This window comes from Cryptomeria japonica, chromosome 2, assembly GCF_030272615.1.
Source record: "Cryptomeria japonica chromosome 2, Sugi_1.0, whole genome shotgun sequence".
NCBI lineage: Eukaryota > Viridiplantae > Streptophyta > Pinopsida > Cupressales > Cupressaceae > Cryptomeria > Cryptomeria japonica.
Window position 1 is genome coordinate 502622714 of NC_081406.1, and position 72089 is coordinate 502694802.

Consider the following 72089-nt stretch of genomic DNA (forward strand, 5'->3'; position numbering starts at 1 on the left):
GTCATAGCTCTTGATTTAATTGGAGGTTGTTGGAAGAAAAGGATAGGACAAGTAGAAGTTGCTGGAGATATTTGCTTGCAGAAAAATATTTGGAAATGCATCTATTATTTTTAAAAGTCCTCATTTATTAGAAATGAGAGACCCTATTGTAAAATGACGATAGAGTTTTTTAGATGTATTTTAAAGAAATGTAATATTTTAATATGCGATATTGCAGCAATGAAATGAATGATTCTGGATTTAGTTCCTAAAGCTTTGAAATTAATATTTGTTGAGTATATAATATTTTGAAAAGCAAGAAATTTATTCTATCCCTTTATGCTTATGAAATAAAATAGGAAAATAATGAAATAGTTTAGCATGCATATAGAAGGCTGGAAATAAAACAATTAGATCTATAAATGGAAGTGCAATTTTAGTTTATCTAAATCTGTCATTTTATTTATTGCAGAAAATAAAATAAAATTTTATTAGAGCCATTTCTAAAGTTTTATTTTAATAATTTCTAGATTTACAAAGTTGTTGTTTAACTTATTTACTTTTGTAAATTTTAATTACTTGCAGAGAATAAGTATGGGAATTAAATAAACTATCTGATTTTGATTTTTAATTTTAGCTGCAAGACATTTAAATCTAAAAGAAATATACCCATTTATTTAAATTTGAAGAATTTAACTATTTTGTTAAAAAAATTTCAAAATAATAACATCAACACATGTTTTCAGAATTTGCCTTGATGCAATGTATATATATATATATATATATATATATATATAATACATTTTAAATAAACAAAAAAAAAACTTTTAAAAACCTCTTAAAAAAATATGGCAAATTTCGGGTTGGGGCCGAACCACTGTGCTAAACACAGTGGTCGGCGGGAGGCCAAATCACTATGGTTAGCACAATGGTCGGTGCGGCCGGGGAGCCGCCACTATGGGCGGCCACAGTGGACGCCACCACTATGGTTTCCCACAATGAGCAGCGCCCCCGGGAACACCGCTGCCGCCGCCGCTTCAAACCCTTCCCATAACCTCCGCCGACCTTCGACCCTCCTCCCTACCAAGAAAATATATATGGGGGTCATAAGGAGGGAATTAAGGCATGAATGCCTTGAGGGGCATAAGGATGTGGGGGTTGTTATACTTATGATGTATTTTGGTTTTCCATGAGGTGGCTTTGCGTTTTACCATACTTGCAGTCTCCTCAGGGTACTTGGTCCACTACCACCCTTGAAAAGACATCACAATGTGTGGTGTAGTGTAGCCTGGGTTGGGAATGTGTTTGTGATTGTTTTTCCCTTGTACATTGTGTTTGCATGTGTGTAACCTGTCTAGGGCTTGGTTCTCCAAGCTCAGGGGTGGCTACTAGTTAACCTAAGCTGGGAGGTGAGCACTCCATGGTCATAGCTCTTGATTTAATTGGAGGTTGTTGGAAGAAAAGGATAGGACAAGTAGAAGTTGCTGGAGATATTTGCTTGCAGAAAAATATTTGGAAATGCATCTATTATTTTTAAAAGTCCTCATTTATTAGAAATGAGAGACCCTATTGTAAAATGACGATAGAGTTTTTTAGATGTATTTTAAAGAAATGTAATATTTTAATATGCTATATTGCAGCAATGAAATGAATGATTCTGGATTTAGTTCCTAAAGCTTTGAAATTAATATTTGTTGAGTATATAATATTTTGAAAAGCAAGAAATTTATTCTATCCCTTTATGCTTATGAAATAAAATAGAAAAATAATGAAATAGTTTAGCATGCATATAGAAGGCTGGAAATAAAACAATTAGATCTGTAAATGGAAGTGCAATTTTAGTCTATCTAAATCTGTCATTTTATTTATTGCAGAAAATAAAATAAAATTTTACTATAGCCATTTCTAAAGTTTTATTTTAATAATTTCTAGATTTACAAAGTTGTTGTTTAACTTATTTACTTTTGTAAATTTTAATTACTTGCAGAGAATAAGTATGGGAATTAAATAAACTATCTGATTTTGATTTTTAATTTTAGTTGCAAGACATTTAAATCTAAAAGAAATATACCCATTTATTTAAATCTGAAGAATTTAACTATTCTGTTAAAAAAATTTCAAAATAATAACATCAACACATGTTTTCAGAATTTGCCTTGATGCAATGTATATATATATATTTAATACATTTTAAATAAACAAAAAAAAAACTTTTAAAAACCTTTTAAAAAAATATGGCAAATTTGGGGTTGGGGCCGAACCACTGTGCTAAACACAGTGGTCGGCGGGAGGCCAAATCACTATGGTTACCACAATGGTCGGTGCGGCTAGGGAGCCGCCACTATGGACGGCCATAGTGGACGGCCTGAGCGCCGCCACTATGGGCGGCCACAGTGGACGCCACCACTATGGTTTCCCACAGTGAGTGGCGCCCCCAGGAACGCCACTGCCACCGCCGCTTCAAACCCTTCCCATAACCTCCGCTGACCTTCGACCCTCCTCCCTGCCAAGAATATATATATATATATATATATATATATATATATATATATATATATATATATATATATATATATATATATATATATATATATATAACCCTAACCCGGGGTAGGGTTAGGGTAGTAGTAAAAAAATATATAAGAAATGAAAATAATGAAAGAGCATTGTTATTTTATTAAAAAAAATTAGGGTTTCCATAATGTGCAAACATATTTAAGTTTATATATATATATATATATATACCTTTATTCATAGAGGTTAAATTATGGAAGATTAGGTTAAATTGGAGGTAAAATATTTTATTGGTGACTATAAATAATATGTTTTAATAAACATATGAGAATAATTATGAGATGTTTTAAATTAAAATACTTAGGAAGTTTAATTCTTTTAGGAAATTTAATTATGTTGAAAATTATTTGACTATAGGGAATAATTTTAGCCCACCTGGATGTAGGTATATGTGATTAAACTTTATAGGACATATGTCATTATGAATTTAATTGACTCTTCAGTCGATTTAATTTTAAGCACTTTTCAATTATTGATTTAAAATAAAATTTTAGACTTTATAAACGAAGTGCTAGGATTAATTTATTTAGTTCCTTAAAGCAATAAATGATTATTGGAGACTAATCTTATCTTCGTCAATTATTTTACGGAGTCGATTTAAATTAAGTTATGGGTTAAAATTTGAGGAAATGATATAATAATTCTTTTAGTTTTCCGCATTGGATTAAATTATTTTTGTTTACTTGTGTTAGTGGTTAAAGTTAACTCTCACATAGTTAAGACAAAACTTGTTAGTGCATTTAATATTAACATTTTAATGTTATTTAGTTGTGAGTTAAAAAAAAAAAATCTCGTTCGTGCCCAAAAGTTTGGGCATGACATTTTGGTATCAGAGCAAGGTTTCCAACACTAGGAACCTTTCTCCATTACGTTTTGCTTTACTTGTTTAATTAATTTTATTATATTAATTTTCTAGGATATTTAAATTTAATTAATTAAAATTTGTTTTCAAGAAATTAATTATTTAATTTATTTTATTTTATTTTCCTCTTAGGATGCCTCCGACTACACGACAAGCTCGCAAATGCGAAAGGGGTCCTAGGCATGTATGCATGGCACGCGAAAAGGTAGATAGGGAGGAATCAGTTTTGGAAGTGAACCCAGAGGCTCCTCCTGAATAGCCAATTGACCCAAACCGAAACATCTTAGAAGCACACCAGAACCTGATTGGTATAGTCCAGGATAGGTTTCCAGTCGGGGATCATCATGTTGAAAATCAGAAGTCAGGAAGTCATAGATCCGTAGATAGGGAATGGAGTAGGAGTCCACCTCCTATTCCTATAGAGAGCCAGGGTGGGAATGAGCCAGAGTCTGTGCACCTACTAGGACCACCTCCAGTGGCAGAGCCAGTGTATTATGAGAGAGCTCATCGGGAGCTAGGGGATCTTATCAGGGAGGTTATGCGCCTCCAGCCACCGTCTTTTGGGGGATCTACCGATGGGGTAGAAGCTGAGGCATGGCTTTTGAGCCTTGAGAGGTGCTTTGCATTGCACTCTTACAAGAGAAATCTAAAGGCACGTGTAGCAGTCCAACTATTGAGAGGAACGACCTCCACGTGGTGGAGATGGAGGAATACAAGTGTGGTTTAGTGCCTAATACTCTAACTTGGGAGATATTTACAGAGAGGTTCAAGGAGAGGTACTTGTCAGAACATTACAGACAACATAGGATAGATGAGTTTCATGATCTCCAGCAAAAGGGTCTCTCAGTGACCTAGTACGAGAGCAGATTCTTTGAGCTCTTGCCATACGTGGACTATCTAAAGGACGAGAAACTTCTCGTTAACCATTTCATCAAAGGGTTGAATGTCGGCATAGCAGGACTAGTGAGGATGTCTGCTCCAGGGAGCCTTCAGGTTACCATGGAGAAGGCACTGATAGTAGAGGAGACTAGGGATCAGTTCCAGAACTGAAACCCTATGCCCTGGGCATACGGATTTCAGAAACCCCATTGGAAGGGAAATAACAAAACTCACAGGGGTTCTCCAAACCCCCTCCTCCACAACAATCACAACAGAACCAGAGGCAGAAGCCTCCACAGTATCAGCAGGGCGCAAAGCCCAAGCAGTGGCAGTCTCAAGGTCAGAGGCGAGATCAGAGAGCTTAGGTTCCTTACACACCTTCGATGAGGACTCAGCAGTCCTCCAGGGGTGGGTATAGTGGATCTAGTAGGACATGGGGTAGGCTTTCTCTAGGCCTCAGGGCACCCAGTTTCAGGCATGCAGTGCTTGCTTTACATGTGGAGCCATGGGGCATATGGCAAGGGATTGTCCTCAAAGTCAGATGGCAAGGAATTAGCGAATGGCCGCATCAGAGCCTATAGTTGGAGATATGGGCAGGTCCCATAGAGTCTTCGCAACAGTGGACAATCGCTAGGTTGAGCACCAAGCCATGGTCATTGAAGTTGTAGATATGATCAAAGGTAACAGTGTATCTATATTATTTGACTCAGGAGCTACTGACTCCTTTATATCTCTATTGGTTGTGGAGTGTTGCGAGCTAGTGGCAACTAGATAGGGTGTTAATTGGGAAGTGGAATTAGCTTCAGGGGCTAGAGTGTCAATGGAATCAGAGGTTAGGGTATGTCAGCTGCAGATTGGCAATACCACCACCTTAGTATACCTTAGAGTTACACCACTTGGACTTTATGGTATCGTACTTGGCATGGATTGGCTTTATGCTGACGGAGCCAAGATGGATTGCCGCAGGAAGGAAATCAAGTGTGAGGATGATCATGGTTCGCCCATAGTAATCACCAGGATTCAAAGACCCGTGTCTCTTCGTATGATCTCCGCAATGCAGCTTAAGCGGAGCATGCGAAAGGGATGTCAGCTTTTTGCCATCACTATCAGTGATAGGGAGGAAGAGGATGAAAAGGAAACATCAATTGATGACCATCACATCCTTAAGGGATATTCAGACGTGTTTCCCTCAGAGCTACCTGGAATGCTGCCCCATAGAGAGATTGACTTTCATATAGACCTTGTACCAGGAGCTGAGCCAGTTTCAAGAGCACCTTATAGGATGACCATAAATGAGCTTAATGAGCTCAAGATGTAGCTTGAGGAACTACTAGAGAAGGGTCACATTCATCCTAGCGTATCCCCTTGAGGTAAACCAGTCATCTTCGTGAAGAAGAAGGACGGATCTCTCTGATTATGCATGGATTATTGGCAGTTAAACAAAGTAACCATCAAGAACCGATATCCTTTGCCTAGAATTGATGATTTATTCGACCAACTTCATGGTGCCAAAGTATTTTCCAAAATTGATCTGAAGTCAGGATACCATCAATCGAGAATAGTGGAAAGTGATATCCACAAGACTCCATTTCGCACTAGATATGGCCACTATGAGTTCACCATGGTTCCATTCGGTCTTAGAAATGCTCCGGCTATTTTCATGAGCCTCATGAATGGGGTATTCCTCACATTTCTAGACCACTTTGTGATTGTGTTCCTCGATGATAGATTGATTCTCAGAATGAGAAAGAGCATGAGGAGCACCTGAGATAGGTTTTGCAGTGTTTGAGGGACAATTAGTTGTTTGGCAGTTTGTCAAAGTGTGCTTTCTTTCGATCAGAGGTCAAGTACCTTGGGCACGCACATTATTTCTGGTGATGGGATCTCAGTAGACCCATCCAAGATCATAGCTATTATGGATTGGCCAGCACCAACCAGTGTGACAGAGGTCAGGAGCTTCATGGGCTTAGTAGGTTATTACCGACGCTTTGTAGAGGGATTCTCCAGAGTTGCACATCCTATTACTTCTCTTCAACATAAAGGGAAGAAATTTGAGTGGACAGAGAAGTGCGAGAGGGCCTTTCAGGAACTCAAAAAGGTACTTACAAGTGCACCTATCCTTGTAGTACCAGATCCCTCAGCTGACTTCATGGTTTGCATAGATGCTTCCCTAGAGGGTTTAGGAGAAATCCTTATGTAGGATGGTAGGGCTATAGCTTTTGAGTCTAGGAAACTTAAAACTCATGAGCTTAACTACCCTACTCATGACCTTGAGCTTGCAGCAATAGTGCATGCACTTGTGAGGTGGAGACACTTCCTTTTGGGTCATCATTTTGAGCTTCATTCAGACCATCAGAGTCTTCAGTACATATTCACTTAGCCAAACCTTAATGCATGACAGAGAAGATGGATGGAGTTCTTGTACGAGTATGATTTTGACATTCACTACATCAAAGGGAAAGAAAACGTAGTTGTTGATGCTTTGAGTAGGAGATGTCATGAGGTATAGACCATATCTATGGGCACGGATTTGAGAGACCATATACTATAGTAGTTGCCAGAGGATGGATGGTATTCAGAGGTTTGTCAAGTGATACAATCTCAGGAAATTTTAGAAGGAAAATATGTGGATTATTCCTTAGAGTCCGATGGACTATTACACCATAGAGGGCACATCTATGTACCTTCTTTCGACGATTTGCAAGAGTTCATTGTCACGGAGGCTCATAGAGCTCCTTATGCAATACATCCTAGAGTTAAGAAGATGCATGCTGACTTGAGACAGTTATATCATTGGCCAGGAATGCGGCAGCTCATTGCTAAGTTAGTAGCTTGATGCCTCAAGTGTCAGAGAGTCAAGGCAGAGCATTGCCATCCACGTGGGTTGCTCCAGTCTCATGCTATACCAAAGTGAAAGTGGATACTATATCCATGGATTTCATCATTGATCTTCCTATGCCATCTCATCGCCATGATGCCATCTTGGTGACAGTTGACAAGTTGACCAAAGTGGCCCACTTTTCACCAGTTCGGACTACCTTCACAACACCAGTGGTAGCACAGGTGTTCTTGTGAGACATTGTCAGAATTCATGGTGTTCCATGCAAGATTATTTCTGATAGGGATTCCCTCTTCACGTCTTCCTTTTGGAAGGCATTACAAGTAGCTATGGGCATTAAGCTCAACTTCAGTACAACCTATAATCCAGAAACGGATGGCTAGATAAAGAGGGTTAACCAGGTGTTAGAGGATATGCTTCGCATGTATGTCATGTATCATCAAACCAGATGGGAAGAGTACCCTCCCTTAGTGGAGTTTGCCTATAACAATGGGCATCACACTTCCTTAGGGATGCAACCCTATCAGGCATTATACGACAGGCCTTGCAGGACATCGTTGAGTTGGGACCACATAGAGGACAAAGTTGCTATTGGTCCTAAGATAGTTCAGGATATGGAGCAGCAGGTGGATTTGATTAGGCAGCATCTTAGAGAGGCATAGGATGGACAGAAGAAATATGTAGACGCGAAGAGGATAGATCATAGCTACTTGGTTGGAGACAGAGTCTTCTTGAGAGTGTGACCGCATAAGAGTCCAATCCATTACAGAAATGGTTCTAAGCTCACACCTTGCTTTATAGGACCATTTCAGATCCTTGAGAGGATAGGACCAGTTGCCTACCATTTAGCATTGCCACCTAGCCTGTCACGCATCTACGATATGTTTCATGTATTAGTTTTGAGGAAGTATATCTATGATGAGTCTCATATTTTAGATTGGGATGCCTTGTAGGTGGAGTCAGATGGGCAACTAGCTTTGGAGCCCATTCGCATTATGGCATGCTAGACACTGGCCCTTCGAGGTCAAGAGCTGGACCAGGTTAGGGTCCAGTGGGATTGCTATGAAGAGGTTACAGCTTCATGGGAGGACGCAACATGTATGAGATCTGAGTACCCCCATCTTTTTGATCAACTCCAGGAGGAAGTTCATGCCTAGAGGGGGAGGGTGTGAGGCCCTACCCCGACTCAGTCTAGCATTTCAGTGATTTTTATGTTGAGACTATTATGGATGCTTTGTTTTTATGTATTATGGATTTAGAACTTATATGATTCCATGATTTGGATAACATTGCTATGTGTTGATGCTTCATTTATACGCTTTATGATATAGAACTCTATATGATTTTAGAATAGGATGAATTTGAGATAGTGTATGTCATTATTGGATTTGTCGGACTTTACGATGATGATAGAAATAGGATGCATGTTTTATGTATGGATCAAAATTATGTAAATTATGATAATTGCATATGTGGAGTTATTTGGATGTAAGATGTATTGATTTGTTTTAAATGTATATTGTAAGCAGGGTGTTTGATGTGTATTCTTATTCATGTGTTTTATATTATATGAGGTTATTTGAAATTACTAATGTGTAATTGAGATGCACGGAAAATTATCCATGTGACCATGGAAATATTATGGAGAATCAAACCTAGACCTCTGTACGTTCGTAAAACCAGGGTTTGTCTATTTGGAGAGGCAACATCCTATTTGTATAGTATTTTATTTGTGAAAGTGGATGTTGCATGTGTGTTAGATTGAATTTATGTATTTGTATAAATCCAACAAGAGACAAAATTTCATGTATAATTTGGTAAAAGTATTTTTATTGTGTCACTTGACACGTGTTGATTTATGTTTTGATTTTTGAATTGTCTCTTGGAGGCAGTTGTTTAACCATAGCTTTTTCAATTAATTTAATGTGGTTCTATATTTTTCTAGGGTAGAAAATCTTTGGGATGGTCAACTTAGGTTTGACCCGAAAATTAACTTCAGGTGGGTTTAAAAAGGGTTAAATGGACTCCTAGGGGTAGTTTAAAGGTGTTTTCTAAAGCCCATAAGGTATACCTAAGGGTTAGGAGTAATTTTAGGCATGTGACAACTCCCATGTGGCTGTTTAGTCACCCTAAAAATTGGATTTCCTAAGTTGAGCGAAAATGGAAAATTAGAAGGCATCACCTAAGTTGTTAACTTTCCTTTTTGATGAGAGATCCCTTTGGATCTTTTTCTGACTTTTCCTTTTTCAATTTTAGAAACCTATGAGAACTCTCACTAAGGTCTTCTTAGGCAAGAATGAGAGATTTTGGGGGTAATCACCAACTCTCCATTTTTGGAGACAAGAAATTTTGAAAGAAAAGATAGATTTGGTTTTGGGAATTTGGCTAAGGGTAAAGAAGCAAGGCTTGTGGATTTGGGCTGCTCATCCTCAACTAATCTAACATACCTTTGGGTAGTTTGAAGGTTGGTTTTACTTTTCTTGTAATGTTTTTTCATACTGCATGTTATGTAGAAAAGATTTGCTTGTGTAAAAAGTTAGTTTCTTGTATGTTTACCTTGGGAAATTATTTGTGTTTTATGTTTTACTTATTGTATGCATTTTACGTGCTTTGGGAGTAACCAAGGCCTCCTACTCTTGGGAGAGAGGATGGTCTTGTGGGTGGTAGAATTTTGACAACCCTGGAGTGATTGGCTCTCGTTATGAGAGTGATCACAAGAGATATTTATGTGACCCTTGCTGCATGGCTTGTTTATGCATTTGGGGGTCATAAGGAGGGAATTAAGGCATGAATGCCTTGGGGGGCATAAGGATGTGGGGGTTGTTATACTTATGATGTATTTTAGTTTTCCATGAGGTGGCTTTGTGTTTTACCATACTTGCAGTCTCCTCTGGGTACTTGGTCCACTACCACCCTTGAAAAGACATCACAATGTGTGGTGTAGTGTAGCCTGGGTTGGGAATGTGTTTGTGATTGTTTTTCCCTTGTACATTGTGTTTGCATGTGTGTAACCTATCTAGGGCTTGGTTCTCCAAGCTCGGGGGTGGCTACTAGTTAGCCTAGGCTGGGAGGTGAGCACTCCATGGTCATAGCTCTTGATTTAATTGCAGGTTGTTGGAAGAAAAGGATAGGACAAGTAGAAGTTGCTGGAGATATTTGCTTGCAGAAAAATATTTGGAAATGTATCTATTATTTTAAAAAGTCCTCATTTATTAGAAATGAGAGACCCTATTGTAAAATGACGATAGAGTCTTTTAGATGTATTTTAAAGAAATGTAATATTTTAATATGCTATACTGCAGCAATGAAATGAATGATTCTAGATTTAGTTCCTAAAGCTTTGAAATTAATATTTTGAAAAGAAAGAAATTTATTCTATCCCTTCATGCTTATGAAGTAAAATAGGAAAATAATGAAATAGTTTAGCATGCATATAGAAGGCTGGAAATAAAATAATTAGATCTTTAAATGGAAGTGCAATTTTAGTTTATCTAAATCTATCATTTTGTTTATTGCAGAAAATAAAATCAAATTTTATTATAGCCATTTCTAAAGTTTTATTTTAATAATTTCTAGATTTACAAAGTTGTTGTTTAAACTTATTTACTTCTGTAAATTTTAATTACTTGCAGAGAATAAGTATGGGAATTAAATAAACTATTTGATTTTGATTTTTAATTTTAGCTGCAAGACATTTAAATCTAAAAGAAATATACTCATTTATTTAAATCTGAAGAATTTAACTATTCTATTAAAAATGTTTCAAAATAATAACATCAACATATGCTTTCAGAATTTGCCTTGATGCAATATATATATATATGATTAAATGAACTCTTTTCAAAAAAACATATATACTTATTTATATAATATATATATATATATATATATATATATATTTATATATATATATATATATATAAATATATAAATATATATATATATATATATAAATATATATATACAAATATATATTTATATTTTTAATACATTTTAAATAAAATAAAATAAAAACTTTTAAAAAAATATGGCAAATTTGGGGTTCGAGCCGAACCACTGTGCTAAACACAGTGGTCAGCGGGAGGCCAAACCATTATGGTTAGCACAATGGTCGGCACGGTCGGGGAGCTGCCACTGTGGGCGACCACAGTGGATGCTGCCACTGTGGCTTCCCACAGTGGACGGCCCGAGTGCTGCCACTATGGGCGGCCACAGTGGATGCCGCCACTATGGTTTCCCATAGTGAGCGGTGCCCCCAGGAATGCCGCTGCTTCAAACCCTTCCCATAACCTCCACCATGGCCGCCGACCTTTGGCCCTCCTCGCTGCCAAGATATATATATATATATATATATATATATATATATATATATAACCCTAACCCGGGGTATAATGCTCTTTCACTATTTTCATTTCTTATATATTTTTTTACTACTACCCTAGCCCTACCCCGGGTTAGGGTTATATATATATATATAACCCTAACCCGGGGTAGGGCTAGGGTAGTAGTAAAAAAATATATAAGAAATGAAAATAATGAAAGAGCATTGTTATTTTATTTAAAAATATTAGGGTTTCCATAATGTGCAAACATATTTAAGTTTGTGTGTGTGTGTGTGTGTGTGTGTGTGTGTGTGTGTGTGTGTGTGTGTGTGTGTGTGTGTGTGTGTGTGTGTGTGTCTATATATATATAGAGAGGTTAAATTATGGAAGATTAGGTCAAATTGGAGGTAAAATATTTTATTGGTGACTATAAATAATATGTTTTAATAAACATATGAGAATAATTATGAGATGTTTTAAATTAAAATACTTAGGAAGTTTAATTCTTTTAGGAAATTTAATTCTATTGAAAATTATTTGACTATAGGGAATAATTTTAGCCCACCTGGATATAGGTATATGTGATTAAACTTTATAGGACATATGTCATTATGAATTTAATTGACCCTTCAGTCGATTTAATTTTAAGCACTTTTTAATTATTGATTTAAAATAAAATTTTAGACTTTATAAACAAAGTGTTAGGATTAGTTTATTTAGTTCCTTAAAGCAATAAATGATTATTGGAGACTAATCTTATCTTCGTCAATTATTTTAGGGAGTCGATTTAAATTAAGTTATGGGTTAAAATTTGAGGAAATGATATAATAATTCTTTTAGTTTTCCGCATTGGATTAAATTATTTTTGTTTACTTGTGTTAGTGGTTAAAGTTAACTCTCACATAGTTAAGACAAAACTTGTTAGTGCATTTAATATTAACATTTTAATGTTATTTAGTTGTGATTTAAAAAAAAAAAAATTATCCCGTTCGTGCCCAAAAGTTTGGGCATGATAGAATCCCTGCTCCAGATCCATGACTTGTATATGACTCATCAAAGTATAATTTCCACATTATAGATGTTGTCAATGTAAATACTGATTCATTTGGAAAGTCTATGAGCAATGGGTGATTGTCTTGTAAAGGAACCTCTACTAATTGATCAGCTATAATTTTTCCTTTGATGGCCTTTTTGTCTATGTACTCTATATCAAACTCACTCAAGATCATGACCCACTTAGCCAATCTCCTGGTCAAGGTTGCTCTACTCAATAGGTATTTGAGTGGATCAAAGTGTGCGATGAGTTGCACCTTATGACTCAGCATGTAATGTCTAATCTTTTGAGATGCGAATATTATGGCTAAGCATGCTTGTTCTATAGGAGTGTAATTAAGCTCATAACCGATCAAGGTTCTACTTATATAGTAAATAGTCTTTCTTTTCCTTGTTCATCATGATGTGCCAACAAAGCTCCTAGAGCTGAGTTTGTCGCTGATATATATATATATATATATATATATATATATATATATATATATATATATATATATATATATTAACAAAGGTTTTCCTGGAGTAGGTGGTACTAACACTGGTGTGTTTAGAAGATAATCTTTCAGAGCTTGGAAAGCTTCTTGGGATTGTTGTGTCCATTTAAAAGTGACTCCTTTCCTAAGTAAATGCTGGAATGGATGACATTTATCTGCCAGTTGTGCTATGAATCTCTTTATAGATTGCAATCATCCTTGTAACCCTCTTAATTGTTTAAGTATTGATGGAGGTTGCATATCTATGATTTCTTTGACCTTGCAGGGTCTACTTCAATTCCTCTGTTTGACACGATAAACCCTAATAGTTTACCTATTGTTACACCAAACACACACTTCTTTCGGTTTAGCCTGACATTGTACTACTCCAACTGATCAAATATCTATGCAAGGACCGCAAGGTGACCTTCTCTTGTCTGTTATTTATCTAGTAAGTCATCCACATAATCTTCCATTATATTGTGGATCATGTCATGAAATAGTGTTGTCATGGCCCTTTGATATCGCTCCTGCATTTTTGAGACCAAATGGCATCACATTCCAATAGTATGTTCCCCATGGGTAGGTAAAGGTAATTTTATGTTGATCTTCTAGTGCAATTTTAATCTGGTTGTATCCTGAGAAACCATCCATTAATGATAGCATTTCATTCCCAGTTGTTAAATCAACTATCATATCGATATTGGGTAGTGGTAAATCATCCTTAGGACAAGCTTTATTTAGATCCTGGAAATCAGTACAGATTCTTATGCCTCCTATGGGCTTAGTCATAGGTACCAAGTTGGATATCCATTCAGCATAGTCAATAGGTCGAATGAAACCTACATCCAGCAGCTTTTGGAGTTCTATTTTAACTAGTAATGCAATTTGTGCATGCATTTTTCTCAATTTTTGTTTGTAAGGTTTAACTCCTGGTAGCAACGGTAAATGATGCAACACTAACTCGAGATCTAAGTTTGGCATATCTGCATAGGACCAAGCAAATTTGATAGGTCGTTGTTTAAAAAAAAGAATGAATATGTCCTTTTCTTCTTTGTTTAGTGATTTTGCCAGGTGGATGTTATGTACAACCTCTCTTTCTGCTATGTTTACCTCTTCAGTTTATTCTATAAGCAATGCTTAATTTTCTCTCTTGATAGGGAGGTTACCTAACTCGCTCTTGCCATTATGGTTATTTTGATCTGTATCTTCTATTGTAGAGGTACTTGCCTCTTCAAAGTATGTCGTCCTATCTAGGTCTATAGCAAATCCTTCTTTCTGGTCACCTTGTGGAAATCCCTCTCTAACTCTGAGGAATTTTGCAATGGCTTCATTGTTTTTGAACCAATCTAGAGTTGGTTTTCCTTCTTGTCCCTAATCAATCAAGTGTGAATGTACAAGGGGTAATTCATTACTCCCTTCTATAATAAATTCTGATAACATGAGGACTTGATTGTTTGAGTGACTTGGTGTATTTTCATCTTGTATAGGCTTTATTTGATACCTTAGCATGACACTTGTTCATGGGCTACAATTATGGAGTGATAAGAACTCATAGTCATGAGAGTATATCTCACTTTCAATGTATGTTTCATCATCTTAGGTATCATCACTTAGCTCCTCCTGTTCCTGCCTCTGATTCTGTTGTAGATTGGCTGGTCTTCTTTGCACAGTAGTTACCCTTCTTAAGCCTAGTATAAGTCATTGCAATATTTCTTCATTTGATTTATTAGGTTGGGCTTGAGTCATTTCCTGTGCAAGAAGTATTGATAATAACCAAGGATTAGGTTCATCTGTTGGTGGTAAACCTATGTCTATTGTAACATTAGCTTGTCTCGTTATGTCAAGAATGGTATCATTTTGTGACTTAGTGCTAGGCTCTTGCAAGAGTTGTCTCATGTCTTCTCCATCTGATTCCGCACTAGGAGATGTTGGTACTTGATTACTTGTTTGAGATGAAGAGGGAAGCACACATGTGGACAACTCCCTTTGAGATATGTAGTCTGCCGATTTCATTGGTCTATTTAGTACATCTAGGGTGCGTTGTCTTGCCTTGGTGATATGTGGTAGATGCTTATACCCTAACCCTTGATTCCCTGGATTTTTGTTAGGAACAATAGGTTCTAGTCTTCCTTGTTTCTGTAACCCCATACCTGTGGTACCATCATATCCATGTTTCTGGAGCATTTTGAATCCATTGTCATACTGATCTAGAGGTATTTTGGGTATTGTCATATGATCCTCTTCTCTATATATCCAATGGTTGACATCTTCATTCAGGGATTCTTCCTATTAATCACCCCATCTAATGAAAGAGCATGAGTTTGTGTATTTGACAATATCTTTTCCTTTGTCTTGTTTATGTATTGTATTTTGAGGTTTCCCAAAAGACTTAGGAGATAGAGACAATTGTTTTCCACTTGAAGCATTTGAAATAGAATACTCTTCACAACCCATATCTTGTATATGTAAAGAAGATGTCGTAGGCATATTCTTCTTTGTTTATGTGTTTGTTAATGCATCCAGTTGTGTAGTGAGAGGTGTTTCTTGATTAATTGGTACCTGATTATCCACACTTTCTTTCAAGTAATAGTAGTGTTGGAAGGTATTTGGATCAACTTTTATGGTGATTTCAATACCATTATATGGGAATTTGACACACTGATGAAATATGGATGGTACTGCTTGCATGGTATGGATCCATGGGTGGCCTAATAACATGTTATATCCCAATTCTCTATCCAAGACTTGAAAAGAGACCTTTGTTGTTATAGGTCCCACTTGTACAGGTAGTGTTACAATGCCTTTTGAGGGATGTTCTTCATTATCATATGCCTTAATATTTATCCTCTTGGATGAATCAATGTGAAGTTCAGAATATCCTAGTGCCTTAACCAGTTTTAAAGTACAAATGTTGAGACTGGCTCCTCCATCTATGAGTACTCTTCGGATTCTTCTTTTATGTATGTAAGCTTCTAGGTGTAACGGATCGTTATGGAGCAGTCTGTCACTAGGAATGTCCCATTCTGTGAATGCAATGCGAGTGCCTTGCGCTAAATTCCCTACCATGGACTAGAAGGCATTTTCATCTATATCTTTGTCCACTACTAAATCTTGAAGTGCTTTGTCCAGAATGGCTTTATGAGTGGGTGAAATTCGTAGTAGTTCAAATAGTGATATCTATGCATGGGTTTTCTTAAGTTGTTCAACAATATTATGTCCCTACTACTGGTGGTTGGTTTGGAGGTAATCCTTGTAAATTTACCTTTGATTTGTGAGTAACTACTATATAGTCTTTGTCTCTAGAAGTTATTGTGATGGTAGCCACCGTATCATCTCTTTTGCAGGAATTGTCAATATCATATGTTGTGTTGTCAAGGTTTATGTTAAATCCCTCCTCATAGTTTTCATGTGTATGTTTGACATCCATGATTTATTCTATAAGTTCATCTTCAAACCATCCTGAATGAAATGGTTCATCATGCCCCTAGTCCTTGAGATAGAGGTTTTTGTCTTCATCGTATTTTGGTGCATCTGACAACATACAAATTTGGTTATCATTTGGGTGAGTCCCTAGATATTTCTCATCTTGATCACATGTTTCTTCTGAATCATTGTTTACCACATCTCCTGAGCTAATGACATGAATAGTGTACTCATATGAGACCTTTGTGTAGTTAGTTGTATTATCTTGAGTTCCTGATGTAGTAGCCTTCCCTTTGTCATGCTTAACAAATGGATCCTTAAAGATTGTGTGATTTGTGTTTGTTGAGGTTTTATCAGTATTGATTGTGATGTTGCCTTGGTCTATGATATCTTGGACCACATTTTTCAACTTATAGCAACTCATCATTTTGTGACCTTTAGTCTAATGATAATCACAGAAATAATTATCATTCCACCATGTGGACTTGAAAGGACCTGGTTCATATACTCTTATTTTTGGTAACGTGATCATGTTTGTCTATATTAACTTTTTGAGTGTTGACTCTATAGGTTCTCCTAGAGGTGTGTAATTCCTTCTTGGAGCATTTACCCTAGGGTAGTTTGTGTTCATGTTTTGCATAGCGTTTACATTTGTTGAGGTAGTGTTATTCTTCGTATGTGGATTTGATGATTGACTCGTGCCTAAAGATAAAATCTGTTGGGTTCTATTTACTGTTCGAGCATCTACAATACCATCATTGGTCACATTCTTGTTTTTCGACCAAAACTTGGATTTGTCATTATTGTTAGTGTTGCCATACTTAATAAGATCTTGTTCCACTAGCCCTTTCTCACATTTTAGATATTTTTCTGTGATTTGTTTAAATGTGGTTAAACATTGCATTTGTATCTAATATTTAATCTTAGGGATCAAGTTTTTTGTGAGCATATCCACTTGCTCTTTTTCTGGAATAATTTTTTCACATTTCCTATAGAGAGCCCTCCATCATTGTATGAAGGATGCAAATGTTTCATTCTCGTATTGTTTCACAACACACAAGTCCATTAAAGTGATCGAGGTTTCAATGTTATGTGAAAAGTTTGCAATAAAGTGTTTAGCTAATTCTCCCCATGATGTGATGGTTGGTGTTAAATGTGAAAACCACTCTAAGGATGGGCCTCCCAAACTTTTAGGAAATAGCCTCATTAAGTAAGTGTCCTCTGTTGCAACCTCTATGCATGCCATAAAAAACTCTCTGATGTGGTCTCTAGGATCGCCTTTCCCTCGATATTTGTCAAATTTTGGCGTTTCAAAATGTTGTGGGAAAGGCGGCATGTACAATGTATGATCAAAAGGATAAGGACGTAAGTCCTGCATTGTGTAGCTCTTTCTATCGTTACTGGTTTGCATAGTAGTCACCTATTGTTGCAAATTGTGTAACTATTGTGTGAGAATATCCGTTGGAGTCAAAGGTACACCTTGTGTTTGTGTATGTCCTACAAAAGGATTCGTGGTAGCATAACTAGGAGGTTGTTGGAAGGTACCATGATTGTAATTCCTCGTGTTGTAAAATCCACTAGGTATTATGAAATAGTTGATATGTGAACCCATGTTAGGTTGAGTTGTACTTGTTGTATTTGCAAGACCTAGATTTGCATTTTGGTGACTATATGTCGATCCTATAGAATAGGAAACCAGAGGTTGGGTTGCACTTGTTGTATGAGGAATCTGTGTTTTACTAGGTCCTGAGACACTTGATATTATCGGTATGCTTTGTGTTGGTGCACTGAAATTTATTGTTGAGGATGATGCACTTGATTGAGAATTTGCATTTGTATTGACATTTGTTTGCGTAGGTGCATTCTAAGGAAAACTGGAGGTCGGTTCTTGCATTTGTGTTATATGCGGTATTTGACTGTTATCTTGACCTAAAGTATTTCCTGGTGGTAAGATCTTTGTGACATCAAAATCCCCACGTAATTTTGCCCCATTTTGTAATAACAACAAGAGATATTTGTCCCTATCATTATGTATAAGTGCATCTAAGATCATAAGGACATGTGGATCTTGTTGAACTGATTCAATTTCTTATCGTGTTAAATGTTGTTGTATTTCATGTAATGTAGGCATTGCCTAAGAACCTTACTGTTGACTAGTTGATATGTCCATATTCCAAGTTGGGTTTACTAACAAGTCGTTGTTTGGGTCCATTGTACCTTTTGCCTTTAGTGACCTTGTGATGGGCATTTAAGACTTCTATATGATGGTGGTATTAGAACCTTATGCAAGATGACAACTAATGCTAGACTCTAGACCGAGGCATGAGGTATGCAAGACTAGAATAGACTCTCTATTGGGGATTTTGACGCGAGACTTGTTGAGTATTTTGGGATTTCTGTAGTGCAAGTCTTTCAAAGTCTTCTCTTAGGCATTCTGCAATAATTACTCTATCAATCCTATGGGTAATTTTATATTCAATATTTATCTCATACTCGACTCCTATATACTGGGGTGTGTTTCTCCTTGAGTCCCAGGCTAAGTTAGCTAGACCTTCAATAATTTCTCGTTGACCGTCGTTTGGCACTAGATTAGGTTGCTCGAAAGGGAGAAAACCATCACCTAGGAGACCCATTAAGATGCATGCTATGACTTTGCAGGATGATTATGCAAATGACAATGGACTAAGAAAGACGTATATGAGGTCTAGACAAGGACTTATATGAGGATGATAATGAGGACTTTGCAAGGACTTAGGACGTAAATGAGGATTATGCAAGGACTTAGGACGATAGTAAGGACATAAATGAGGACTATGCAAGGACTTAGCATGATAGTAAGGATGTAAATGAGGACTATGAAAGGACTTAGGATGATAGTAAGGATGTAAATGAGGACTATGCAAGGACTTAGTATGATAGTAAGGACGTAAATGAGGACTATGCAAGGACTTTCTAGGGTCACAAGTGTATAAAACTTTGAGTTTGCAGGACTGTCTAACGTTTCAAAATGGACTTTGTTTTCAGTAATTATGTGTATAGGACAAGCTTTGTGGTTTCGTCAAGTCTAAGAACAATTATTTGGAGGTAAATATAGCTAACTGAACTGGTTTTTCAAACAATCCCAAAGAATTTAGAGATACGCAAGATAGGGCCTGAAATAGCCCAAATGACTGACTCAATACTGGTCTAATACAATGATACATATAAAGACATAGAAGACAAGCTTAGGCTGGAAATTGGAAACCATTCAAATGAGGCCCTTATAAAATACCGAAACAAAACAAATAGATAGAGAGTCTGGCAGCACTGGCTTCACTCCATGACACACACCTCTCGGGCATGCCAGTCTCTCTTACCCTGAAGATTCAAAGATCTTATAACCTAGGGATTTATGTATCATAATGCAAGGTACATGAAGGGTATCTATGGGGTACGATCCACACTCCCAGAATCACTGAATGTAGGGTTTTGGGCTACTAAGTTGGTTCTTATTGTAAAATTTTGAGGGGTCTCGATCCAACAATGGATTCTCAGAGCAAGCCACTTAAGAATTTAGTTGAGCTTATCGATAAAAAGAAGGCCCCCGCATACATCGAATTCACTCAACACTCTAGCCACTTGACCAGTATGTTTATATAGTGGCTGGAAAAACCCACTTGAGAGTATGCTAGGAGAGATGATATCCCCAATGCATCCCAATTCGAAGTACCTTTGTGGGGTGATGAAATCCCCAATCAAAGATACCCCTCTCTACGTGAAATAAAATAAAATTGAGTGTCGTTGTCACCTCCTTCCTTTCTCCCAAGACCCCAAAGGCAGGTGGAAAGTTAGTTAATGCAACAGTAGGTCCACCCCAAACACAATAAAAGTTTTTTTCCTTAAGAAAATCAAATGTGAGTTAATCTATATGCAGTCTGATTCATGTTCATTTTAAATCCCAAATTGAGGTGTTGAATACGCATGTGCATGTCAATTTTAAACACCAAACTAAAATGTGAAGGCATGCATGTCAATTTTAACCATTGTTGATTTTAAGCCCAAACTGAAGTGTTATACATGCATGTCAATTTTAACCAATGTTAATTTTAAGCCCAAACTGAAGTGTTATACATGCATGTCAATTTTAACCAATGTTAATTTTAAGAACCAAAAGATGAAGTGTGAGAGCATGAGTGCAATTGATCTAATACTAATCTGATCCTTTTTGTAAATTCACCACATGTTGTAAACAAATGATTAGCAGTAAAATTAAATCAACAGAAAATAGAGAACTCAAAATTAACAGAAACGAATGTGTGATGATACCTACGTGATTGCGTGACCTTGAATAGGTGATTGTGTGATACTGTCAGATCGATTGTGTGATCTTGCCAGGGTGATTATGATCCTAACAGGTTGAATGCATGATGATAACAAGGCAATTGCATGACACACAGGCAGATAACACAAAACAAAATAAAAAGTGAAACTAAATGTGATCAGAAACCTGCAAAACAGATTGTGAGGCCCTAGCTAGATCTCTCATCATCCATTCAATGTTAATCAAATCATATTTCACCCGATATGAGAGAACTAAGTTGTTGTATCTGTCAATGGCTGGTTGGTCTTCTCAATCTTGTATCTGCTTTTCTGCTTTGAGAATTCTATGATAGCTTCTGGCCTGCCTTCTTTGTTCCTTTGTCCTTCTGGCACCTAAAATCTTGAACTGTACCCTACGTGCCATAAACTGTTATAACAAAAACATGCAATAAAAATGATCTATTTCCAGATTTACTGAATTTTATGCAGAATTACATAGATTAGAGAACAAAAAGGGAATAAGAATAAAAACAATAGAACAACAATTTTCCTAACGAATGCATAATAATCTCAGAGTGGATGGGTGATCCTAAGAGGTCGATTGCATGACCCCAAAAGGTTGATTGCGTAGTTCTATCTATGCGATGATGCAACTGCGAATGTGTGACAAAGAGATCTTTTTTTGAAATCCGTACAAACCTGCAAAAAAGGAAAAAAATTGTATGATCTGTAAAAATAACACAGAAAACAAAGAAGGTTAATTAGTTGTTGTTCATGTCAGGTTCACCAAAATGTAAGCATGTAAAATTCATCTTTAAAATATATCAATTAGAAGTAAAGGGAAATCATGAATCCCTATCTAATCAAAGAATTCAAACAAACAAACAATGAAATAACACAGAAGCAAGAAATAGGATATATAAATTAAATCAATCAAAACTTCCTATTTTGTGACTGCATATAACTTCCATTGCTCTTTTCTTCTCTGTGGTATGATGGCTCTCAGATATTGCACTGGCAACCTGCAATTGACACAAAGATTCAAAGTTTGTGATTGTTGAAATGGAGATTGAATGTTTAATTTATAGATTTTTGCATAGAATTGATTGAAAGGTGGAACAAATTGATCAAGAGGTGGAACTCAGGTGAGCTCACATGTTGATTGATAGTTGAACTGCTGATTTGGAGGTGAAATATAATAGATTGAATAGATTAATTGAGTTAACTGATTGAGAAAAAGCTAACTAAGGGAAGAAAAAGGGTGATAGGAGGATATTTAATTGATGACAAAGAAAGCTTTATTTAGAAAAAAGCTAACTAGAAGATGGAAATAGAGATTAGAGAGATAATGATTTAATTAATTAATTGATTGAATTAATTAATTTAGCATGTGCTTGAACTTTAACTTAGATTTTCAATTTAATCTTTGCATGAGATTTATTCAAATAATTGAATTTATTTTAAATTCAACTTAGTATTTGAATATATTTAGAACTTGACTTTGAATTTCAATTTGATTTTTGAAATCATGTGCATGTGTTTGAATTTGAAGAATTGATTAAATGAAATTAGAATTTGAAGAACTAGAAGAATTAATTAGTTAATTAAATAATTTAAAGAAACTATTTAATTATTATAGAAATAAAATTTAATTAAATAATAAAGATTGTTTAAATTAAAGGACCACAATTAATTAAATAATTAATATTTAGAAAATGGTTAATGATTAGATGATTAGAGATAGAAATTGAGAATTACTTTATTTAAATAATAAAGATTATTTAAATTGGGGAATTAATCAAAATTAATTAAATAATAAATATTTAATTAACATTAGAAGATAGTTAAAATGATTAAATGGTGAAAGAATTAAAAAATAGAATAATTAGTAAGATGATGAGGAAATATGAAATTAGAAGAATAATATTAATTAATTTAATTAAATAATTACATAATTATTTAATCAATCAGAGGAATAATTAGTACACGATCAATGAGACATTTTTTAGGTGTCTACACACACACACACACACACACACACACACACACACACACACACACACACACACACACACACACACACACACACACACACACACATATATATATAATGTCATGCCCAATCCAACAATACACAACACGAAATGTTTTCAGTCTCCCACTATTTAACGTGGCATGTAATGCACTTTCTTCAAGTTTTTTTCCCTAAGACATCATGTTTCCAACACTATAACAAATCACATCCCCAAATCTAAGAATAAGTTTTACAAAACTAGAATTGCTTCACATTTTTTAAGCCCTCATACATGATTAAATAAAACCAATAAAATCCTTTTCATATATATCTACATGTATGTGTGTGTGTGTGTGTTCATGTGGTTTAAACTTTTTTTCTCACTTTTTCAATCACCACATGCCAAGAGTGCATTACATTTTGCTAAGGACTAATGGATGTCATACTATTCCAATGTTTTACATAGTTTATAAGATATTGCATAAATTTCCAACTAGTATGCCACATTATAAGAAACTAAAATTAAATAACAATATGATAGTCCCTAGACTAGATCCAAGACAATCTTAACATCCTACTATGATCCCCTCTAATTGGTTATGATTATTGAATAAAATTAATCCACCCAAAATATATATAAATCTATACAATCATGTAAACTAAATAAGGAAGCATACAATAATCAAGCCAACTATCTAGCCAAAAAATTGCACTCCTGTACAAAAAAGGAACCAACTATCTAGCCAAAAGAATGACAATCTCATACAGAAAAGGCATACATGAAAGTCATGGAATGGAATGGCATGCCACCCCATGGATGCTAGAAAGTTGGCATTAGGCAACTGGAAAAATGGTCCCACAAACATGATAAAGTTTGTATACGGTCACCCTAATTATGGGACAACTAGTTCAAACCATGTTAGGTTGATAGGAAATTGCAAACCATTTGTGGAAAATGGATGAAGCTGGATGGAAAGAGTCATGGGCACAAAGGCATGAAGATGCAAGAAAATAAAAGGGGCAACCATACACTAAAATGAGTAGAGTGCATAACACAACACTTGGGATAAAGAACACATTGTGTTATCATGAAAGAGTGCAAGAGGAGACTGAACTAGAATAGGAAAAGTAGACATCGCGGTAACCTGAAACAAGGAAGGAGGAAATTCAAGGGGAATATGAAAGGCAACCAAATAAGCAGGTATATATGAAATGAAGATCATTGGCATTTATTTTGATGGTTTAAAAGTTACATAGGGTTTATTAGATTTATAGAGTTTCAAGTGCAGAAGATGGAAGGATATTAGTAGGTTTTTTATGTATATATGAGGTTAAAATTGACAGATTTAAGGATGTAATTTTTTTTTGCAAGGTGGATTAACGTGGTGTGAGAAAAAGGCAGGAGAGACAACACAACGTGTTTTAAAAAAACACTCTTTGTATAAATAAAACACAAATAGCAGAAACCAAACAATTCAAGCCTCAAACATAATAGACAATATAGGCAAATGGCCTTACATATTAGCTCATGGTTGTTGGAAATTAGTTCACATCATATCAAACATAATCTTTGATGATATTATTCATATATAACTTGGGCCGGAAAAAAAACACTACCTCAATAAATCTAGCACAAATAACACAACCTGAACATTTCAAACCTCAAATAGCCACATGAACTCATCATGCATTCTGCTAAAAACATACCGGACCCATTTTGGTTCATCGAACATCATAAATTTAACGAACTGAACAAAACCCTTATCCTCCAACACTTGGAATTCTGATTTTAGCCTGAAATTCCAATCAATCAACTATTTAGTGTAGAGATTCAATAGATGAGAGCTTCCCAACTCCTTGATGTTGCAATGAGTGTAAACCCTAATATCCTTGATATGCAAAATATCGGGTGGAACTAATGAAAATGCACTCTTCAGATCATCTTCCATGGAAATGAATGGGTGTTTCTTAAAATATGGCCAAGCTCTCTCAGTAATGCCTACAACAAGAGGTGTCGCCATACCAGAAGTTGCCATTACAAAAATTTCAAATTTGAAAAGTTCACCAATAAATACCTTAACCACCAGATTAGGTTTTCGCTTTGGAAATTGCTTTCACGCTTTGGTCTATTGGATGATCTTCTCGCAAAGCACTCTCCTCTTCTTCTCTGGAAGACAAAGTGTAAAATGAATGGGAAAATGTCATTTTATTGTTCGCATACCTAACTTTTAGGGTGTATTGAATAATTTTAGCCCTAACGTTCTGAATACTCAACTTTTATAGATAGCTTACAAAGAATCACTTGCGGATCTCAATTATTGTTCAGATTCTTTCAAAGATCATCTCACATCATCTACAATACCCTAACATAGCATTTGCCAACTTTTCAGATTCAGGTATTATCTGCTACAGGGGTGCATAATATTTTCATGAAAACTCCCCCTAGGTCGGAGGCCTTAATTCAATTCCCAAAGGAATTTCTAGCACTAGAATCAAGTGTGGAGCTATTTCCAGCATCTGAATCACTCTTCTTAACCCATGTCTTCTTCATCTGATCTTTGATCTCCTCCACTTTATCTTTTCCTTTTTCATCTGCTTGCACATTCTTATTCTTGTCCACCAGACCATTCCTATTCACATTTTTACTTCTATAATATCTTGCAATGTGATCTGATTTGTTGCAATTGTAGCATACAACATTTCCTTGTCTAGACCTTGAAATTTTCTTGATTTCCTCTTGATTTGCACTAATTAGCAACATGTCCAAACCTGCCACATGCATAACATCTAATATTTCATCTATTTGGAAAGTTATTCATCATACTTTTGCATTCATTTGACTTATGACCATACTTGTTGCAATTGAAACACTGACTGGAGAAAGATGGACCATTTTCATTCGTTCTATTTCTACATTGACTAGCCATATGATCAAATTTATTGCAAACAAAATAGTTACCATTGAACTTATGAGCATTAGGTTTCCTTACCAGAGACCTTTTAGCTTTGTTCCTCTATTGTTGAGACTTAGGGTTGCTTTGACCAGATCCAAAGCTTTCACCTTTCTCAAATCCTAGACCTCTTATGTCATCTGCATCTTTCTAGATTTCAAGCATCTCATTAAGTTTGTTTGAATTGATCCTTAATTTCTCTTTATATTTATTTCTAGCTTGAAGATCATATCTAAGAAGAAGGATTTGTTTTCTAAGCTCTTCCTCATGTTGTCTAGATTCTTGCAGGTCAAGCTTCAGTTGGCCATTCTCACAATCAAGTCTAAAGCATTCATTAGACTTATCTTTCAATAGCTAAGCAAGATTCTCCTCATTCTTCTTCATTTCCATAATCTCCTTTGTCAATTTCACCACAATAGATTCCATCTAATTCTTTTGAACTACATTATCTCTAGCAAGTTTCTCACGTTCTTCTATCTTCTCCTTCAGGGCTTGGTCATTTATGCATTGGCTTTCTTTCTCCCTTATCTTATCAACAAGTTCCTTTCTCTTCTCTCTTGACTTTTTCAACTAATCTTTCAATGACTGGATGAAGTTCTTAGCATCCTTAATATTTTCTTTCATTTGCCAGACCTTTGCTCGGGATTGACCAAGATCCTCAAGTGTCACAATAAATTGATGTTGAAGACTACCAGAATCCATTGATTCATCTTCCCAGATCCTCCTCAAGATGTTAGGCTTCTTCTAAGGGGCTAGGATCTGATACCAATTGTTGGAATCAAGGAACATTGAGAGGGGGGTGAATCAATGTTTTGCAAATTTTGACATTATTAACTTGTTCTTTCAACCACTTAATGCAAATGAAAAAAAGAAAGAAACATGAACACAAAGTAATCAGCAACAACAACATAAAACCAAGATTTTATACATGGAAAAATTAGTCAAGGGAAAAACCACGGTGGGGATGAAACCCACAATATAAATATACTCTACATATGTATAAAAATATTACATTGGGAGCGAACATGCATTTAGGCACACTGCCTAGAGTTCACTGCTCAAAATATCAATGGCTAGAACCATAGGAAGACTCATTGTCTTACAATATCTTTTACAAGATAATTGGAATGTCTAAACTAAAAAACAACACCTACAACTACCAAAGTATAGTTCTGGTTAAGCACAAAACACTTAATCACATACTTCTCTATTCCATTGCTCTACATTATTTCGATGCATAAATCCTTCACTTGTGCACGTGAAATTGCACACAATCTATCAAAAACACTTTCCACACAACCACCAATATAAAAAATGATCATATCCATCGGTCTTATATATCTACAACATGAAATTAGGTCTTCTACATGTCGGCTTCAAGAACACATAGCATATAATGAAACGTGCATACATAGTCAGTTCAATCCAAACTCCATTGCATATGCAACCCAAAAAGAATTATCCAAATGATTCCCAAATGTTGGATAAATATCCTCAATCACAAAAACAATCACCAAAATTACTCCATCAATTCCACACAACGATCAACTATCCAAACTGGCCATACCACACTATTCAACCCAACAACCTATACACTGGATCTTCTAAATCAAATGACAATCATCACTAGAGGCTAAGATTCTAGAATAAGTTACTCTAGACATTTAACTATCTTCCTCTAGCTTTGCAACACAAAATAATCAACCGAAATGAAATACCAACCAAAATACTACATTATGTCAGATGCACTATTCTATCTCACCGGACTAACCAAATCTTCATTATGACTTCCGGTAGGATCAAATCACATATTGCGGATGAGCTATCTGACTTCAGTTGCCATCAATGACAACATCTGACACCGATACAATGTCTCTTTCCAACAAAGTCGAGGTATTTGAAGCAAAATATTCATTGAAACTTAGACAATTGATGTAATTGTCTATTTTGATTGTGTGTGATTGGTTAACCAATTGACAATTGGGTTGAAAATGTAGACACAGTATTGCATACAGGTTGACCTAGATGACATAGGCTACATAGACACTTCTTTTATAGATGGACTACGATGAACTTGGCTTGATCAGTTTATGGTATACAATACAAGGTATGTGGTAATGACCCAGATGGGGAGGTTGAAGGGGGTCAGTTTTAGATAGAAGGTATGGAGGACCTAGTTCTCATTCCTATGGAAGAGGATCAAATAGAGTATCCATTATCATAACTATGTATAAATGATATGCAGCGATATGCCTGTATGGAATATTATGATGCACTACTGTTAGTTAATGAATGCAATGATGATGTGAAAAATTCACTTAAATGATATGAATGAATGCAAATAACAATAAATGATATGATATGGATAATTGTAAATGCAAATGCTACTAGATTTAAAATGATATGGATGAATGTACTTATTTAAAATGCAATTAAATTTGTTGTGAATGATGAATGTAACTAAATACGATGATGTGAATGATCATAATGAATGCAACTAAATGAAATGAATATGAATGTAATCTATCTTGAACATGTGAGCATAATTTATGCAACGTTGTCAATGTGTCAATCAATTTTTTGTGCCCTTTTTATCATCGTTAAGCTTTTAAAATGTTGAAAGTTAGTATAAACATCGATGATATATTTGAACCATGATGACCTAAGTACTATTTTCATGGATTTTGATATTGCAAGACGACACAAGCATCAAGGTATAATTGAACCAAGATGACCTGAGTGTTTCTTGCGTAAAATAGACAAGAGTTAATCTTCACCCTATACAAATCCGAAATATCCTCGATGATGCGTTATCGATCACGTCTTCCAACAAATTTGTATAGTACTAAAGATCCACTCACAGATGGCAGACAAAGAAAATATCAAGCTCCTTCCCTTCTTCTCTAGTTTGAGACATCCTTGAGTCACTCAAGAGATTTGATAACTAAAAATCAAGATACAAACAGTTGAACCTCTATGCCAAAATGATCAAATCATGATTCAAAATGGATTACCCATTGTGATTTGTTTTATTGATCCAAATGTTGAGTTTGACAATTGGTTTTGAAAATTGTTTTCTATATTTGGCATTGAGTTTCGTTTGGATTCTTGTTTTGATGTGTTGCCTTATTGCCAGTTGTTTGTTTTGTTTTTAAGCCCCAAATAAAATTTCCCCCACTAAGTTTAGGATTTTGCCCCCAGTCTTGACACAACCTTTTTATTATGGATATACACAATGATCACCAAGCCATGGTGAGATGTTATGACCATGCCTAAGATGGATATGAGGCTTTTTATTATGAATATGGATAATGATAGTGAAAAGTGGATATATGATATGTGCACTAATAGATGGAAGAGTTGATCTATCACAAATTATGCCTGTTGTCATTTTTTCACCACTTACTTTTATTGTACTTTTTGATTTTTTGATTTTTTGATTTTTTTTTGTATTTTCTTACTTTTTTTATTTTTTATTTTTATTTTTTTCGAGTATTGGGTGACTCAAGTGTAGAATCTTTTGAGATGAATTCTATTGATAGGTTCATCAAACAAGTCCCCTTTTGATGTAGATAGTTGATATGCCCATGATCCATAGGCTAGTATGATGACGAACAGACCTAACCAGTTAGGTTCAAATTTTCCTTTCTTTTCCCTATCCTATTCATTGCGAGGATTTTCTTTTAGTACCAAGTCACTGACCTGAAACATTCTTGGATTTACTTTGTGGTTATAGCTTCTAGAAATTCTTTGTCTATATGCTTTTAGATGATCAAAAGCACATTGACAATGCAAACTCTAATTCTTGTAGTTTGTTTATCTGGTATTCCATATCTGGGATGAGTCCTTTCAATGATACTCTAAGTGAAGGTATTTTGACCTCAATGGGTAAGATAGCCTATGATCCATACACATGTGCATATGGTGTGGCTCTAGTTGTTGGTATTTTGGTATGGTTTTGTCATTGATGTCAACACCTACTAAACCTTATCAACTCTGGTACTTTGGAGAATCAGCAACATTCACCGGCAAGCAAATGACTTATGCACAGTCACCGGTATCTGATACACCGGCAGGATATAATGATCATCGAAACTTGGAATGGCATGGAAAACACTTGGTTATGTCGAAGACATCATTTGGACACCTTGTCTTGGAGATTTGATTATTGGTATATTCATATTTGCATATCTGTTGTTACTAGCAAATAGGTCTAGGCTATACACCAGCAGGTTTATCTTTTCCAGATCAACATGACACGCATTGGAGATGACTTATTATTGTTGTAAATGCATTAAGCTGACATGTTGAATCGATTATTGCATCGGGCATTAATTTATTTGTAAATTGATTTTATTGTAATATCTCTTAGAGTCGACCTACTAAAATTGCTCCTAGGTTATAATATAAATGTAAGATCTTATTTGTAAGATCGGATGTGGAATGAGAAGAAGAATTGTGTGAAGATATATGCGAGATTAAGTAGAGCTATACACGTAGACATCATTTGAAGGTGAAGCAAGGTTTTTATGAAAGCATATCAGAACTACACCGGTACTGAATCCAATATATGAAGATGCTCTTTTGAGCAATACATCCTTATTGGATTTAACCATCCAATTGTAGTCAGTGTAACTCATATTTTGTGATTAAGCAGTGAGCTCTAGGTGCTTGGCCTTTCTGCATGTGCAGACCCCATTTGTATACACTTACTATCTGCAGTAGTATCATTTGATTGTGGGTAAGGTTTCCCACCATGGTTTTTTCCCTTACAGGGTTTCCACGTACAAATATTGGTGTTAAGTGTTGTGGATGACTTTATCTTTTTGTTTCATGCATTAATCTTTACCGGTATTGCAATTATCTGATAAAATTGTCCACTGGTATAAGAGACTGGTTCACCGGTATTAAGCAGTAAGTTGGTTAAGTTGTTTTTGTTTTGAATTTATTTGACAATTGATTCACCCCCCCCTCTCAGTTGTCTTCAGGACCTAACAATTGGTATCAGAGCCGAGTCCTCTTTTGCAGAAGTTTAACAGCTTGAGGAGATCCAATGTATACTAACTATTTCAAGAAGGACAGTCCTAAACTTGATGGAACCAACTATGGCATATGGAAGATCAGAATGGAGACACATTTAAATTGCATTAGAAAGGATATCTAGGATGCCACAAAGAATGGCTATACTGCTCCTACTCAAAGCCAACCTAATCCACCTAACTTGACTAAAGATGAAGAAAATTATTGCAAAGCAAGAGAAACACTTTTGAGCGCATTTAACAGATCAACAGATCATGGGATTATCAGATAGATCAACTGCTAAAGCTATTTGGGATCATTTGGAAACACTGAATGAAGGAGATTCCACAATCAAAATTGCAAAGCTTGAAAGCTTCCGGGTTAGGTATGAAAATCTGAAAATGGAAGAAGATGAAAGGATTTTTGCTTTTATGGAAAGAGTTAATGAAATTGTTTTGGGTATTAAATATTGTGGAGGAACCTTAAGTGAAGATGAAATTGTTTCAAAAGTTTTAAGAGGATTGCCACCGGCATATAAAATCAAGGCCACTGCTATAAATGAGTTAAGAACAATTCCTAATACATCAGTAACTAGAGATACATTGATTGGAAAACTTTCAGCCTTTGAAATTGAGGAATTTGGTCCTGTTGCTACTATAAAGATAGATTTAGCCTTTAAAGCATCAACATCATCTGAATCATCATTTGAAAAATCTAATTGGAAAACCTTTTATGCAAGAGAACTTGAAGAAAACAGGAAAGAAAATGAAGAACTTGAAGCACTATTTGCAAGGAAAATGCCTAAAGGTCCAGTTGGAAGTAAGTATGAAGGTAAAGCACCCTTTAAATGTTTTAACTGCAATAAGATTGGTCACATGGCTTCAAGATGCCCTGATAGACATGCTAGACTAAGAGAAGAAGATAGAGGAACATACAAACCTAACCATGAATATCAGAGATACAGATTTAAGAAGAATAAAGATAAATCTTGTTATCTTGCTGATGAAGGAGTGACTGATGATTGAAATAAAGCATGAATGGATCATTGATTCGGGATGTTCACATCATATGAAAGGCACCCACAGTCCAATTGGTAGAGTAGGCCTTGGCAGCTCAAATTGAAGTAAAGGATGAATGGATCATTGATTTGGGATGTTCACATCATATGACAGGTGATAAAGGTAAATTCTTGAACTTTCAAGAATATAATGGAGGTCTAGTGAGATTTGGAGATGATAAAGCTTGTCTGATCAAAGGTAAAGGTACAATATCTCTTGATGGTAAGCATAATACTGATAATGTTTACTATGTTGAAGGTTTAAAGCATAATCTTTTGAGTGTTGGTCAATTAGTTGAGAAAGGATTTCAGTTACAATTCAAAAATGGAAAATGCAAAATCATGAATAGAACTGGTTTAGAAATTGCAACCAGTAATCAAACTAGAGGTAATATCTTTCATTTGAATAACAGTGAAAAGACATGCCTGATTGCACATATTGATGAAAGTTGGCTATGGCCTAAGAGACTCTATCATGTAAACTTTGATTGCATGGTGAATATCAGTACTACTAAGGCAGTTAGAGATTTACCTAAAATTGTCAAACCTCATAATACAGTATGTAAGGAATGTCAATTTGGAAAACAAGTTAGAGCTACCTTTAAAACTATTCCAGAAAAATCCAATAATGCTCTTGACTTAATTCATATTGACTTATGTGGTCCAGCTAGAACCAAAATCTTGCAAGGTGATAGATATTTCATGCTAACCATTGATGACTATTCTAGAATGTGTTGGGTTACTTTTCTGAGAGAAAAATCAGAAGCACTTGGGAAGTTCAAACTGTTCAAAGCAATGGTAGAAAATGAAACCAGTAAGAAAATCAAATGTCTAAGATCAGATCCAGGAGGAGAATTTACATCTAAGGAACTTAATGCATTCTGTGAAGTGAATGGAATCAGAAGACAACTATCAGCACCTCGAACACCACAACAAAATTTTACTCCTACTCCTACTCTTAAATTTTAACAAAAGATTGCAGAAAATTGTTGAGAGTACAAATGTGAAGATTGATGAACAATTCAGAGGAACTTCAAGGTATATAGATTTTGAACCGGCAATAGAAATTCTAACAAATGAACCTACACATAACCCATCGGTACAAAATGAAGACCCAGTTACACCGGTATCATCTGAAAATTCCACTGTGACTGAGGAACAACAACAAACAAAGACACCCTGGTATGTAAGACTGAATCATTCTGAAGATTAGATAATTGGAAACAAGTATAAAGGAGTTATGACAGGAGGAAGATTGGCAAATGAAGAGGTATGTCTTATTTCTCAAATTGAACCATCATCAGTTAATGAGGCATGTGAAGATAAACACTGGATTAAAGCTATGGAAGAAGAATTAGAACAAATTAAGAAGAATAACACTTGGACATTAGTTCCCCAGTCTAAAGATAAAAATGTAATTGGAACCAAATGGGTATTCAGAAACAAACTTAATGAAGATGGTAAGGTTATCAGAAATAAAGCAAGACTAGTGTGTAAGGGATATTCTCAGAAAGAAGGAATTTATTACAATGAGACATTTGCACCGGTAGCTAGAATTGAGGTAGTCAAATTATTTTTGGCTTTTGCAGCACACAAGAACTACAAAGTATATCAAATGGATATTAAATGTGCATTTCTAAATGGAGATCTTGAATAAGAAGTTTATATTGAACAACCTGATGGATTTTCTTTGACATATAACAAAGATATGGTTTGCAAGTTAGAGAAAGCTTTGTATGGATTGAAACAAGCTCCAAGAGCTTGGTATGCAAGATTGGATAAATATATTTTGAAGATTGGTTTTTCTAAAGGTAATGCTAACAGCAACTTATATTATAAAGTGACTAATGATGACATCTTGGTTATAGAAGTTTTTGTTGATGATACAATCTTTGGAGGAGAAGATGGACTATGTAAAGAATTTTCTATTGAAATGCAACAAGAATTTAAAATGTCTATGATTGGAGAAATAAAATTCTTTTTAGGATTGCAGATTTCACAGACTGACAAAGGTATATTCTTGAGTCAATCCAAGTACTTAAAGGAGTTACTAAAGAAATTTGGGATGGAGAACTCTAAACCGGTAAGCACACATATGACTACAAATGACAAAATATCACTAAGGGATGAATCTACACCTGTTAATCCAACTAGGTACAAATCTATGATTGGAGGTTTACTGTATTTGACACATACCAGAACTGATATTATGAATGCAGTATGTATTGTTTCAAGATTTCAAAGTAATCCTAGAGAAAATTATAAATCAGCAGTAAAAAGGATTTTTCGGTACTTACAAGGCACTACAAATCTTGGATTATGGTATCCTAGAGATGAAAACTTTGAATTATGTGCATACACAGATGCAAATTGGGCAGGAGATGTGGATGATAGAAAAAGAACCACCAGAGGAGCATTTTTTCTTGGAAATAGACTAGTTTCTTGGTTGAGTAAGAAACAAAGTTGTACATCCTTATCAACAGCAGAATCAAAATATGTTGCAGCAGCAACTAATTGTACATAGGTACTATGGCTTAAACAAATGTTGAAAGACATAAAGGTAAAATGCAAGGAACCTATAACTATCTATTGTGATAACACTGCAGCAATTGATATATCTAAGAATCTGGTACTACATTCTAAAACCAAACATGTTTCTATCAAACTGAATGTTCTAAGTGAGAATGTTGAAGAAAAAGAAATTAAACTGGTTTATGTGAATACTAAAGAGCAGATTGCAGATATTTTTACTAAACCTCTGCCTAAGGAAACTTTTGAATATCTCAAAGATCATCTTGGGGTCATTCCCCCACCGGTAGATACTTAGAGAGTTGATGTTTGTCATCAACCGACAGAATTAATAGAGAAATCTTTTACTCCGACTTTGATGAGGAAGCTACTTCTCAGGAGTAGTTGGTATACTAAATTGGCTGGTATTTTGTAATGAACTTGGTTTTGTAGTAACTTTGGCATTTTATGTCAAAGGGGGAGAGATTGGTATGGAAAAGCACAAGGAAACACATGTCACTCTCAGGGGGAGAGATTGTTACTTTGGGAGAGATTACTTATATTTTGGTATTTGGCATTTCTGTTTGGCACTTTGATGGTTTTTCCATCTTGTGTTGCCATCAATGCCAAAGGGGGAGATTGTTGGTATTTTGGTATGGTTTTGTCATTGATGTCAACACCTACTAAACCTTATCAACTCTAGCACTTTGGAGAATCAGCAACATTCACCGGCAAGCAAATGACTTATGCACAGTCACCAGTATCTGGTACACTGGCAGGATATAAAGATCACCGACACTTGGAATGGCATGGAAAACACTTGGTTATGTCGAAGACATCATTTGGACACCTTGTCTTGGAGATTTGATTATTGGTATATTCATATTTTCATATTTGTTGTTACCGGAAAATAGGTCCAGGCTATACACCGGCAAGTTTATCTATTCCAGATCAGCATGGTACACTATGGAGATGACTTATTATTGTTGTAAATGCATTAAGCCGACATATTGAATTGATTATTGCATCGGGCATTAATTTATTTGTAAATTGATTTTATTGTAATATCTCTTAGAGCCAACCTACTAAAATTGGTCCTAGGTTATAATATAAATGTAAGATCTTATTTGTAAGATCGGATGTGTAATGCGAAGAAGAATTGTGTGAAGGTATATGCGATTAAGTAGAGCTATACACGTAGACATCATTTGAAGGTGAAGCAACGTTTTTGTGAAAGCATATCAGAACTACACTAGTACTGAATCCAGCATATGAAGATGCTATTTTGAGCAGTACATCCTTATTGGATTTAACCATCCAATTGTAGTCACTGTGACTCCTATTTTGTGATTGAGTAGTGAGCTCTAGGCACTTGGCCTTTCTACATGTGCAAACCCCATTTGTATACACTTACTATCTGTAGTAGTATCATCTGATTGTGGGTAAGGTTTCCCACCATGGTTTTTCCCCTTATAGGGTTTCCACGTACAAATATTCATGTTAAGTGTTGTGGATGACTTTGTCTTTTTGTTTCATGCATTAATCTTTACCGGTATTGTAATTATCTGATAAAATTGTCCACCGGTATAAGAGACTGGTTCACCGGTATTAAGCAGTAAGTTGGTTAAGCTGTTTTTGTTTTGAATTTATTTGACAACCGATTCACCCCCCTCTCAGTTGTCTTCGGGACCTAACACTAGTAGGGATGTAGATACTAGTTCGGTATGTCCATAAGGTAGGGTTTAGTTGTACATGCCAATCACAACTCGCATCATTCATAGTTTTCTTTAGGATTTCCAAGATGGTTTTATTCGAATCTTTTGCTTGGCCATTCCTTGAGGATAATAAGTTGTGTAAAAGCGATGTTAGATATGGAATATTTCACAAATTTCTCATACATCTTGTTTATTGAAGGGTCTACTATTATCAATGATAATGGAACTAGGAATGCCATAACGACATATAATGTAGTTCAAAATGAAGGAAGATATGTATTTGTCGGTAACAATGTTTAATGGAACAACTTCGATCCACTTTGTAAAATAATCAGTGGCTATGATTATGAACTTTCATACATTGGAAGAGGAGGTATGGATATTACCCATGAGGTCAAGTCCCCACTAACAAAATGATCATAATGTTGTAAACAGTTGCAGCTCTTGTGCGGGTGCATGTATAAGATTCTCATGGATTTGGCATTTCTGGCACTTCTTAGTAAACTAATAGGATTATTTTTCCATGTTTGGCAAATAGTATCCTCTTCTAAGAAGTTTCTTGGTGAGAGTAGGACCACTTGATTGAGTACCACAAATACCTTCATGAACCTCTTGTAAGGTCATTTCAGATTCGTTACTTTCAAGACACCTAAGGAGAGTACCATCATGACCCCGTCGGTAAAGAATATTGGTTGTTAGGGTGTAACGGGCTATTTGACAAATAATGTTGCATTTTTTATTCTAGGATAGATCATGTGGAAGGGTATTATCTTTCAGATAGGTATAAATCTTCTCATAGGTTGGAGATTCAGAACCAACCAGGTGGCATATAACATGGGTATCAGGATTTTCATAAGTAGGGGAAAACAATTGTTCCACCAAGAATTCATAACGAGTCTATTGTTCTAGTATTTGTAGAAAGAGGTGATGGTCACCATGGAATCTACAACTTTGTTGTCGAGTCTTGGAATTTTCTCAAACTTGATCTCAACAAAGTATTTCTTAAAGTCATCCACCATTCTCTTGTATGGAATTAGCTTATCATCCTTTGTTTAATGGTGATTATTAACCTGATTGATGACCAATTGAGAGTCTCCATAGACTAGTAACTTTGTGATGTTCCATTCTAATGCTACCTCGATGCCAATGACCAGGGCTTCATATTCAGCAATATTTTTTGTGCAAGGGAACACTAACTTGTAAGATCATGGGATTGTGTGTCACTGAGGAGTGACAAATAGGATTCCAGCACCTGACCCATGTTTGATGTAAGATCCATCAAATTATAGTACCCATGATTGTATTGTAACTGCTAGAACATCTATATCTGGAATTTTAATATGTAGTGGATGATCTATTAGCAATGGTGCTTCAGCCAATTGATCTTCTAGCTGATCTTCTATTGGTTGGCCCTTGATGGCTCTTTTGTCCATGTAATGAATGTCAAAATTTCTTGAAATCATTAGCCATTTTGCGAGTCAGACAATTACAGTGGCCTTGTTGAGTAGATATTTTAAGGGATCTATATTTCTTATCAGCTTGATTGTGTAAGCTAGCATACTATATTGCAACTTTTGGGATGCAAACACTACAACTAGACAAGACTTTTTGATGAATGTGTAGTTAATTTCATAACCATTCAATGTTTTGCTAATGTAGTAGACAACCCTTTCATTTCTTGTAGAGTCCTCTTGTGCTAGAAAAGATCCTAGAAAGATACCTTGGTAGCTTATATGTAGAGCAGAAGTGTTTTTCCAGCTATTGGTGACAACAATATTGGTGGATTCCTGAGATACTACTTTAACTGTTTGAAGGATTCTTCACATATTTCCTCCCATCTAAAAGGAACATTTTTGTGTAGTAGATGGGTGAAAGGTAGGTATTTGTTAGCTAGTTGTAAAATGAATCTTCTAATGCATTGCAACCTTCCTTGTAGAGATCTTAGTTGATGGATATTTCTGTGAGGTGGCATCTCCATGATTGCTTGGACCTTTGCCGGATTGACCTCAATGCCTTTAGTTGATACTATGTATCCTAGGAGCTTGCCTAATGTTACTCCAAACACAAATTTTTGGATTTAATCTCACATTGAATTGTTCTAGCCACTGAAAGATTTTGTCCAAGATATCCAAATATCCTTCCCTAGTGAATGAGTTTGCTAGCTAGTCATCTACATAGTCTTCCATGAATGTATGCACCATGTCATGAAAAATATGGTCATTGCATGATGATAAGTTGCTCCTACACTCTTTAATCCAAAAGGCATGACGTTCCAAAAATATGTACCCCATGGGAAGGTGAAAGTTGTTTTGTCTTGATCTTTTGGTGCTATCTTGATCTAGTTGTATCCTAAAAAACCATCCATGAGCGAGAGCATATCATGTCCTATTGTTGTCTACAATAGTGTCGATGTTAGGTAAATGAAAATCATCCTTTGGACAAGCCTTGTTAAGATCTTTGAAATCTATGCATATTTTGATGCTTTTATCTGGTTTGGATACAGGTATAATGTTTGAAATCCACTCTGCATAGTCGATTGGTCTGATGAATTATACACCTAGTAGTTTCTTTAGCTCTGCTTTTACTAGAAGTGCAACAAGTGGATTCATATTTCTTAGTTTCTGTTTTAGCTTCAGGAACTATGGATAAGTGGTGCATGATCAAATCTAGATCTATCCCTAGCATATCAGCATATGACCAAGAAAAATTGTTTTGATTTTCTTTGAAGAACTCAGTGAAATTAGGTTGTTCTTGTTCTGTCAATAATTTGGTCAAGTGTATGGCCTTTGCTGCCTCTTTGGTGTTCATGTTGATTGATTTAGTTGGTTTGATCAATATTGGTGATCTCTCTTGATAATGCTCTGGAAAAGTGTCAAGTCTCTCATCCTTCAATGCCTCGGAGATGTTTTCACCATTGAATACACCCTTTATTTTTACTGTTTTATGATCTAATACTGTGAATGAATGGTTTTCATAATTAGATCGATTTTTTGCGTTATTCATTTTATGACTAAGAGACTTGGCACTCCCCTAGTTGTATGTTTCGTTATGAGATTCACTAGTGGAACATGTTTCTGGATTGACAGAACAGAGGTAATGAACAATGGCATCATCATCTAGAAAGATAGGGATATTAAGAGGTTTTATTTGTTCCCAATCAATGAGTTTAGGATGGACTAATGGTAAGGGGTCATCTAGTTGATTAAGGTCCAAAGAAGTTAGGGTCATGATGGAAATATTGTCATTGTTTGGGATAGCGAAGTTGAGGTCTATGATGTTACTCAACTCAGGATTATCTATCTCATCCTGACTCTAATCGTCCTCACTAGAGCCATCTATAAGTTGTGATCCAAATTCAAATGGTCTAAACCCTGAGCTTTGTCCTTCGTAGAGTATAGGTGTGTATGACATCAATGACTTTCTCATCACAAGGTATTTCATCTAGTGAATCCCATTCCCACTCATTTGAGTATGTTTTAGAGCTACCTTGCAATTTATGGATCTGCTCATAAAGATTGTGAGTAGCTTCCTCCTTCTTGATGGAAAGTTCTTATTTTTCTCATATTCTTCTTCTTATTGTTTACAAATTGCTTCTTCTTGTTGTTGTTTTTGGACTATTTCCTTGTTTTGTTTCTTTCGAGTTGCTTCTTCATGTAGTTGTTTGTGCTCTATTTCTTCTTCTTGCCTACGATCTGGAATGTCCTGACCAAAGCCTAGTCTTGATTTGTCTTTAGCATTTTGAGTAGCAAGTTGTATGGGTTATAAAATACCTTATTTTCTTTTGCCAATAGGACTGTGACCATCATATCCCATGTTTTGCCTGATTTTGAAATATTTTTTGTATTGTTTTGTGGGTACTTTGATGTTAAGAATGACTGCTTTAGATTTCTGCTCATTTTTATCTAGAGCCAATTTAGGACATCCTTATCCTCGATTTCATCAGCTAGGGTTCCTGCTTTAACAAAAGTACTATCAAAGAGTTTGATGGGCTGTAAAGTTTTTTGTTTGGATGCAGATTGTTGTCCATGAGATCTTGGTGAAACTGGAAATTTTGATAGATATAAGGATGGTTCAAAAGAATATTCTCTGATACCTTTATCTTTTAGCTGAATCTTTTTCTCAAAATCTATTGATAAATATTTGAGTTGGGTTTCACTGCTTGATGACGTACAAGTGAGAGTTTCTCGGTTATGTGGTACAAGGATATTATGAGTTCTCTTGACATTGTTGTAGTATTGGAAGGGATTAGTGTTCTCTTATATGAAAATTTCCTATCCATTGTAGGGGAATTTTACACATTAGTGGTATGTGGATGGAACCGCCTGCATTTCATCAATCCAAGGTTGACCCAATAGTATTTTGTAGGACAAGTCTATGTCTAGGACTTGGCAGATGGTATCTTTTTGAATTGGTCCCACTTTCATGGGTAATACCAACTGTCCTTTTGAGGATCTCTCTTCATCATCATATGCTTTGATAGTTATTTTTCTTTTGGTGTCAATAGCATCTTCGAAGAAACCCAATGCACAAAGGATCTTTAAAGTACATATATTTAGGTTGGCTCTTCCATCTATTAGTATGTGTTTGATCCAATGTTTATAGACTAGAACTTCAATATGGAGGGGAGTGTTATGTGGATGACTCAAGGAGACATCATCATTCTCAGAAAATGACAAAGTTTGAGGCACAGTTAAATGTCCCACCATGGCTTAGAATCAATCAATATCTAAATTGGTTGGTATCGTAGTGTCCACAAGAACCCTTTCTAGAATGTCTTTGTGCACTGGTGAGATTTTTAGAAGCTCAAGAATTGATATTTGGGTAGGTGTCTTTTGTAACTAATCTACCAAGTTGTATTAATTTGAAGGATGAGTTGTTTTGGATGTGCTTCCTTTCAATACAAACTTGGATTGAGCTCATGTGGTTACGTTGATGGGTCTATGTTCTTGCTTGTCTTTGATCTTGGTAACATTTATCTAGTTGTCTGATGTGGAAATGTGACTGATAATGTTGTCATAAATATGATTTACCTTGGTTCCTTTGTTATTTGATGATGAATTTTCTCCCTTTTGATAATTGGGGAGAGTATTTTTTAATGCTTCATGATCATCATTTGTCTTGTGTCCTTCTACCGTTATAGCACCTTTGTCTAAATAAGTATTGCACTAGATTTTTAAATCATTGGTAATCATTTGTCATGTGACCTTTACTTCTATGGAATTCACAATGTTGTGCATCATTCCACCATGATGGTTTAACTTTTGGTTCAAAGTCTCTTGTGTCAGGCAATGTTATAAGCTTGTTGGCTAGAACTTTTTTGAACGCTGACTCGAGTGATTGCCAAAATGGTGTGAACTTCCTTCAATATGGAGTAAGGGTTGGTTTGGGTTTGTTGATTTCTGGATTGTTTGTGGGTGTATTACTTGATAAGTTCAAAACTGGATGTTTGGATTTTATGTTATGGGCATCAACTATGCCTTCATTAGCAATGTTTTTGCTTCTCATCCAGAATTTTGATTTGTCATTGTTGCTAGTATTATTATTGTTGTAGTTACTGGAAAAATTTGTGCTTTCTTTAGAGAATTTCAATATTCCCCTTTTAACCAAGGCTTCCTCAATTTGAAGACCATTTTTTATTAGTTTGTCAAAATTTGGTGAGCATTATAATTGGAGTCTATAACACATTTCAGTATTTAAATTGTCAATAAAAATGTCCATTTTTTCTTTGTTCTATACCAAGCAAGAGTACTGAGAAAATAGTCATCTCCATCTTTGAAAAAATGTAAGGAATGTTTAACCATTTTTTTGTTTGGCATTGCATAAGTCGAGCATGGTTATTTCATGTTGAATGTTATTTCATGTTTGTTTATCTGATACCGAGTGTGAGTTTTTATAACCATTCCATAGTTTGTCCACCCAAACTTCTTGGGAATAATCTCATTAAATAAGTGTCATTGTGTGCAAATTCCAGGCTCATGTTGTAAAACTCTCTCACATGATCTTGTGGATCAGTTTTGCCATTATATTTATCAAATTTTGGAATTTCATAGTTGGGCAAAAATGGTATCATGTTTAATGTTCGATCAAATGGATAGGGGAAAATGTCTTCTAATAAATATTTTCTCGGTGTTCCCCTTTGCATGTCTTGCATTTGTTGTTGAAGAGATTAAATATGTTGTGTTAAGGCATTCAATGGATTGTAGTTATTGGTACTTGACTCAGCTTTCGCTTTCTTGGTATCGAAATTAGCAAATAGTTTGGCACCATGATTGTTAAACATTAGAATTTTTTGGAAGCATTTCCATAATTTTTTCAAACTTGGGGTCTTGTTGGGATTCTTGAATTAGTTTATCACTTATGTCTTCTAGGTTAATATCTTGATACTTGTAAAAGGGGTTTTCTTCTCTTTCCAACATGGTAGGTGAAGTTTCCACCTCATTTTCCTTAAGTTTTAGTCTTTGAGATCTTGTCCAAATAGGCATGTCAGTGATCTAATTGTGACTATTGTTGATAGGTTTTGAGTACGTCAGTAGGTGATTTGTTGTTGAGGTAGATAGGCCAGGAAATTTTCCCCCTTTTATTGAGATATTGTGATAATGCAGATCTTTGTTCAAAGGCACATGTTTTGAAAGATTCCTCATCAAACTTGTTTCCACGACCATGTAGATAATTATGAAAGCGGTGTAGGAATGTGTGATGTTTTAGCAAGAGTTTGCAGTTTATGTAGATAAATCTTCTCTTTTTCAAGATTGCCTTTTGACTAAGTTTCCTCTTTTTCAAATGACAACAGACAATCATACAAGAAATTGAAATTGTTTTAAATTTTGATTCTTGTTGGGAGTGCTAATTTGATATGAGATACTTAAGTCTGAATAGGAAAGATCCTCCCTATTTATTAGACTTAGTTAATCTAATTTAGAACTTTGTTTCGTGATGAAGGATGATATATCCTAATAGTGAAATGTTGCTGAAAATCAAAGATTAGATTGATAATTGAGCACGTAAGTTCCTGGATCCTATTCTAATGTGGAAGTTGCACTTGTAATGACCTGATTTTCTATGTTTTGACTAATGTTTGATGACAAATGAGTTTAACTCTGAAAAGGGTATCCTAAAATGTTCCCGTTTTCTGAGAAAGTTTCTATTTTACTCTTTGCATGAGGTATTTTTCTAAGCATGTGTAAAACAAACAAAGTACGTGCTAAAAGATCAGTTGAATGCACTACCCTGGTCCTTCAAAGTGCCAAGTTGTCCTGAATATACACTAAGATCTTCTGAATGCACCAACTTTATTGTTTGGACTATGTTGGAGTTTTGACAAACTTGACTATGTTTTTTGTGAAAATTTTGAATGTTTGATAGATGATCTTCTAAAAAATGATTAAAACACAACAACAAGCAAGAAGATAGTTTGTTTTAGTCTATAATATAAACAATAAGTGTATGTTTGATAAGATATTTTGAAAACCCCTCTTGTTTTCACTAGTTTGAATGAAAAGACACATCAATCAAACTTTTTAATCTCAAGGGTCATTAATAATACCATAGCTCACATCTTGATACTCCTTTATCTCAAACAACCATGTCACACCTGAGGGTTTGGCCATTTTTTTGCCTTTTGCCAGAAGTTGAACGAAAGAGAATTGCTTCTCAATTCGATCATTTTCTTCGGAGATGTATGGTGAGTGTCTTGGGGGTGGATTCTTCCCCACCCTTTCACTATGATATTAGAAATATTTGGATAACTGACTCGGCAAAGCTTTTACTCTTAAAGATTTTTAGTAAGGCTTATGTTCGGTCTTCAATGATAAACTCCCTTAGGAGGGTTCTCAACCTTTAGAACAAGGCTTTACATATCTCAAGGATACTGTGCGAAGGCTAATCAATGAGAAAAACCTTTGGATGTGATTTTTATCACAATCCACATTTGATTATAGTGGGTTGGAATACATGGAATTAGTCGTTCCCTACTTAGGTCGTGCCCCTCTCACTAGCCTTATGGGCTTCTCAGGAGGGTGGGCTTACTAAAGGATTTATCTTAATTGCAATAAAAGAAAACCAAGAGTGAGTCTAGCTTTTTTATCACCCAATTAGGGGGAGAGCATATACCTATCACTTTCTAAGCATGATATATAATTTTGTTCCTTTTATCCCATCATTGCAATATGATCTAATTGCTATTTGGAGATGTTTCTCCAACAAGAATGATGTTATTTTTACCCAAGATAGCAAAATGAGGGGTTTTTTTTTTACCAAAACTTGCAATTTAAGAACCTTTGAAATTTTTTGAAAAACTTTGTAAGAACAACCAAGAACTTGAAATTATGAAAAAAAGTGGCCTTGCAAATTGAACTGTGAATTATTTTCAACCTTTGCAAGAAAAGAAGTGAGATCCTTTTTAAAGCACCAAATAAAATATGAAGTTCTTTTTACCTTGCAATATGAAGTGTGAATTATTTTCAACCTTTGTAAGAAAATAAGTGAGATCCTTTTTAAATCACCAAATAAAATATGAAGTTTTTTTACCTTGCAAAAAATGAAGTGATGCTCTTTTTAACCTTTGCAAGAAAAGAAGTGAGATCCCTTTTAAAGCGCCAAATAAAAGATGAAGTTCTTTTTACCTTGCAAAAAAAATGAAATAATGTTCTTTTTAACCTTTTTGTAACAAAATTTGAAAAGTTGTAATAAGAAAGTAAAATAAAACTAATCTAGCTCCTTCAGAACCTACACACAATGTTAGCATCTACAAAACCCATTAAATATTAATCCAATATGGTGGGCTCACAAGCCTAAATTCTTCTTGGTGTTACAAAATTTGGCTCTATCAAATACATGAAAAGAACTTATTGTATCTATCAAATTCATGACAGGAACCTACTGAGTCTGTCAAAAATGCAAAAAGAAGTTTCTGAGTCTGTCAAAAACACGACAAGAACTTGCTGATTTTTGAGTCTATCAAAAACGTGACAGGAACTTGTTGATTCTATCAAAAATGTGACAGGAAGTTTCTAATTCCGAGTCTATCAAAAACACAACAGGAACTTGCTGATTTTTTATTCTATCAAAATGCAATAGGAACTTGCTAATTCCGTCAAAAACATGACAGGAAGTTTTTTATTTTGTCAAAAACACAACAAGAAGTTTCTGAGTCTTCAACTTTTTGAAAATGTTGCAAAACTTCACAAAAGGATTAGAAATAAAGGGACAAAGTGTCCCACAGGGGGTGCCAAAAATGTATGCCTAAAAGGTAGTGTCAGCCAACTAACAACAGAATAGCAAACATACCAATGAAACATTATATGTAAAGGATCTAATAAACAAAACAAGTTAAATAAGCAATCCTTCCAAGACATTCCATTGTTCTCTATCTCCAAGGATTCTTCAAGTCATGGTTGCTCTCAAATGATTGAGCAACAGACCTTTAGAATGACAACCTACGGAATGAGTGATGAGTTGATAAATGATTTATATGCAAATGCAAATAAGATCTATATGGATTATAACAAAGCTTGCTATGATATAGATTTTATGCTATGATAATGAAATACTATTCTAACATGATATGCTATACTAATGATATATGTTATGCTAATGATAAAAATGCTTCTAAATACTTAAGCTTTATGAGATAAACAAAGGGAGACAAAATGTGGATCTAATACTAAGAATTGGTGACCTTGATTGACAATAACCTTGATACATAAAACTTGGGATCCTGATAATGAGGGAATGAGGCCTATTTATAGAAGAAATGGGCAATTGGATGGTTAGGATTGAATTATCTTAAAAAGGGCTAGGATTGAATGATCATCAATCCATGAAACTTTCAAACCAATCCCATGTTGACAAGTGTCAACATGAGAAGGCTTGAGAGGAGAGAGAAGAGGCATTAAATGCCTAAGGGGACATGATACTTACCCTAGGGGGTTTGGTTAGGGTTGAGTCAATGGATAACTATTTTATCCAAGGGATAAAATAATGTGTAAGAGTTAAAGGATAACTATGGTCAAAGCATTGAATGCTTGAAGAGACTTGTGGGTTAAATGGATGGTTGAGTTAGAGAGAAAGTCTCTAACCAAGGGTCAAAGGTGGGTTAGTTAGATTTAAGCCTTTAATAGTTTATGAAGACTTTGAGGGTGAACTTGTTGAAGAAATAAAGCCTTTAATGCTTTGAGAAGTGACTCCTTCCTAATCCTTAGTTTAAGAAGTGCAAATGCTTAGGAGGAGGTTTAGGCTTAATTGGAAGGGTTTAGAAGAAATTAGAAGGAAGCTTAGTGTGCAAGTGGGCATTGTAGGAGAATGCAAGTGGGTGAGGATAAATAGGATTTTAAATAAATATTTATTTATTTAAATGTGCATGTAAATTTTAGATTTTATTTAAATAAATTAATTTATTTAAATGAGAAGAAGGGGGATAAAGCATTAAATGCTTGAAGACTTGAAGGAAGTCATTAAAGGCTTAAGAGGACTCTAGAAGGAAGCCATTAAAGGCTTGAAGACTTTGAGGGAAACCATTAAAGGCTTGAGAACACTCTAGAATGAAACTATTGAAGGTTTGAAAACTATTGAAGGTTTGAAAACTTTAAAGGAAGCCATTAAAGGCTTGAAGACTAGAATAAAACCATTAAAGGCTTGAGTTGATGGGTTTTGGGTTATCCTTTGGTTTAGGAATGTGCAAACCATTAAAGGGTGATTAGGCTAATAATAGGGGTTTAGACATGATTAGGAGGAAGGAGAACTTGCAACTTGCATTTTCTAGAAAGTCCAAGTGAGGGAGGGATTTTAGGAATTTAAATAAATATTAATTTATTGAAATGTGAGAAAGGGGATTTTAGGGATTTAAATAAACATTAATTTATTTAAATGTGAGAGATGGGTTTTTAGAATTTTAAATAAATATTAATATATTTAAATGTGAAAGAGGATTTAATTAAACAAATATGATTTATTTATTTAATTAATGGTTTTTTTGGGTTAAGTGAATTAAATCAAATAAATTGAATAATTTATTTAATTAATAGAAGATGGTTGGGATGAATTAATTAAATATTAATTTAATTAATAGTTGGAAAAGGGGATAGGGTTAATTAAATGTGAATTTAATTAATAGTTGGATAAATGATAATTAAACAAATATAAAATTCATTTAATCAATTGGACAGAAATAGGTGTCTACATTTTGCCCCTCATTGAAGTGATGTGTGGCAACACATTGATTCAAAGAACAAATTGCTTGATAATGTTGATAAAATTTTCAATTTGCCCCAGATTCTAATTGTCGGATAATAATGCGAGTATGCCCCCTTAGGAGATGAATCAGATAGATTTTTGAATTTTTAGGGTTTTTCGATCGATTCATCTCCTAATAAAAATGAGAGAATGGTGGATTTGGGAATGTCTGAGGGTGAAGGGTGAGTGGTAGAGAATAATGGGAAGTTGGTAAGTACCCTTAGGTCATGCAAGAGATATGATACAAATGCAGTATTGTGGTACCTTTGATGGATGTTGTACAATTGATCAATATTGTTTGGACGATCTAGTGCAATTGATTGAATTACCCCAATTTTAGTCAAAGCATGACAATTGATGTCAATTGGTCGCTACGATAGGATAAAGTTTGAGGAAGTGAGTCAAATTGACCTGATGAGACTTAGACAATTGATGTAATTGCCTTATGAAGTCAAGGTATCTGAAGAAAAATACTCATTGAGACTTAGAATATTGATGTAATTGTCTATTTTGATTGTGTGTGATTGGATGACCAATTCACAACTGGGTTGAAAATGTAGACACACTATTGCATACAGGATGACCTAGATGACATAGGCTACACAATCACTCCTTCTATAGATGGACTGCGATGAACTTGGCTTGATCGGTTTGTGGTATATGATCAGGGTATGTGGTGATGACCCAGATGGGGAGGTTGAGGGGGATCAGTTTAAGATAGAAGGTGTGGATGACCTAGTACTATTTCCTAGTGGAAGAGGATCAAATAGAGTATCCATTGTCATAACTATGTATGAATGATATGCAGCAATATGAATGTATGGAATATGATGATGCACTACTATTAGTTAATGAATGCAATAATGATGTGAAAAATTCACTTAAATGATATGAATGAATGCAAATAACACTAAATGATATGATATGGATAAATGTAAATGCAAATGCTACTAGATTTAAATGATATGGATGAATGTACTTATTTAAAATGCAATTAAATTTGTTGTGAATGATGAATGTAACTAAATACGATGATGTGAATGATGATAATGAATGTAATTAAATGAAATGAATATGAATGTAATTTATCTTGAACATGCAAGCATAATTTATGCAACATTGTCATTATGTCAACCAATTGTTTGTGCCCTTTTTATCATCGTTAAGCTTTTAAAATGTTGAAAGTTAGTACAAACATCAGTGGTATAGTTGAACCATGATGACCTAAGTACTACTTTCATGGATTTTGATATTGCAAGACAACACAAGCATCGAGGTATAATTAAACCAAGATGACTTGAGTGTTGCTTGCATAAAATAGACAAGAGTTAATCTTCACCCTATACAAACCCAAAATATCCTCGATGATGCATTATTGATCACGTCTTCCAACAAATTTGTATAGTACTAAAGATCCACTCACAGATAGCAGACAAAGAAAATATCAAGTTCCTTCCTTGCTTCTCTAGTTTGAGACATCCTTGAGTCACTCAGGAGATTTGATAACCAAAAATTAAGATACAAATAGCCTAACCTCTATGCCAAAATGATCAAATCATGATTCAAAATGGATCATCCATTGTGTTTTGTTTTACCCATCTGGATGTTGAGTTTGACAATTAGTTTTGAAAATTGTGTTCTAAGTTCGGCGTTGAGTTTCGTTTGGATTCTTATTTTTATGTGTTGCCTTATTGCCAATTGTTTGTGTTGTTTTTAATCCCCAAAGTGAATTTCCCCCACTAAGTTCAGGATTTCGCCCCTAGTCTTGACACAACCTTTTATTATGGATATACACAATGATCACCAAGCCATGGTGAGATGTTACGACCGTGCTTGAGATGGATACAAGGCTTTTTATTATGAATATAGATAATGATAGTGAAAAGTGGATATATGATATGTGTACTAATAGATGGAAGGGTTGATCTATCACAAATAGTGTCATTTGTCAAGTTTTCACCACTTGCTTTTATTGTACTTATTATTTTTTTTATTTTTATTTTTTGTTTCTTGTTTTTTTCGCTTTTCTGTGTATTAGGTGACTCAAGTGTAGAATCTTTTGAGATGAACTCTCTTGATAGGTTAATCAAAAAAGTCCCCTTTTGATATAGATGGATAATATTCCCCTGATTTATGGCCTGATATGATGATGAACAGACCTAACTAGTTAGGTTCAAATTTTCCTTTATTTTCCCAATCCTATTGATTGCGAGGATTTTCTTTTAGTACCAAGTTAGTGCTGACTTGAAACATTTTTGGCTTTAGTTTATGGTTATTTCTTATGGATATTCTTTTTTAATATGCTTTTAGATGATCAAAAGCATGCTGATGGAGCTCATCTAGCAACTCCAATTATTGTAGTTTGTTTATGCAGTATTCTTCATCTGGGATGAGTCCTTTCAATGATACTCTAAGTGAAGGTATTTCAACCTCAATGGGTAAGATAGCCTCTAATCCATACACAAGTGCATATAGTGTGGCTCTAGTAGGGGTGTGGATAATAGTTTGGTATGACCATAAGGCAGGGCTTAGTTGGACATACCAATCATGGCCTACATCATTAACAATTTTCTTTAGGATTTTTAGGATGGTTTTGTTTGAGGCTTGTTCTTGGCCATTCCCTTGAGGATAATAAGGTGTGGAAAAGCGATGTTGGATATGGAATCTTTTGCAAATTTCTCATACATCTTGGTTCTTGAAGGGTCTACCATTATCAGTGATAATGGAACAAGGAATGTCATATCGGCAGATAATGTAGTACAAAATGAAGGAAGATATATGTTTGCCAATAACAATGTTGGAACAACTTTGATCCATATTGTAAAATACTCAGTGGTTGTGATTATAAACTTGCATCCATTGGAAGAGGAGGGATGGATCTTACTCACGAGGTTGAGTCCCCACTAACAGAATGACCATGATGTTTTAAATGATTGTAGCTCTTGTGTTTGTGCATTAATAATATTCTTATGGATTTGGCATTTGTTTCAGATTCGTTACTTTCAAGACACCTACGGAGAGTACCATCATGACCCCATCAGTAAAGAATATCCATTGTTCGGGTGTAATGAGATGTTTGATGGATAAAGTTGTGTTTTTTATTCTAGGATAGATCTGGTGGAAGGGTATTATCTTTTAGATAGGTATAGAGCTTCCCATAGGTTGGAGATTCAGAAGCAACCAGATGACATATAACTTGGGTATTAGGATTTTCATAGGAAGGGGGAAACAATTGTTCCACCAAGAATTTATAATGAGTCTATTGTTTTTGTATTTGTAGAAGAGAGGCGATGGTCGCCATGGCATTTGCACCTTTGTTATCATTTCTTGGAATTTGCTTAAACTTGATCTCAACAGAGTATTTCTTAAAGTCATCCACCACTCTCTTGTATTGCATTAGCTTTTCATCCTTTATTTGATAGCCATCATTAACCTGATTGATGACCAATTGAGAGTCTCCATAGACTAGTAACTTTGTGATGTTCCATTCTACTACTACCTTGATGCCAATGACAAGGGCTTAATATTCAGCAATATTGTTTTTGCAAGGGAACACCAACCTATAAGATATTTGGATTGTGTGTCCCTGAGGAGTGACAAATAGGATTCTAGCACCCGAACCATGTTGGGTGTGAGATCCATCAAATTACAATACCCATGATTGTGTTGTAACTGCTAGAATATATGTATCTGGAAATTCAATATACAGTATATGCTCATATCAGATGAGGACTACAGAGTTGCAAGACTCCAAGAGTTAGAATAGTTAGATGAAAAGTGACAGAGTTCCCTAGATCACTTACAAGGCTATAAAAATAGAATAATAAGAAGCAACAATAAAAGAGTAAGGCCAAACAAATTTTATGTAGGAGATCTAGTCCTCAAAGAGAATCAAAGGAACCTAGCAAAGCGAGACAAACCAGGAAAATTTGAACCTAATTGGCTACCTCCTTTCATAATAACAAGGGTCATTGGCAATGGTACTTATAATTTGTCTACCATGGAGGGAGATCCACTCCTTGATCTTATGAATAGCATGCACCTTAAAAGATACTGCATTTAAGGGTTGGGTTCGTTTATGTTCTATTTTCTACATTTGCATATCATTTCTTTAAACATTACATTGCATATTATTTTGCTTTCACAGTTGCATCTTCATGGCATATAGTTTTTGCATTCACATGTATCTGCATCAATAAATAAAAAAGGTGATTGTCACAGTTAAATCAATCATCTCCACATGAAAGAAGCAAGCAAAGGTTGTCTCATTTCTTAGATACTCAGACACGGAGTTTTCAAAACCTAAGGTCAAACATTTTCAACGTCACCTTGTGGTTAGGATTTGTCTATGGTTGGATAGAAGTTTAACTGTTGTTCCTTGTCTCCCAATTATATCAATTGCTATATCTCACATATTAATCATTTGCTCTATATCATTGTAGATACCCGATTGATCATATGACAAATGAAAAATCCAAAATTCTGCTTCAGCGTCACTGTAATTATCATACCCATGTAAGTTTCATTACTTACAAGCCAATGCAAAGAATAAAAAAGAAAAAGAGCTATGCCTACTTACATATAAAAATATCAAGCAAAAGAGCAAAGATATATAACTGAAATATCATGCATACAAATTCACTAAAAAGATTGGCTATGGGAAAATGCGAGTAACTCCATCAAGGCTATGGACACCTGGCTGGCAATGGAGCAATATTCATTATATTACAGTGAATAACCTAGTCGGGGCTATAGACATCTAACTAGCAGTGAGACTTTATCCAAGATGTTTTTTAAGTTAGAATAAACTACGTAGCTAGTCACATATGATGCTAACTGTCTCTAATGATTACAAGAAATGGAATAAATTCAATTACGCACACATAGACAAAATAAGACAAAAAGTTTCAAGAATCAGTGGGGAAGTTTTCTTCATCTCCATTTACAAATCTTAGTCCCTCAGCGTGTTAAAGTGAGTGGTCCAAGGGTTCTTGATAATCAAACAAATGCCTATCTCTGAAATGTTTTATACCTTCAAAACAATCAGTGTATAAAGTGATAAACACGTACATTCTATAGATCATCATATCATAATAGGTCTGCATATTGGGGGCTAAGCTGAAAAAATCCCTAAAAAACATAAAAAGTTCTAAAAATCCCTAAAAAGGTATAAAAAATCCTTAAAAAATCCCTAGAAAGCATAAAAAGTCCTAAAAAAATCCTTTAAAAACATAAAAAAGTCTTTAGAAAATCCCTCAAAATCATAAAACGTCCTGAAAAAATACCAAAAACATTCAAATAGGATCCTGAAAAAATTACCAAAAAAATTCAAATACGATCCTGAAAAAATACCAAAAACATTGAGATTTGATCTTGAAAAAATACTAAAAGCATTCATATATGATCCTAAAAAAATAAAAATAAACATTGAAAGGCACAAAAAATAAACCAAAACATTCAAACATCAATCCAAAAAAATCCATAAACATCGAAAAAGCTCTTGGAAAAGAACTAAAAATCGAAAAATAATCCCAAAACTTACAATGAAATGTCTCGCAAGAATCAAACACCCTAGCAAATCTACAACAAACACTTCACACAAAGTTAACAAAGGATACAATTATCTAATCAACATCTACAATGAAACTGGTCAATCTATCTTATCAATTATATCAACTATCTATATCAAGTGATCATTATCTTGTCATAAACAAAAGAGGATACACTTGAAATTAGATAGGTCAGTCTTAAATGAGGTCCAAACCTTTTTGAGATCAGACATTATCAACCATCACATCAAACAATCAAAGAAAAGGCATAGATAAGTATGGCCACTAACTTTTGTCCTAGTTACTCTTTATCTGTTATCATTTGGTGATAGATCATGTTTCTATGCTACTCAAGGATGTCCACAAGTTGGTAACCTTAGAGGACCCAGTTAATACTGAGAGGGGGTGAATCCATATTAACAAAAAATTCAAATCTAAAACTCAACCTTATAAAAATTTCACCTAATCAGATAACATCCAACAACAAAACCATTCACCAGTACCGATATCTTCTAATAATCATTTGCTAATCTGATTTATCAAGTATACACATTAAGTGTTCATAAACCATGCATTAATTGAAAAAATAAAACATAATAGCACATAAAAACATTCACCATATGAACACCATGTTTTTCACGTGGAAACCCAAATAGGGAAAAACTACGGTGGGAATTCGTACCCACAAAAATTGTGCACTCTTTCGGAATGTGCCATATTAAGAGCCTAGCTCGGTTAGGAGCTTACAAAGATGCCCTGTTAGGAGAAGACCCTGTTAGGAGTCACCCGGTGAAGGGATTTAGATGATCAACCCTATTAGGAGCTTTGACCTATTAGGATCAACCTTGTAAGAGGATTTAACACTCAGATGTTGAGCTACCCAGTTAAGGGATTTTGACTATTGCAACTGTTAGGGAACAATAGTGAATGATTTGGTAATAACACTTAACTTCTTGTTTGATCAAATGCAATTCTGCTCCAAATCTGCTACACTCTTGCAGATCTCTCACACTCTTATTTGGCTTCATACTCTTCTCAAAAACTATTGAAACCACAAACATTATTACAACTTAGTCGGTTACAAAATCCTAAGACTTACAACATAGATCATCATAGATCTTTACAACTCATTATAGATCAGCATATGGATCATTGCAATCAATTACAGTCATTTAATGATCATAACTAATCATAGTAACTCGATCTGATATAAATTCAAACCCTTAGAACACTCTTGTAAGAACTTTATTGTTTCCCAAGAAATTCCATGTTCAAATGCACCAAAACAACAATTCATCTATCTATGCGAGTTGTGCCACATCACCTCCAACATTTTAACTTGATGTAGATCACCGCCAAACCAAAAATCATTACCAGTTAAGAGAATTCTTTATCAGTCCTTAAACCCTAGGAAAAATACAAGAGAAATCATAAACATGACTTCCAGTAACCAAAGCATGATGTGGTTCCAATCAGATACATATTACAATTATACAAACTCACATTCCAAACCATAACACTTCAATCATCACCAATTGCTAGATTTAATCAAAACATTTCCTCATTTATTGATTAAGGTCCTAATTCCAATTTTCTGTTTCTTTATCAATAAGCTCTTTCCGGTAGACCAAAAAAGACTAAGATGACAAAATACAACACAGTAAACATCAGTTGCCATCAATGACAACAAAAATAACTAATCAAAGTCATCCAATCATGCAATCTCAATCTCTTCATCACAATGCCATCACAAACAGTTCTTTATTGGTTCAATCATCATTTTTCATCTGCATCAATTATGTCAATCATGTCAACATTCTCCTCCTTTGGCATTGATGGAAACACCAACATAAACGTCAACATATTCAACTAAAATCATGATGCTCAATTCTAAAACTTCTCTGCTACACTTCACTCTTCTGTCGGTTCTTCTCTTCTCCATTTGGAACTAAATATTCATTTCTTCTCCCCCTTTTTGTTACACATCTTCTCCTCCTTAGGCTAATATAATTATTCTCCCCCTTTGATAGCAATGTCAAAGGTGCATATGCATCACCGATCATCAAATCTGTTATTGTTGTTTTCAACATCTCTGCAAATCTCATCTAATTTTCTCCCCCTATGGAGTAGCCATCATTTCATCAATCCACAATGAAACTTTTTCAATAAGCATACTGGATTGATGCATCTCCTGCATCCTAGTTTTTCTTATGTAGGGGTTTGACCCCTTATTTACCTCTGAGGTACTTAAAGGTAGTCTTTGGCAATGGTTTTGTGAAAATATCTACTATTTTCTCTTTTCTTATCACATACTCCATTCTGACTTGTTTTTCCTATACTCTCTCCCTTAGAAAGTGATATTTCAATTCTATGTGTTTAGTTCTTCCATGTAATATAGGATTTTTTGAAATATTAATTGCACTTGTATTGTCACAATAAATAGTTATTGGTTCAAACATATCAAGTTTAAAACCTTCTAACACATGTCTCATCCAAATTTCCTGCATGCAATTCATTGATGATGAGTGAGGCCCTACCCCAAGCCATCATAGCATTGTTGTTATTTTTCAAGTTGTACCTACTATTGATACTTTATTTTGATGCATTATGGATATAGATTCTATATAATCCAGTGATTGGATAACATTGATATGATGTATGTCATTTATTTCTGATTTTTAGTACTTTATTTATGATGTTAGAAAACATGGATGCATGCCTTACAAATGATTGAAGTTCATGATGATTATGATGATGCAATTGAGTAAATTATTTCATGTGGATTCTATTAAATAATTGATAATTTGATTGTTATGATTTAAATCGTATGCAAAGTGTCAGATTTGTATTATTTTCATATATTATTATTGCATGTGATTATTTGAGATTACTAATGTGCAAAGTGAGATGTGCAGGAAAACTAATCCATGTGACCATGGAAACTATTCAGAGAATCAAGCTGAACCTATGTGCGTTTGTGAAGCCAAGGGTTGTCTATTTGGAGAGACAACACCTCATGTGTTATGTGTTATATTTATAAACGTGAATGCTTGAATGTGTGTTTAATTTGTATTTGTTAAATTTGTTAATTCCAAAAAGGGACATGCCATGCGTATTAAAGTATTGTGTATTTTTATGGTGTTACTTGACACTTGTGTTGTGAAGTGAATTGGAAATGACGTGTCCCTTGGAGGGAATTTGTATAACCAATGCATTATTCAAAATATCTTAGTGTGGTCCCAATGGATTCTTGGTTAGAGAGCCATTAGAATGGTCAACTCAAGTTTGACCCGTAGGTAAACTTTGGGTGAGTTCTTGGAGGGTCAAACTAACTCCTAAGGTTAAGTTTAGGGCATTTTTGAAGGCCCATATGTTATACCTATGGGTAAAGGTTAATTTTAGCCATGTGACCACTCACATGTGACATTCAAGTCACCTCAAAAGTGAGTTTTCCAAGATAGACGAAAATTCAACTTTTGAGGATTTCTCCTTGGTTAGACAACCTTCCATTTGAGTTATAGTTGCTCTTTCCCACTTTCTCTTACCTTTTTCAGTTTCTATTTTTAGAAAGTATGTAAGAGGTTGGGAAGACCAATCTATGAGATCTCACATCCTTTCCAAGGAGGTTGGAAAGTGTGAGAAGAGTCTTAGATTGAAACTTAGCATTTTGATCACCCATTCTCCAATCTTGGAGACTTAGAGTTGTTGTTGGAAATTTGGATTTAGAAGTTGCATTTTAAGTTTTGGGAAGAAAAGTCTAGTGGATTGGGTAGCTCTCCTTCAACTATTCCTCATACCATTTGCAAGATCAAAGGTTGGTAGTGTTCTTCCATGCATATTGAATACAATTGTTAATGTGAAGGAAAAATTGTTTGTGCATTTAGCTTTTGTTGTTTATGTGATTTGTGGAGTTGAATGTCAAAGTTCCTTCTTTGTGTTTTTTTTGTGAGTTGTGTGATTATTTTGTGTTATGGGTATTTCAAGGCCATACTCACCCTTGGGAGGGTAGAGTAGCCTTGGGGGTGAAGGGTTTCTTGACAACTTATGAGTGTAGAGACTCTCTTCTTGGAAGAGAGAGATATACAAGGGTTATGGGACCCTTACTGCATTATTTTTATGTTTATGCAAAAGGGGGTCATAAGGGGAGATATGGGCTTGTAAGCCATGGGGGACATCAGGTTTGTTTTGGGTCAAGTATGTGACTTGATTTGGTTATATTTTGGTAGCCTTGTGAAGGCATTTGTTCCTCTTTCTTGTAGATCTCCTCTAGGTACTTGGTTCACCTTCACCCTACAAAGTTAGTCACATAGTGACAATGTAAATCCCTGGGTTGGGATTCCATGTGATGTTTAAGTTCTTCTTGCTTATGTGGTTGAGTTTGTTTGTAACCCGTTTAGCATTGGTTCTCCTAGCTCGAGGGTGGCTTCTTGTAAGCCTAGGTTGGGAGGTGAGCCTCCATGGTCACAACCTATCAGTTTTATTTGCAAGTTTTTATTTGGGATAAAGGATGGAGAAAAGCCAAGTTCATGTGCAAGTCTCATATTAGATTCATTTGGAATTCTGAAAAGAAAGAAAAGATGTATTGTAACAAGTCCTTATTTTCTTTGTAAAGCAAAAGAGAGGCTTGAAGTTGTAATCTTGTTATTATTGTAAAGTGGATTTTTTTTAAAAAAAGATTTGTATTTTATTAGAAAGTATTCAAAAGACTATGAGTAAAAGAATGTATTAAGCTAGTAAGTTTATTATTTTTGAAGCATGAAAAGAATTATAAATGCATTATGTTTCTGTTGTAATATTCCTTAAGAGAAAGGAATAAAGTTGGGAAGTTTATTTCTTAAATGAAATTAAGTTGTTGAGTTTCAGATTTAAGATATTGTCAAATAAATATTCTTGAAAGCTCTAAACTTTATATGCATCTTATTTTAAATATGTCTGAACTATTTAGTAGATTCATTAAAAAAAAATGCATTTGAAAAAGTAGGAGTAAAGAGAAATAAATATGTATTTACAGTTGCATAATTTATTTATAAAATAAAATAGATTTCATGGAAAGGAATTAGATAGTTAAACCCTTTTACTTATAATCTATTTTAGCATTTAAATCTGGTTTTACCTAGTTTAGAGTTCAGTTATTTAACCACTGCATTAGTATTCATTCAAACTCATGGAACCAGTAATTTCCCAAATCTGAAAGTGAGAGATCATTATAGCATTTCTATTAATCTCTACATTTATTAAATCTGAAAATTGCATTTCACAGTAAATGTTTAAACATATACCTTCACATTTCATGTAAACAAACATGTTGTTGTAACATACTAATCTGGTAAAATAAAATAAATAAAGTCACTATGCCTACACAGTAAGGGTAAATTTTTATAAAAATATACACACCTATATATGTTTACTTAAATACAAATAAATAAATATATTTCTATTTATATATATTGTAAAAACATATGCATCCTTTGTGCATGTAAGGGAATGAGTATGATGTTAGAAAACTAATCTGAAAGATACACTTGCACAGTAAATGTATAATGTTACAAATGTGTGTGTGTGTGTGTGTGTGTGTGTGTGTGTGTGTGTATTTAACACCAGAAACAATAATACTACTAACATGCAAATCTGGAAGATACACTGTGGTTAACACAGTGAACGCTTTTTGTTGTTCAACTATATATATATATATATATATATATATATATTGAAAGCCTATCTTTTCTTTTAAAAAAAATAGTTATCATGCTGGCAAGCACTGTGGGTCGCGACCCATAGGGGTGGCCTCAATCGCACTGTGGGTCACGACCCATAGGGACGGCTTCAACCGCCATTGTGGGTCGTGACCCACAGGGGCGTCCTCGACCTCCTTGTGTGGTCGTCACCCCAACCTTCCTCCGCCACCTCCCCTATGGATTTCGTCGCCATCTGGCATGTCCATATCGACCTGCAGATAAAAAGCAGGAACATTCAAAATGAAAAGAAAGCCCTAACCCAAGATCAAGGTTAGGGCTAGTTTAAAAAGGATATAGTTAAAAAATATATATAGGTAGTTCTCATGTAATTAAGTAAAAACCCTAGATAGGTTTAGAAGTAAAAGAATAAAATATTATTTGGGGATTTGAGTTTCAAATTAAAGTGAATGGGGAATAGACCATATTTTTAATTAAGTAAAATTTATATTGTCATAGGGGTCTTTTTAATCCATAAGGAAATTGGTTTGATTTGTAAGTGAATAATAAACCTTTGGGGGGGGGGGGAATTATAATACTTTAAATATCAATGTTTTAAAGTTAGGGAGGTATTTTGCCATAACATTTTTAAAGGAGAATTTTTATAACAACTTAATTGGAGTTATTTTAATATAAGAGGACGATTTAAATTCAATGGTCAATTAAACCCCTAAGGGGGTAATTTAATTTTATATTAATAATTTATAATTATAAGACTTGATTTAATTTTAATGTTTATCTATAGGAAGATTTAATTTCTTGTCAACTTAATATAGTTATTTAAGGATGTTGGAGGCATTTTCAATTAATTACCTATTTAATTATTATTAATACAAATGATTGTATTAATGTTAATTTAATAAATTTTGGAGCTATTTAAATATTACTAGGGATTATTATTATTAACTCTTATTATAAATTGGGGAAATTATTGGGCAAGTTAATAAATTAAATAAACTATCGCTCTCTCTAGGAACCCATTCTTAATGATGCATGAGTTACCCTTCAATGTAAACTAATTAAGTTATCTCATCTTTTGAGCATAGAACATCAAGTATTTCAGTATTGTTTAAAAAAAATTGTTGTGCGTTTGTGCCCAAAAGTTTGGGCATGACATGTTGCAACATACTCTGCCTCTGCTATTGACTATGATAAATATGTTTGCTTTTTACTTTTCCAAGCAACCAATCTACCTCCAAGAAGAAAAGCTCTACCGGTAGTGCTTTTCTGGTCATCAACATTGTCTGCCCAATCTGCATCAGTAAACACTTCCAAAGAAAAATCATTTTTATAAGGATACCATAAGCCATAATCTATTGTGCCTTTTAGATATTTGAATATCCTTTTCACCGCTACCAAGTGAGTCTCCTTGGGATCCTTCTGAAATCTAGCAACCAAACCAACAACATGTGCAATATTAGGCCTACTCTAAACAACATAATGCAACTTACCAATCATGGACCTGTATTCTTTTTCATCAACAAAGGGTGAATCATATTGTTTAGACAATTTACAACCTGTCATCATCGAAGTACCAACTCGTTTACAATCATCCATGCCAAAAAAATTTAACACTTCCTTGACATACTTACTCTGACAGATAAATATTCCACCATCCAACTATTGGACCTACAACCCAATGAAAAACTTAATCTCACCAATAAGAGACATCTCAAATTCTTTCTTCATCTCCTCAGCAAAAGCCATACTTAAATCATCATCACCTCCAAAAATTATATCATCTACAAATACTTCAACTATCAACACTCTATCTCCATCAGTCTTAAGATATATGTTATTGTCCTCACTGGTACACTAGAATCCTATCTTGATTAGGTGTGCATGCAATCTTTCATACCATGCTCTTGGTTCCTGCTTCAATCCATACAATGCCTTATGTAACTTGCAAACCATATTTTTATCCTCAGACAAAGAAAATCCATCTGGTTGTTCTATGTAAAATTCTTCCTCAAAGATGCCATTAAGAAAAGCATATTTAACATCCATCTGGTAGACCTTAAAGACTTTAAATACAACATAAGAAAGTAACATTCTTTCTCCTTCCAATCTTGCCACTGGTGCAAAGGTTTCTCCATAATCTTCTCCTTATTCTTGTGCATAGCCTTTGCATACCATCCTTGCTTTATTTCTCACAACCTTGCCTTCTTCATTCATCTTGTTTCTAAAGACCAATTCGGTGCCAATCACATTCTTGTCTTCTGGTTTGGGAATAAGTTTCCATGTCTTGTTCTTCTCTATCTGATCCAATTCCTCATTCATAGCATTAATCCAATCATCATCCTTCAATGCCTCTCTTACAAGGTGAAAAGTGAAAAGTGATGGAGTGCCCTAAATCACTTACAAGGCTATCAAAATAGAATAAGAAGAAGCAACAATAAAAGAGTAAGGCCAAAAAAATTTTATGTACGAGATCTAGTCCTCAAAGGGAATCAAAGGAACCTAGCAAAGCGAGACAGACCAAGAAAATTTGAACCTAATTGGCTAGCTCCTTTCATAATAACAAGGGTCATTGGCAACGGTACTTATAATTTGGCTACCATGGAGGGAGATCCACTCCCTGATCCTATGAATAGAATGCACCTTAAAAGATACTACATTTAAGGGTTGGGTTAGTTTATGTTTTGTTTTCTGCATTTGCATATAATTTCTTTTAGTTTCCTTTTTCTTATCAGCAACAATTTTGTGCTCCGACTTGACTATCGATTCTTGATTAGTATTTTTCCTCTTCTGCTTGATTTTTTTGTTCTTACAAAACTTTTCTATATGTCCATACTCTTGACAATTGTAGCATTTTACATTTTCATTGCAAGATGAATCTTTGAAACTTTTGTAGGACAACGATTTACTTTTCCTACATTCAAAACTCCTATGATCAAATTCATTGCACTGATAGCAAATAACATTCATATCCTAGAGTGAATTAAATAGATTTCTACTTTCATAACTCATAGTGGGATTATTGGTTAATCTACTATCAGCTAACTTATGTCTAAATTTGTTACACCATTAAAAATAAGCATGAGAGTTTGAAACATATCGGTTAGGTTGCCTTGGTCCTGCAAACGTCTATCTCACTAGGGGTCTTCCTTTCATGCTACTGACTCTGGTAAATCCTTCATAATCAACTCTTGCATTTCTCCTAGGATCTGCATGTTGGTACATTGAGTGTGGCCTTTGGTTCATTGATTGTGTATACCATTTTGTGTGACAGTTTCTAACAACATCTACATAAGACTTCTTACTAGTATCCTTGCTTACTATGAATGTCTTCTTCTCTTCACCTTCACTTGAAGAAGTTAACTGTATCTCCTTACCAAATGTGTCTTTGATGTTTTAACTTTGTACTTCTTCAAATCCTAAGCCACCGGTATCTTTAGATTGCTTTTGTTTGCTCAGTATCTTATCTAAGGCTTCAGTGCTACCCTCATATTTGCTCCTCATTTTCAGTTCATCCTTGCTCTCTTCAAGCTCTTTCCTGAGCTTCACTATTTCTTCTTCTAGATCTTGATGCTCCTTTTTCTTCTTCATCATATCAGTGGGTGTAACTTCACATATCCTCTTGGCTTCTTCCAACTAGAGTTTCAAGTCAGAGATATGGACTCATCCAAGGAAAGCTTCAAGAGATCTTGTTCTTCTAGTGCAACAAAATTGAAATTCTTGAGTTCTCTTCTTGTTTTACTTAACTCTTCAATAGCACTTATGAGCTCACATCTAGATCCACTTTGGCTTCAAAGTCTTCTTCTTCCTCATCTTCACCAACCGGTTCGTCAAGTGCCATAAAGAGATTAACTTTTCTTTCATTCTCATGGTAGTCATCTTTTGAAGCACTTTCTTCATCTGTGGTATCATCCTCAAAATAATATAGGTTGTTCTGCTTGTGGTAGCCTCTTCTTCCTTGTCGATAGACATTCCTTTATTTGTCTTTACTGACAGATCTACCAAAACTTCTTTTCTCATCTCCACTAGTTTCATTATAAGGACATTTTGCATAAAAGTGTCCAACTTTACCACAATTGAAGCATTTGAGTGGTAACTTTCCTCTATACTTGCCAGATCCTCTCTTGAGCTTTCTGACAAAGTTTTCTACCTTTGCATCTAAGTCTTCACTAGATCCTTTATGAGCAGCCTCTTCCTTGTCCTTTTTGGTGGAGTTGAACGCTCCCTCGTTCATTGAAGATGTTTCACCAGTTGTTCTCATTTCATAGGTTGTTAGAGAGCCAAATAGCTCATCTACTATGAAGGTCTTCAGATCCTTAGCTTCCTCTATGGCAGAAACCTTAGTATCATACTTAGATGTGAAAGATCTAGGTACCTTCTTGACAATAATCTCATCTGCAATTTCTTCTCCAAGTCCTCTGATGGTGTTCACAGTTTCATCTGTTCTTTGAAGGTAGTTTGTAATATGTTCTTCATCCTTCATCTTGATGCCTTCAAGTTGACCCCTTGGTGATTGCAGGTTGGCCTCTTTGACTTTAGCATATCCTTCAAATAACCTCTATATTTTATCCCAAGTCTCCTTGGCGGATGCACAGTGCATGACCTTGACAGACTCATTATCTATTAGCCCGCTTAAGATATCATGTTTAACCTTTGCATTATTCTCATACTCCTTCTTAGCATCCAGATCAATGGGAGGAACACTAGAGATAGTATACATATTCCTGACATACATCCACACATCAAAACCAAGTGAGGAAATATAGGTCTCCATTCTTTTGCTCCAAAAGGCATAGTTAGATCCATCAAACATGGGGGATTTTGAGGAGGCGGACTCATTTCTTGTCATTGTGTTCTTTGACCAAAATCTACCCAAGCTAGAGAAATATTTTAATCAACCGGCAACCTAGGCTCTGATACCAATTGTTAAACACAATCTACCACTGAGAGGGAGGTGAATCAATGGTTCTTGAAATCTTTTCTCTTTAACCAGGCTTGGAATACTAGTTATTAACCTAAACACTAAACAATCAAATGGGTAAGATAAATGTGGATATCACAAAGAGGCAAGCACACAAATGCATAACCCAAAATGGGAAAAACCTCGATGAGAAATTTTGTTGGAATCTACTGCTCCAATCCAACCTCACAATGAAACAACATATTACAATGATTTAGGGCACCAACACCTACACCAAGCAGCAACTTGGTGTTGTATAATGAAATACAATTTTGATATAGTTATAGCACCTGGTTGCAAATGAGTTCTGCAACACCTGATCAATGGATTTATGTCGGTTAACAATCTCCTCTTCTTCACTATTTCTCGCACTGTCAGTTATAAGATTTCTCACTCTGATCACTCGTCTATTCCTCCTAGCCTCTCTTCCTTATCCCTCAGCCTCACACTACATTGTGTCACTCTTGAATGCCTTCTTGACCAATCACACCTCATCGGCTAGCTTGACTATTAGAACTACAATAGTTTATTGGTTACTCTGTCTCTATTGGTTTAGACCCTCTCACCGGTTCGCTTGCTAGCACACACTGCAACTTTCTCAAAATAAACTCTAACACAGATAATATTTCTTCTTGCTTAGTCTCTCTTCTCTCTCACACTTTGCATCAAGCATTAACTAATTCCAGTCTCGAGCTCACATATTTATCTTCTAGGGTTTTTACCAAAACAACATTCAAATAGTGTCATGTTAGGTTTTTCCTTCACCAACTCAATCCATATTAGATTTGATCCAATCTTCTTTTCGAGAGAGATTATTTTCATGTCATCGATCAACACCGCCAAAATCTCACATTCCAATGTGCATTTTCTATATTTGGATGTCTGCACTATGCTTTTTGTGTTTCTCTATAAAAAACCATTAATGGCTCGGTTGTTTCCTTTGACAAATGGGTACAAAGATCAGATCTTCTTGCAGGATCAGTTCAATCGCTTTCCACCTTGTCTTCCTCGAGCCGCAACCTTCTGCCATCCTTCCATGATTTGTGGGTTCTTCATAAAATTTGACCTACTTGTTGACTGTTACGTCGATGAACACATCACTGACCTTTGCATGATCACCACCTGGCTTCCACCTGTCATCCTTGTCAACATCCATCTATGCTTGGCTTGCTATGTTGGTTTGACAATCTTCACTAACCATGATTAACTTCTGGTTCAACTCACCTCACCGATAAAACCTAACTTCACCAGTGGGCCTTCATACCTGCATACCTCTTCTCTGTTAGTGGATCAACTTGACCTTCCATCAAACATGTTGGTCCAACATCTCAAACCATTTATCAATGGTATTAAACTTCTCTATGTATTTTGGTTCACATACTTCAGTTCTTCTTTTGCTTGCTTGCTTTGCCTTGTCAGTGGTCCTTCTTTACCGGTAGATGATGCATTTCATGTGTAGCGGTAAGTATCCTTCTATCTGCTTACACACATATGGATTGCAATCATCATGTCTTACTTCACCCATACTGGTCACCACTTTTTACTCACCAGTGACCATGCCAAACCAGTTGACATCAATGACAACCTAATGCCAATAATGCCAACAACATTATCAAGTGCCTCTACACTAGCTCAAACATAAACCTCACAAGTTTCAAATTGTAATGCCTGCCAAAATGCCCTAGAGAAACTAAGCATCTAACATACTAAAAAGAGAATATTTTTTTAAACATCTAATGTTGCACATAACATCATCATTTATAATTACATCCATGAATATTATAATTAAGAATAAATAATACAAACCATTCACATAAGCTCATTAACCAGATACGCAAGCGGAATAAACATCACAATCATTAAATCTAAATCTCTATGGTACCTCAACATCATTACTATATTAACTATCCTAAGCAATAACTTTCTACTCACTCTATTACTACCCTCATAATTAATTAATCCTTTATCATATTTAAATGCAACTTATTTATTTCCTTTCTTTATGATATGAAAACTACTTGATCATTCAAACATTAGAGATGCATTATACTCCATCATCTACTAACATGATATGCTCACCTCTCAATGAAAGACTAACACCATTTTTCTTAAATTCATTTTATTACCAAATCCAAATATGCCTAATCCCTTATCCATTTTCTATTTACATGATCATTATCCAACTATAATGATAATGAAATACTTAATGCACTGACATGGTCATCTTAAATTAACTATCTTATCCATGCTACACATGAATCCTTATTCCTAGCATGATCATTTCCTTTAACATGAGTTCCTAAATGTATAATGCGAGAAACTTAATTCCTTTCTTTAATCTAATCATCTTATGCATTATGCATACTTTCCTAACTTCCAATGCAACCACATGAATGACATTATCAACTACACCTGATATTATTAACCAACCACAATTCCTACATGATATTCACTCCATTTACTTAAGGTTCTTCCACATATTAATCTACTTCCTAGATGACAACCATGGAATCTAAACTAATACAATAATAGCATGAATCCATTCTATTTCAAGAATAATTCCATTACGAACCTATAGGTACATGAAACCATTTACTTTCATTATACAAGATCATTACAATGCATCTCATAGTCTTATTATTCCAAATTATGTCATAATCCTAAGTTGCCAACTACAATGCAAGTACAATTACAATAATATGAATAATAAATCATGAGCATAGCTCATTCCTATAACATCGCGTTATCTACTTTTACAAGGTATTGCATTACATGAATCCAAGATATCCAATACATAAATCTGCTACAAGAAACATCCATAAGCTGCTATAGTGAGAAGAATTCATATCCATGCATGAAGAATCCAAGAGAATATACCAATGGTTGAAAAACACCAACCACCCGACAATGTGGAACTAAAGGAACCACCCTCCTTGCTAGGAGATGACACAAGGTCCCAACACACACTCTACATCTAGGCTAATACTCAACGACCAAAGGGACCAACATAACAAGGACTCTCAAGCATAGCCCATCCATAAACAATCATAAGAAAGAACTCCCAGAGGCTTACAAGTCAACAAGTCATAAATACATATCAACAAGGCATATCCACAAATCAACATGGGGACACATGTAGGAGTGGAGTGTCATCACATGCTATCCTCTAACATAACAAATACTATAACACAAGGCACAAGCCTAATGGACATGTGGAGCCATCTCAACCTATAAGAGATCAAGGGAGATTGACTTGCCATCGTAATGGCCTTCCCATGCCTATCCTAAAACATCCTCCCTAGGATCAAGCCATGGGGATTTACTATTCATTATCTTGTTTAGTGAATTATTTACCCATCCCATTAATTTATTATTATAATTATCACTTGTTTACATCATGGTAAACTTCCATTGTGCCCTGGCGGTCTAGAATTCATGCATCCTTACAAGGAACCTCATGCAAGCCTATCATCTCTCATGACCCTGGTCATCACAAGGAAGCCCACTCCTCATAACATGGACCCAAATAAAATCTCAACAAGAGGCTCATAATCAACATGTAAATCTGAAAACCATAACATCATCATGCAGCTATAACTCATGCATGAACATCCAATTGCCATAATGCCAAGTAAACCAATAAGAGCCTCATAGCAAATTAATAAATCAAGGACCACAGAAGGCCATCAAAGTGTGCCAAAATTATGAAATAGAATCTATAGCAAGGCACACTCACTTGTTGGTTCAAAAATAGAAAAACTTCACCACTCAACCATGGCTCATCAACATGGAAAAGAGAACAAACTTTTCAACAACAAGCTTAGGAAAGATAAAAGAGCATAAATCCATATAAATATGTCAAATCTAATCAAAACCAATCTAGAGAACATCAAAAGACCTTAATCAAGCCTATGGTATAAAAATCAAATCACAAATCTAAGACAACTGAGCAAAACTGATCAAAATACAAAATATAGGCAGATCAGCGCTTATGTTACGCAGAGCAACGCATATGCTTAACTCTGCAGTGTCATCACTGCTCCTGACAACGCATTTACAAACTCAAACAATGCATATAGAAAATGAAATAGCACATGCAAAAAGGAATAGTGCATATATAGGTTCAGACAATGCATTCTAAATATAAAATAGTGCATATGCTAAGAGAAATAGTGCATTTACAGTATTAGCACATATACTTCAGACACAAACATAGACAAATACAATTTATGACAACAATATAAAATCAAAGGCATAATAAAGTTTTACAAATAAGGACTTAATAGAGACGCCCAGACAATACAAAATGATTGATATAAACACAAAGCAAAATCGTTGACTATAATGGAAGATATACTGAAATACAACCTTACAGTTGGACACACGAAAAGCACTCTAGAAACTCACAGAGTTTGATAAACCAAATAATATTTACTGAGAAACACAGGCAAGGGAGAAATCATAATACATTCTCAAACAAGGCAAGGGAACTCACACAAGGAAGAATCACAGAAAGAAATATGTACAGAGCTGTGTGTACGGTACAACCAATTACCCAAATATATTTTCCCTTCCTAAAGTCTAAACTATATAATAAAAACTACGTAATTAAATATTTCTCTTCAACTATAGTAAAACTATATCAAATAATTTTTTCCAAGAATATTCTCTCACAAGACATCTGCAGACACTGCGAATATAAAACTAGAACAAAAGAAGGGCACCACCAACTTGCAACAAGAAGTGATGGAAGAAAATTGAAGTAGAGCTCCAAAATCCACAAGCCAAACCAACAATAACTCCAACAATTCAAAGCCAAAAGAAAATTGCAGAAAGCTTTCTAGAGAATCCAACCCGAAAACAAGCTCGAAAAACCAAATAAAAGTTATCAAAACTCCAAAACCCTAACCTCCATGAGAACCAAACAAAATATTCCATTATGGAGTATATTTACCAACCACCATATACTATAATTTTATCTCTCATTTTGAATTCACCCAATGAGAATGAAGGGTAGGTAAAATAAATATAAAACATGTTTATACAAACCAAGTGGGGAATATTATTATTTTATTCTAAGGTATTTATACACCCCAATACAAATAAAATTCAAACTATATAAATAAATCATAAACCATAAATAAATAATCCAAATGGAAATTAATAAATAAACAATTCAAAAGCTCATAAAATAATTAAATAACCAAACAAAATATTGAATTTCAAATAAATAAACTAAACTATCATCAAAATATAGACATAAATAATTAAATATCAAATAAAGATCAAACCTCAATAAGGATTGAACGATAAATATTAAATAAATCTTAAACATCATAAAATAAATAAACATTAATCATCAAATAATTAAATACTCAAATTCCAATAACCCAATCAATTAAATCACACATAAATACATCAAATAAATCAACAATAAGCTACCATACTCAAAAAACCACAACTCACTAATTGACATGGCAAATTACACCAAGATGTTGACAACTCAAGGTGAAAAACTTAGACCTAAAGTATGTTAAGTGAACTCATGTAATCTATGGACCGCATGCCATTGAGATTTAAAGACACGCTTAGACCTATGAAGCCAGGTGGAGTCGATGTCTAGTACGTACACATCTTGCAACCACAGAGAAATAATACAACATATGCATAATCATAATAGACAAGTGATAGGGAATTGCAATGGCACATCCTACTCATAATGAGTGATGTGACATCATCCCTCTCACGAAGATGATCATACAATAATCAAACACACCACATAAACATCTCATCATATGTAATCCATGAAATAGGGTTAGTGTAATCGTAACAATAACAAATCCATGATCAATATAAATCATCAATAATCCATCAACATAGTAATGCATATAGAATCCATCAAGCACATATATCCATCAAATCACATGATCAATAATGATAGCATCATCATTTATATAAATCATCAAAATGACATATGTCCAAATAATGTCGAGCATCATAATGAGTATCGAATCACATGTCTAATCACAATCTAAAACATCATAGAGAGTCTAGATATGTCTATCATGCATGATATAAAAGTAAAGTCAAAGAAAGACAAGGAGGGACATTACACAAATCCGACAAGTGCAAAACAACCTCTGGTTTCCCATTCAATCAGTTCCACATATAGTCATCAGAACATAAATCTAGGCTCTGCTAATACATTTGGTACAACTCAACCAAATGTTGGTTCACAATTTTATTTTTTCACACCACCTAGTGGAAGCTAGAAAACATAGAGTTACAATTATGGTACATATCAACAACCTCCCATCTACACTACCACTAATCCATTTGTGGGAAACATGTACGCACAGACTACACCATTAACTCAAACAAAAAATCTTGATCATCAAGTACAGAATCTCTAGCAACAGATGACAACTATACAAACTGGTAATGACAAGAAGAATTACACAATGTAAGACTTACGTCCATATCCCTTTGATTGTATTCTATACATGCCTTCTTTCCCTCATCACTTTAATTTACCTAAGTTCGACAGATACTAAGGGAAAGATGATCCTATGGATCATATTAGAGAGTTTTTCACTGCTTCTATAGAAGTTACATATGAAGATACCTATTTGATGAGATTGTTTCCTAAGAGTCTCAGAGGTTCCACTTTGGAATGGTTCTCACACCTTCCACCAAAGATCACATCATGAGGAGAACTAGCTGGATAGTTCATAGAAAATTTCTCACATAACATTGATACCCCAGTTACATGGATGGATCTTTGCACTACAAAACAAAAGGAAAATGAAACCTGTGCATCCTTTTTACAAAGGTGGATATCTCTCTATCGTCGATGCCTGAGTCATATTCCAGAAACAGAACAAGTTGACATGTTCATAGAAAAATTAATACCACAAACTAAATACCCAATACAAATGCAGTGTTTGACCTCATTCAAAAAAAATAACTGAAAAAGCATTAAAAGTGTGAGAAAGGGCTTATAGAGAAAGGAAATCTAAAATATGGTGGGTTGGCTAACAACACCAACAATGATAAACCTAAGTTTTGGTCAAGAAACAAGAACGTGACCAATGATGGTGTTGAGGATGCCCATCTAGTGAGCAGGGCTCAACCAATTGTATCTTGACAAGGACCAATTCAATCGTCCTTTCAAAACAAAAGTCAATTTGAGGAAAGCAACATAGTATCAACAAATGAAAACACTATGTCATCTACTAATACAAGATTTCCAAGACTGAACGCCCCTAGAAGGAAATACACAGCACTTGGAAAACCTATTGAATCAACGTTAAAGAAGTTGATACAGACAAATATGATTACCTTGCCAGAAATTAGGGTGTATGAACCAGGGCCTTTCAAGCCAAACTGGTGGAATGACAATGACTTTTATGAGTATCATCGCACAAAGGGCCATAAGACTGTAAGTTGCTACAAGTTGAAGAACTTAATTCAAGATCTGATAGACCAAGGGGATATCAAAGTGGACACAAACAAGTTCAGCAAACACAAATCACACCATCTTTAAAGACCCATTTGTCAAGCATGATAAGGGTAAGGTATCAACCTCAGGAACACAAGACAATACTGCCAACTATACAAACATCTAATACGGCTATACCATCAATGCTATCAACGTGGGAGATAACATAGTTTCTACTATCATAGTAAATCCAAGAGACAAAGATTGTGCAGTAATAACATGTCGATCAAAAGTGAATTTACAAGGTGTACTGTTTAATACTCCTCTAATAGTAGGAAACTATAATGTGGCTGAACAATTGAAGAAAAACCCTGCACAAATATCCCTTTTTGAGTCTTTGTGCATATTACCAAATCATAGAGCTATACTAGATAAATCTCTTCAAGACTCAATGGTTGCCAGGGATATAGACAAAAATAACTTCCAATTCATGGTAGGGAATTTGGCTGCTTCTACCCATATTAATTTTATAGAGTGGGATGTTCCTACTGACAGGCTTTTTCATAATGATTAACTACATTTAGAGGCTTATATACATAAGAAGAAAGTTAGAAGGGTACTAATAGATGGAGGAGCTAGTATCAACATATGTACGCTCAAATTGATCAAGGCATTCAACTATTCTAAGCTCCACATTGATCCCACAAAGAGAATAAATATAAAGGCATAGGACGATGAAGAACACCTATCCAAAGGTGTGGTTACATTACCAGTACAAGTGGGACTGATTAAAATTGAGGTTATTTTTCAATTGTTGGAGAGAGAGTTAGGGTATAATATTTTGTTAGGTTGCCCATGATTCATGCCATGTGGGCCATACCATCGACATTCCACCAATGTGTCAAATTTCCATATAATGGTATTGAAATCGTCATACATGGTGATCTAGACTCATTTCAACATTGCAATCATTTAAAGGCTAGTGTGGATAACCAAATACAGAGTACCCTAAATCACTTACAAGGCTATCAAAATAGAATAAGAAGAAGGAACAATAATAGAGTAAGGCCAAAAACAATTTATGTAGGAGATCTAGTCCTCAAAGAGAATCAAAGGAACCTAGCAAAGCGAGACAAACCAGGAAAATCTGAACCTAATTGGCTAGCTCCTTTCATAATAAGAAGGGTCATTGGGAATAATACTTATTATTTGGCTACCATGGAGGGAGATCCACTCCCTGATCCTATGAA